Source organism: the organism of the source record quoted next, unplaced genomic scaffold (genome assembly GCF_019419815.1).
Source record: "Pyrus x bretschneideri cultivar Hongxiangsu unplaced genomic scaffold, Pyrus_bretschneideri_v1 Contig8, whole genome shotgun sequence".
Classification (NCBI taxonomy): domain Eukaryota; kingdom Viridiplantae; phylum Streptophyta; class Magnoliopsida; order Rosales; family Rosaceae; genus Pyrus; species Pyrus x bretschneideri.
In genome coordinates, this window is record NW_025999820.1 from 5,177,216 (window position 1) to 5,249,304 (window position 72,089).

Consider the following 72,089-nt stretch of genomic DNA (forward strand, 5'->3'; position numbering starts at 1 on the left):
TTGATCCAATAGTTACAAACAGAGGGTCTCTATAAAAGTTATAATAATTGTAGCCGTTGAATCAAATTTCAATGGTTTGGATCATTTGATTCTTGAGCTCAATTCCTTTGGATCCAAAGAGGATCTGGTTCTATTTATTTGGCTATCAGTTCAAATTCTGTTTGTGAGGATCTCGAGATCCTTTAATTATGTTTGTTCATCATTACATTGTGTGGTTAGTTTCGCCAAGTAATGTTTGTGTTCAATTTTAAATAAAAATTTTAAAATAATTTATGATAGTACGTTGTACAATGAACACACAATGATTAAAAGATCATTAAAATTCTCATAAAGATGATCAGTAGAGAATCCTATTCGATTTTCCTGTAGTATCACAATTGTGTTATCTTTTTTCTCTGCCAATGCCATTTCTTACTTTGAGTTTGATGAACTATATTGCTTTTTTATTGTTTGTTTAGAATGGTTTTACATTAAAATATTAAAGTTTTTTCATTATATGAAAGGGTAACTGATATTCACATATCTTTTTTTATTTTTCACAACTCTTGTTAATTTTTATGTATTGTTTTTCTTCAATTTTTTTGGTATGATGGTTAGAAATTGAAAGGGTGTATGAAAGGTAAAAATAGATGTGTGGATAACATCTATATAAAATACTAATAATAACGTGACCTTCTACCTTCAAGTGCTTCATCTTCAGGATATATGCAGAGTAATTAATTTATAGTTGGAAGGGGTCCATTCAGTTCAAACATTCCTAAACTGCAATGGAGCGAAGGAGAAGGAGGTGTAACATCCAATCTTTGATACAATTTCATTCATCCAATTTTGGAACTAATTAAGGTGACTACGTCAAAAGTTGAGTTATTTGTGGCTCGCAACATTCAATTGATTCATTATCAATAAATTTAATGACATCAAATGTCTTTAAGATATGTTTACTTACGAGAAATGAATTTGTAAAAATGTGAGTATCATTCATATACACATGTTTACCAACAACGATGATTCAAAAGGAATGAATATGATTCTTGTTTGCGTGTTTACTAGCGGCCAATGGATGGACAAAAAAAATAGTGAATCCAGGTATCCTATATCTTCTCACACCTAAAAAATAAACGTACAAGTTTACCAAGAGGGCGGTTATTTATTTTATGTAAAATCCTTCATATCCTCATTCCTCCTTCTAGTAACTACATACCCCCAATTATGTACGTACGAAATTTATACATGTAAGAACATATTGCATATCAAGTACCTAATTCTTCGTATGCTCATTCCCTTCTCATGTTCGATCATATCATATTATACCTTCACGACAAAATTTGCCATTTCATTACCATGAATCAAAGCACAATTGTGGAAATCCAACGAATTTCAAAGTTTAGTACAAGTGTGGAGAGATGGAGAGATAGAGGTGATGGGATATATTGAGAAGTATTTTTGCTCACCATAATAAACTATAATGTATATTTATTACACACTAATCATTTGTCGTGTGTTATTTTACTTAACTTTAGTTAATTTTTTTTTTTCCAAAATTGAAAACATAACATTTAATATTTTAATATAACAGCTAATCAGAATTAGATAAAATTACACGTTACAAATAATTAATTATATGTATAATAAATATACATTATAATTATATGGTGAACAAAAATGCTTCCGATCATATATTGGTAAGTAAATAGCCTAGGGGCCTAGGGCAAAATAATGCTTTGCCAAATGTCTGATGTTTGTTTAAATTAAAGGGAAGTAGGTACCTAACTTCGTGACCATTAAATCAAACAAAGGAAAAACCATAAAGTAAGATTCCCTCAAGAGAGAGAACCAAAAAGGGAAAAATATATATGGACATTATATAAAGATAAGGTCACATGGATCATGGTGACTGGTGGGCACAGAAAACTAGGACACACTTTGCCCTTGTACCACCAAAATTAAAGCTAAGATTAATTGATCAAATCAAACCCTAATTTAAACTTAATTAAGGTGCTTTTTATCTCCTTGCTTTTAGTTGAGCCGGTAACTGCAGTGCAATGATTAAAGTGAATGAATGATTTATGAGGCTAACCTTACCATTATTTTCATACCTAATTAAACTGTTTTGGGATAATGCTAGATAAACTATTTACTTAAATTATATTTTATATACTACATGATTTGATAGTTGATGTTTTAAAATCATTAAAAAAATGTTCAACTATCAACCGCTACATCATGTAGTTTATAAAATATGATTTAAAAATATAATCTTCCTCAATTAATTACTTCTTCTTGTTTTGACAAATTAAATGTCTTTTGATTACTTTTGATTATGAGTCTATGACAAAAGTTTCTCAAAGCAAATTAATCCAGATCATTAGGGCGCTCCATAAGCTTTCTTATTATAATGTATTTAATTTGGTCAACAAGGCGTCTATGTAGTTTCTTATTGTAGTTTTAATGTGGTCAATGATGGTTATTGTGGCCGTCTCTTACATAAAATATGATACTAATTATTTGCTGTAGTTTATTAAGGTACTTATTATCTTTGAACAATCCAATGAAGATACACCAGAAAAAAATAAATATTTGAAGCAGGTACGACAATTTCAACCATTCATATTTATAGTTTGATAACATAAAAAGGTTGAAGTTGTTTAACACCGTTTGTAGACTAATATATTAAACAATCTTAAGTGTTTAATTAGTACGAAACTCCCACAACTTCCTCATTGAGTACATTTTCTTTAGGTTTGAATATGAGCAATTACGCGGGTTAAGTAAATTCTGGTATATATTTCGTGTCTCTGAGTGTTTGAACCTAAGGTATTCTAGTTTACGGATCACCCCATACTCATATGTACCACACAATAATTAATTTTTCATTTACTATTCAATGTAGTATATATAACTTGGAGGGTAGTCACTTAGAATTATAATAGGTCTAATTAACGAATATTCAAGGTTCATACACGATGTAGATGGTTTTCTACATACTCCTAATTATGGGTGATACTACAGAGACCAAATTTTTAGACCATCTTTTTTGTAAACCATCTTTGTGTAAACCACGTAAGGTGGCAATTGATGATTGGACTTTTTCTTTAAATCATTAAAAAAACATTCAACAATCATTTGCTGCATCACATGATATATTAAAGATGATCTACAAATTTAATCTCTTTAGTCTTTTTCCTGATTAGTTAACCCCAGCATCATTACCAGCATATGAAATCATTGATGGTAGTGAAATTTAGGTGGATCGGGGGAATAATTTTTTTATTCTGCTGGGGCACAAAATTTTTCAAAAGAAAAAGCGGGAAAAGTGAGATATACAGTACTTAAAATTGTGACACTGTGCATAGGCCATAGCCGGTTACAAGCTAAAAGCCAAAAGCCAAAAGCGATGACAAAAGAACTTTAAGCAGTATAAAGAGGTAATGACCAGTTTGGCTAAAAGAAATGGAAAAAGAAGAGAAATAAAGAGAGCACGAAAGAAAGAAAGAAAGCAAGCATAAAAGCAAATAATGATCACGAGGAATCTCTAGGTCTGTAAAATGGAAGTTTAAACGCAGAAATGAAATGGAGACATGCGAGCTTTCGAAGGGAAATCCATTCATGTCCACAACCTGTCGTCGCTGATAGTGCTTAAAATGGTCCTTTCGTTTCCTAAAGCATCTCTTTAATTTCCTTTCCAAAGTCAGTGTAAGGGTGCGAATTCTGGACCCTCCCTCTCTTATCAGTCTCTGCTTTTAAAAGTGATGAGGTTGATGAACTTTTGCGGCTTATGTCTTTTGTGTCTTCTTTTCAAAGCGATGACTTCGTGGCCAACATGTAATGGTACTGCATGTTTACGCTCCTAACACATGTACGTGCTATAATTTGAGTTGGTTCGAGTAAGAAGACGTTAGCATGTTATGTAGTATTATTAGACAAAATGTTATTGTCACACCAAATAATTATTTTTTCTTAGTGTTGATGAATTGAGGGGCAAGTGCTTGGATTTACACTTAACATGGATTTGGTAAGAGCTAGGGCATTTCTAGACAAAGTACATCCTTTTTTTTTTTTTTTTTTTTGAACAACTGAAATAAATTACAACGAAGATTAGCAAATCTGTCGGCTGGCTATATATGCTTCCCTATATACATGTGTAATAATCACATAAGAAATTTTCTTAAGGACATGCCAAAGGTCTTGTATTGAGGAAGAAATTTAATGACCAGAATGAGAACTTTTAAATCTCCTTTAACATTGATCTTCGGAAGCTGCATTCGAACTGCCGAAAGAATGCCTGTACATGTGGTATTTATATGTCGTCTCACTAGTAAACAATCTTAATTAACTTATAAAAAAAAGCTAGAGTCTATGAAACATCCATTAAAAGGATAACCAAAGTTGGCTTTCCTTTGGTAAATTACTATCGAGTTGTGATCTGTAACACATTAATTTCCACAGTCAATTGTGCATATATTAAAAGGAAAACTAATGAAAATGACTTGAAAACTTTGAGTTTTAACGAAAATGGCAAAATAAAGGTAAAGTGAATGATACCTGAATTGACTTTTTAGTGTAAAAATGTAGTTCTTCGTTAAAGTGAATATTACCAGGAGCTTTTCGTTAAAGTTCTCTATATTAAAAAGAAGAAGAACTTTAGTGTGTGTGTGTGTGTGTGTATATTTGGTAACCCATGATCAAGGGATTTTGAAGATAATGCTAGAAAACGTTTTCCCTCCCAAATTCAAACCTTACCAAATTCTGGCCAAAAGAAGACATTATTGAACTTTGGCAATTTTATATGCATCAAAGACTGCAGGAATAAAAATTGGGAATAACAATAATTCATATCATCCTTTTGAGTATAAAGAAACACACACTTTCATCATTCGTTCGGGAGGCTCTGTAAAACCTTAACCAGATAAGATATAAGGTTGACAATATGATCACATGTATGTAAAGCACATGCCACAACCAATATGATTTTGTGTCGTAGTGGTATTCTCATGAATCAAAAGACCCCAGAGCTCAATGCATATATGAAAATGCTAAATGCTCCAATGGGAGAGATGTAATGGTTCTCTTTTTGATTGGCGGGATCCACCTCTAAAATATGTAAAAAAGAAATGACTTTAAATTTTATTTATTTTTTTCGGCGAAGATGGATATTTTATATTCCGGCATTGGAATGTTTTCTGGCAAACCAAAAAATATAAAATGTAAATTTCAAGACATTTTGCATTTTTCATTGGAGATGCTCTAACGTTGTGGTCGTTAGCGTTTTAGTTACATTGTGTTAAATCATTTTTATTCTCTGTTTGGTCCTGAGTCTTTCTTAGTTCGCGTATACTTCTACTAATCTGGGAGCCAAGAAATGCTGCTAGGTGTCATTTATGGTTTGTACAATTAAAATAAATTTCACTGCCGACTTTATTTAGAAACTAAGAGATCACGCACCTATGATTGCTCTAGCAACGTTAACCAAGATGATGGTTAAAAATAACTAATTGTTAACTATACTATATTAGATTAATTATTTGGGACTTTTGGACACGGTTTTAATTAAATAGGGTTTAGGCTTTATTTAATTAAAAGGGGTTCAAGTCACAAGCCCAAAGTCGGCAAGTGATGGGCTAAACGCATGGGACAAAGTCCATGGCGTCAAAGCCCTATATGGTGTGGCAAGGGTGGTGTATAAATACAACATATGTTTTCTCATATGTACCCTAATGCAAAACAGCAATTAGTTTTGTCATTCAGAGAAAAAGAGAGAAAAATCCTAAGCCAAAAACACCTTGTATTGCCCAAACCATATTGATCCAAGTGAGAGATATTGCTAGCACATTTAAATCAATCACTCTATCATTTGTTGCTAGTTTATTAGTATGGATACTCTTAAAGATTCAACACTTGGGGAGCTTCATGTGATCAATCATGAAGAGGAAGACCGCTAGCTCGAGGATGATCCTACAAAGTAGCATTGGCTAAGGATTTAAGTTAATCTCTTTGCCATATTTATTTGTTGCTTCATCGATTACAACCAACTCGATATATAATTGGGATGACATATTATATGTTATTTATTATTTTTTATGCATATTTAATTATTCAAATTAGATGTATTCCAATAACATGTGTTAATGTTGGGTACTTTTAGACCCACATAATGGTGCAGGCTAGAAAAGAAGCCATGGAAAGCCTAAGGAAAATCGAAAAGCCTAAGTTACAAGGGGCTTAGAAGAGGATACTCTTGAGAGCTAAAGACGACCGTCTATGAGCGCAGTCTGACTAGGATATGTAAAGTGTTTTCCAACCGCCACATGCACTGTGAGCAGACTGATAACTTTATGGTACAAGTGTCTAGGAATAGGTCTACCTAAATGTCAATTAGGCCACGTGGTAACTCACAGTCTATTGTAGAGGCCTAGGATGGGATGTAAAGGTGGTTGGAGCGGTGCTCAAAGAGATGGAGTTGGATAGTCGAAACCAAGCAAGGCACTTGGCATGCATCATTCTGGAAGGGCCTACCACTGGACCATAGAACTAATTAAGTGGCCACACAAAGCCTTATTGATTCTAAATTACAAGACCACCTAATATATTTTTATTTTTTATTTTTTATTTACTTATCAATCAATACTCTCTATTCTCTACTCAAACAGTGGTCAACTAAGTAATTTATTGGGAGATCTTTGACAAAAAAGAAGTAATATATTGGGAGATAGATTAGGTAGAAACAAGGATTAATTGTGGTTTGACCCCCCTAAACTATTATCTCAGTTGAAATTGACCTCCTAAACTATTTTTTGGTAAATTAACCCCCTGAACTATTTAAAATTGGTCAATTAACCCCTTGTTGTTAGATTTCGTCCACTATTATGTCAAATTCAAGGGCAAATTAGTCTTTTCATCATCAATTCTTACTTGTCATTTATAACCACCAATAAAAAAATGACATATGGACATAGAATAATTCAAAAACTTATAGCATAATAAGAAACATAAAGAACCAAACATTTACACAACGAACCTTTTCACATTATCATTACACATTATTATGTGTCCACAGTGTCATAATTTTATTGGTGGTTATAAGTGTCATAAAAGAATGGATGATAAAAAGACTAATTTGCCCTTGAATTTAACAAAATAGTTGATGAAATATAACTACAAGGGGTTAATTGGCTTATTTCAAATAGTTTAGGGGGTTAATTTACCAAAAAAATAGTTCAGGGAGTCAATTTCAAATGGAGCAATAGTTTAGGGGGTCAAATGAAAATTTACCCGTAGAAACAATAAACCCATAATAAAAAACCTCCCGCGGACTAAACAAAAGCAAGAGAAAAAAAAACCTAGCTACGAACCGTGTCTTTGGCATTAGGGTTGGCGACAATCCTGACTTAATTTCTCCCTTTTTGTTTCTAATTGTAGTTTATCTTTCCTCTCTATTGAAGAGAGCCTTCAGTTGGTGGTCGTGGTGCCTCTCTCACTTTGCCGAGGAGAGATTTTCTGGTTGTGGTCATGGTCATGGTCGTGGTTTGTTCAATCTCGGATTCTAGAGCAACACTTGTTGTTCAAATATGAGGTGATGGTGTTTATGGTTTGTGTGCTCGGCTAATGACGATGAGCAAGAAACTCAACATTTGTTGGAAGGGACTCATAACTAAGCTTCTTTGTCAATGATTGCACAGTCATCAGAGATTGGTGTGATCTTTTCCTCCTCGTGACTAGGGTTAGGGTTGTGATGTTCTTTGGACATGTATAATTTCCTAAATGTCCTAAGAGATATATTTAACATGTCCATTGTATGTACACTTTACTATTTTAAATGAAATTCCTTTCACTAAAATAAATTACTCTATTGGGAGATAGAAGCACTTATGCTTACTTTAGCCTGGGCTAAAAAGTTATTTGTTTATTAACCTCTATCTTCTACAAATGATGTGGTTGTTGATGATCGAATTATTATTTAAGTATTGATTAACGTACTTATTTTCTATTGGTAACACATAATTTGATTTACAAAATTGATTTTAAAAGGTGATGTCTCTAGCATTATCCTCAAAGTCGAGTACTCGACCCTAGTTGGGGTCCTATAATATTTACTGAGTAAAGGAAGTTTCAAAATATGAGTTTGATTTAACTTTGGTAGCTGCTTTATAAAGCGACTAATCAGTACCAGTTCTGCTAAAAAATGGGGAAAAAAAAAAGAAAAAAAGAAGCTAAATTACAAGAGGTTGCTTGATGCAAATAAAATTTATAGAATCGATAAAACGAGGAAACACGCAGGTCGAGGGCAGAAAATCCCTAATAAATGCAGCGTGGGTTTGAGTGTTACAACTGCATGCAAGCCATTGATGCATACGAGGTTCCTGGCTGGCTTTACTCCAACTACATGCAAGCCCATGTTTTTTTTATAAAATTTTGTAGTGTTGTTACAAAAAATTAACATTAAATGTTGAGGTAGCAGAAAGTCCCACCTCGAAAGTGTCCCCTTAGCATTTCTCTTCATATAAACAATGAATTTTGCAAACGGACAGTTTGAGATGAAATGGAATATTGTTTTGTAAGAAATAAATAAATAAAATTACAAAGAAACTGAGAGGAAATTGAATTTTTTGTGTGAACCGAGAACTCATGACACACGTGCTGTATTATCCTACTTGTTAAATTACCTTGTTACTACTTTTTGACATTGACAAGGAAAAAAATAATTTTGCAATTAGTATATTGTCCTAGTGGTAACACTGATGCAATAGATAATTGTCACGTGTTTAAACAATATACCATTTTTCTGCTAGATACTTATCACATATGTAGTGTAGCCGATTATAAGAGAGAGTCTCCCCCTTTGACATAAGTGATGTAGTATCCCACATCGCCCGTGAGGGCGTGGTCTTTGGGCCTTATATATCCATTGCTAGCATGTACCTTTCAATGAGGCCTTTTGGAGCTGCGGCTTGCAAGGACAAAACAGTGCGGTAGCCCTCTGCTGTGACCTAGTCCAGAGGGGGAATGCCAAAGCGGACAATATCACTGCGAGGGAGGGCTGGGATGTGACAAGTGATGTGTATTTAAACTAACCTAAATTATAGATTAACTTAAACCAAATTAAACTCACAAGCGCACGAATCAATTGTAGTAATATATACAAATACGAGGTCCATCCCACAGGGATTGTTTAACACCAATTTAACCGATTAAAATCATGCTAGGCTTAATTAAACAAACAAAGGATAAATTGAATTCAAAAATTGAGTAATTGATTAAGTCTAAAATTAACAAGAAAAAGAAAAGACAATGAATTAAAATAAACACACGACACAAGAAAACCTAAGGTTATGAATTCACCAATAACAGTCCTATTTACTTTTCCTAGAACAACTACCATCCAATTATAATGCCAATGTAAAGGTTGTTCTTTCTTTCTAAGGTAAGAATTAAGCCGTGGTCAGGCATCAACTCTTGTATCTCTATATGATAATTATATCCTATTCGTTAGGCATACAATTAAACACATAAAAACCCATTAAGTGTAGAAGAATCATGTTAACCAAGTAGGAGTCAACCAAGTAGGACTAGCTTGATATTGGTCATCCTCACTAGTTTATCTACTCTTCTTAATCTTAATTCCAATAAACCTAATTGATTGGCCATCCTCATAGTTTTATCTAAATATCTAGATGTATAATTCCTAAAGGTGATCAATCATTAGAAATCCAAATCTAGAATAAAATATCCACAAAGATTAAGAATATAACATGGCATATAATTGGATAATAATTAACAAAGTACTTCACAAATATTCATGTCGTGACTTTATCATAAACCTTAGAAAATAACTTAATTATGCATAGAAATAAAAATAAAAGAAAGATAGAAGCCGAAGTCTATGGCAAAACACGTCCCTAAGCTCTTCTTCGCAAATTGCGGAGATGATGAATGGTAGTATGGATGTAGGGTGATGTTGTGATCTGTAGAGAGAGCTTAGGGTGCCTTATTTATACTTAGAAAAACGCTAAAAGGTCTGGAAGAAACTCTCCTAAAATAAAACAAACCCCTAAACAATCAATGACACAAACTAGGAAAGAATCCTTCTTGGCTTGGGAAATACGTCATCTGTCTTGCACGCCAAATATGGGGTCTATGTATCATCTAGAAAATTTTGTAAAAATATGGGAAACGTAGTTTTATCTCTTATCTTTCCAAGCATATATCGCACACCACTAGGAATAATTGGGAAAGTGTTCAAATCATCATTCTCCTGTTGCTGCACAATTTTGATGGGCAAGCAACTTCTGCAGATCGATTTGTAAAATTGAAATGAATGGCTTCATGGAAAATTATGAAATTCGGACACAACGAGCTTCAACCTCTTAACTTCCTTCTCCGATTGGCCTTGCATTAAAACTTCTCCAAAAAGTCAAATTATTACAAAAAAAAACGTTATAAGTGTGCATATTGGGTGAGATTAAGGAAAGGAAAATAATAAGGCTATTTTATAATCAATTCCTTAACCCACCCTTTCGATTTCACGAATAATGAGTCAAGCTTTCACCAATTTAGTGAAATAGTCGGTAAAAATTCATTTGGCATGCGAAGATATATACATTCGGGAAGATCATTCAAGATCGTTTGTACAAACCGAACACATTTGTACAAACCCAAGTTGTACAAATTTTAATATCTACCTACGCAACCAGTACGAACCGTAGGACGTTTCCTTTAAACGTGCCCTTCGTGCTCAATTACTCTTGATCAAAACCAAGCGTGGGGACTGGAAAAATTGGGATAACATGCGTTAACATTCCGACACGTCGTTTAGCCGTTGGTTCTTCTTCTTCTTCTTGTTCTTCTCCTCTTCGTGTCTCTCTGAGAAGGTGGGCCCCACGACATTGGCTGGGACCACTGTCAGATTGACTACCGACGCAGGCAACAGTATCGATCCGTCCTTCCTTTCTCCGCACTAGCTTGCGGCAGCAGCATCGGATTCCAAAACTTGTCGTTTTAGAGGACCGATAGGGAGTTGGAAAGGACATATCGTCGGGGTATGGGCTTTGGGCGGAATTTTAAGCTGGAGGACCGTCAAGATTTTCTGTGACGTACGTCAGAGGCCTACGTGGTACTAAAGAGGGCCCATTTTCACTTCCACTTGAACTATTTTACCTCCAATGTGTCCATTACATAATATCTACATTAAAGAAATGAGAGAATGGTCTAAGCTTTGCAATGAGATTGCCATAATAATATAGTTCAACTTCGCATTTGTCAAGAATCTCACCTAAAACCTCTTACTTACAAGTGAAGATGAATACCATTAGACCATAGTACTAAATAGCTTGTTCGGTGATATGGAAAGAAAGAGATTTGCACTAAATCATGTAGTTATATAATTAGGTATCAAACTCAACATCGATAAAACTCGGACATGAGACCTTCCATTTACATCTTTGGGTTTTATGACATGTTATATGCATATAGATGATATGAACATGAACTTTTTTAGTTATGCAGTTAAAACATATGAATTCGGCATACATTTTATCTATTAATTATACTAATTCGAGTGCTTTGGTTCTGCTTTTTTATTGAAAAAAAATGTGATCTTAAACCGTGGTTTGATTTGAGTTGGGTTCAGGTCGATTTGACCTATTTGTACACTAGCAATAAAGCAGAGGAAGCTCTTACCCAAACTAGAAGAAGAAGAAGAAGAAGAAGTTGAGTCACATGTTGATGTTGAGCCATTGATTTGAAGTGATTCTTTGGAATATACCTAATCGTATTTTTGGGGTTATGTCTGATAGACTTACACAAATAAGAGGTGTACATATAAGTTTGATTACACTCCACCAAACTCACTTGCTGGTGGCAGTTTGTAAACGACAAAGTATTCATCTTTTGGAAATTTAAAGTGTGATTGTCATCACTCTTAAAGAACCAAGTCATCTTCATAACATATGCTTTTATAAGAAGCACTTTTATTTGTAAGAGTATCTCAAATAGTCTAATTATACTAAGTTTGTGGCTCAAATATCACATATTTCATGACGAGGTAAAGCAACGCTGTGCACAGTTATGGATACAATATAAAATTTGAGAAACTTTGTGGGTCGAGATATGACACATTTTATTTACGGTACAAGTGATCAAATAATAAAAGATCCAAGGTTAGTGGAAATAGTTAGTTTTGCTGGAGTAACATTTTACAACTAACTAGCCAAAATTGTTTATGAGTGTTTTTCATGCTAAAATAGTCAAATACAGACAAGTAGTGCTTGTTCAAGATGCTTTATGCGCCTTTGCTGGAAATGATTTTATTAACAGGATGTCAAAATTTTTAGTCAAGATCCAAATTTTACACTTTATCCTTTTTTTGGGAAACGTTGTGAGAATTATTGTTCATATAAAAGTGCTTGTAGACATTCTAAACACAATCCTCCACCCATTATGCATGTATCTATTATTAGAGGTGACAAGTTCACGACAACCTAACCTAAACCCAAAACGTATAATATTATTAGGCATTGTTTGGCAAGTAGATTAGATTACAATAGATAATTCTCCAATTTTAAGGAAAATTGAAGTTAGAAGGGTGTGATTTACAGGGGATTAGAAGAGTATTAGACAAGAAGAAAACTCATCACTTCTAAATTCTACTATTTTGGAGATGATTGGAATAAATAAGTTTTCTTCATAAGCAATCCATCTTTTACCCTCTAGTGGGTCATAATTTTTCATTTCTCCCATCAACATGCTCGGACATTAAAAGGTTATTCATTTCAATCTAATCTCATGCACCAAACGAGCCCTTACTTACGTGGAGAAACTTTAGGTCCAAAGTTTCAATTGGGATTTAATCTCAATACGCAAAGCCCAATAACTTTTCATTTAGAAAGATTCAACCCAATACCTCGTTTGCTTGGCCCGTTCCAGATCAAAAGAAGAGGAGAGAAGTAGCGGATAAAACGGAGAGAGAGAAAGCAGCGAAAGCCAGAAGCAGAAGCAGAACCAGAAGCCGCGAACGCTGTAAAAAAATGGTGACAGGCGCGAGCGCAATGCGTGCTGTTCAACCCACAATCCTCTCCTCGTTTGTGGGCAACAGCTTGCTTCAGTCGGCGCACCCTCTCCACCAACTCTTCGGCTTACATCCAGGTCCTTACTTCTTCCCTTTTCTTCTTTTCTTGCTTTTGAATTTTTAAGCTAAAAGTTCAAACATTTCCGATTCAGCTTCTGTTTCAATCGAGTCTGTTCCTTTGGGTTTGTTGGATAAGATTGTTTGAGTCATATAGTGATTGTATTTGTATAAAAAAAGTGAACGTTTAGCTTGCAAAATCGAGGTATTGTGGTTTGCAGTGAGCTTAGGTTATTGGGTCTTTTTTGGGACTGCTTTTATGGCTATATGAACTGTTGTAATCCGTATCTGATTACTGTAATGCAGTTTTGTATCTGATGATGTGAGTTGAAATAAAAAAGAGAATCAAAATTGGGATCTTTGGTATCAAATGATTCAACTTGATACCTAATCTTTCTTTGTCTTCTCTTTTTTGGTAGGGAGATGTTAAAGCATAAAGCATGTGAATTTTGTGATGTTCTTTGTTTTTTGTGTTTGTAGTTCTCTGCAGTCTAAGAGCATGTGAATTTTGTGATTGTCATTGTTATTTTTCATGTTTGTAATTCTCACACATAAGAGGTGTGTGTCGATGCACTTATCACACAAAATTTTGTGGCTTGGCCAGCCTCTTGTTCAAGCACGCACTAAATATGCACTAAGCTTTAGTGTGCTAAATTCCCATTTAGCCAAGTCGGAATTCCCACAAAGTTCTATTTTCTCTGTCCCAGTTGGCTCTGACCTTTACTGCACTAAACTACCACCAGAGATCAGTGTATGGCGTTCTAAGCGAGCAATGTCAATCTTGTCCACTATCAATAGCAAATCCCCCTCTCCTTCTCAACTCAATCTTTACCTTCAACTTTGCAGCAATTCAAAGTCTTTAAATAAAGGAAAACAAGCCCATCAAATGATAATCGAATATGGGTTAAATAAAAACCCCTTCCTAGTCACCAAATTAGTTCAAATGTATGCGGATTGTGATGATTTGGTGTCTGCATGGAAGTTGTTTGACAAATTGTTAAACCCAAACGTCTTTGCTTGGACTGCGATCCTTGGATTCTATTCGAGGCATGGAATGTATGAAGAATGTGTGAGAGCGTATGGTGAAATGATTTTGAAAGGTGTTTTGCCTGACGGGTACGTGTTTCCGAAGGTCTTAAAGGCATGTTCACAGCTCTCAAGCGTAAAAGTGGGTTTTCTGGTTCACAAAGATGTGATCATACGTGGGTTTGAGCTTAATGTGCAAGTTTGCAATTCATTGATTGATATGTATTCCAAATGCAAAGATGTTAGGAGTGCTAAACAGGTTTTTGATGAGATGGTGGAAAGAGATTTATTGTCATGGAATTTTATGATCTCTGGATATGTGTGCAATGGGATGCTTGGGTTGGCTGTAGAACTATTTGATTGTATGCATTTGGATGTTTGTGAACCTGATGTTGTTACTTTGAATACGGTAATGGATGCTTACTGCCGACTAGGGCACTGTGACGAGGCGAAGAGAATCTTTGATCAGATTAAGGAACCTAATATCATTTCATGGACCACCTTGATTTCAGGATTTTCAAGGATTGGGAATCATGAGTCATCTTTGAAGATTTTCAGGGATATGATGGATGGCAGCAGGGTGTACCCCGATTTGGACTCACTTTCTGCTGTCCTCGTGTCTTGTCGGCATCTGGGATCTTTGCTTAATGGGAAAGAAATCCACGGTTATGGGATAAAAATAGGATCTGGCATTGCATTTTACAGCTCAGCTGGCCCTGCATTGTTGATATTATATGCCAACTGTAGTAGAATTCAGGATGCTACAAATGTATTTAGATTGATGAACCCAGCTGATGTTGTTTCTTGGAATGCCATGATTCTTGGTTTTATTGATTTAGGACTGGAGGATTTGGCACTTGAATGTTTTAGAAAAATGCAAAGAGAACAGGTCAAAGTTGACCAAACGACAATATCTACTGTCTTGCCGACATGCAATTTGAAATTTGGAAAACAAATTCATGCCTTTGTTAGGAAAAATAGTTTTGATTTGGTTGCTCCGGTATGGAATGCATTGATCCATATGTATGCCATATGTGGATGCATTGAATCTGCATACTCTGTATTTTCTAACATGGTCAATAGGGATCTAGTAACATGGAACTCAATGATTGGAGGCTTTGGAATGCATGGGGATGGCAGAGCTGCTCTTGAGCTTCTGCAAGAGATGAATCATTCAGGAATTTGCCCAAATTCTGTAACTTTTACTTCTGTTTTGTCGGCTTGTTGTCACTCAGGTCTTGTGGATGAGGGTCTTCAAGTCTTCTACAGTATGACGAAGAAGTATAGCGTCATCCCCACCATGGAACATTATGCATGTGTTGTTGACATGCTAGCACGTGATGGTCAACTTGAAGATGCAGTTAATTTTATTCATAGGATGCCTTTGGAGCCTGATAAGTGTATTTGGGGAGCTCTGCTAGCTGCCTGCCGAGCCCATCAAAATGTTAATGTTGCAAAGCTTGCTGCCGAACAGTTAGTCCTGTTGGAACCGGAAAATTCTGGCCACTATGTCACCCTGTCTAATATATATACAAGAGCTGGAAGATGGGAAGATGCTGTGCGGGTGAGAAAGCAAATGGAAGCGCAAGGATCACTTAAAACATCAGGAAATAGTTGGTTTGAATGTGGTAACTAGAGAAATGAAAAATCTAATGAATTGACATATTGGTGCTTTGGGTTTAAAAGTTGGGCTTGATCCAATTTTGGAAGCCCATGTCGCCTAATCTTCATTTTGTACAACTTATTAATTAGTCAGGGTTTTGCAAATTTAATTTGTGTGCTAGCAAGCATTTGATGAATGAAGCAAGGCCCATCCCAGAGAAAAAGAGAAAATGAGCCTAAAATGCACAATGTAAGGGGACACGTGTGTGAGTGAGGCTGTGAGCGTAAGAGAGTGCACAAGGTCAGAAGCCACTGTGTAAGAGTGAGAGAATGGTAAGAGTAGCTTCTGTTTCAATTGTTATGTGCAAGTGTTTTATTTAATCTTATTTTGGTTATTTTCTCATGTTTATTAAATCAGCTTAGATGTCAATGATGCATACATATCATTGCAAGTTATTTATATTCGCATGAAATGTTATGCGAAACACAGATGTTGTAATTTGTTGTGATGATCACTGTTTTTTTTTGTTTCTATTTCTCACACGCAGGAAGCAAGCATGTTTCAATGCAGTTACCCAGAAAATTTTCTGGCTTGACAAACCTCTTGTTCAATGGAAGGTATGGCATGAAACATTCTGTGCGCTCACATTTATTATATAGACACAAGCACACACAAAGTAGACATACGTTTCTTCATGCACTTTTATTGTTAAGCTTCTTACAAATACAAAATGAATGATGCCAATTGGCTCCCATGTTGTACAAGTGTTGCCTTTAGAAGTTCAAATGAGTACATCTAATATTGTAGTATCATGCATTAGCTTTTAGCTTGCTTGATCTAGTTTCTGACCTCCTCATGGCACTATTTTTGAGTTTTTATTTGATGAATGAGGTTTCTGGATTGGAATTATGAACCCTAAGATTTTCAATTTCATAGTTTATTTTAAGAGAACATACATATGCAGGCACATTTTTGTAACTCTAAAGTGACAGCTATTTTGTTGAAATTAGAAATGTAGATACAGTGGTAAACAAGCGCAAACGTCTAAGACCTGGAAAAATTTCACCTCAGCGCCCTGTTCCAGATCATATACCAAGGCCTCCTTATGTCAAATCTAAAAAATCGCCTGGAATTGCGAGTGGACCTGAAGTGCATGATGAGAAAGGGATAGAATGCATGAGAGCCTCTGGAAGGCTAGCAGCACAGGTTCTTGAATATGCTGGAACTTTGGTCAAGGTGAATTCTGCTTCTGGCTTGTTAATCATCTATACTTGCACTTGCTCAATAAAATAATTTGAGGTCGTTGTTTTTACCTTGTGGCTTTTACCAGAAAATCCAAGGCTGTGCCAAAAAGTAGGCTGCATTCTAGTAGTGCAGATTCAGCATGCTTATTTCCCAAAACCCCAGCTCCCCTCTAAAAGAAAAGAAGGAAAATGTTTTTCTTCAATTTGCTGCTCTCTTAAGATTGTAGATTTGGATTTGGTAAAAACTAGGCGTTGCATGTTTAATCTCTATAATATTTTCTGAACTGGTCTTTTCGTTTTTCTTTTGATCATTGCAATTAACTTCTACAGTTATTAAGCTACTTGGGTACTTGCATGATGCATTTAAGATTGTTCAATATCTATTTGTTAATTTTCATTCTTGACTGACAAGTGATCGGGGATGAATTTGTGACTTTGATTGCATGATGTTGGAGAGGTGGGTGTCTTGCTCTGTATGAAATCTTTAGTTGTTGCTTCTGTTGGCAGCCAGGCACAAAGACAGATGAAATTGACCAAGCTGTTCACCAAATGATAATTGATAACGGGGCCTACCCTTCACCACTTGGCTATGGTGGGTTTCCAAAGAGCGTATGCACATCAGTGAATGAATGTATTTGCCATGGAATACCAGATTCCCGAGCACTTGAGGTCCTTTAATATAAGTTCTTTGCTACAAAATTGTATGCTTCTAAATAATCAATACTTTCAGATCAAACTGACATCTTTTGGTTTTTGGCAGGATGGTGATATAGTTAATATTGATGTTACGGTCTATTTAAATGTGAGTGATATATTTTAAGCATGCATAATTTGAATAAACTGACATGAGATAGACATAATTGGAGTTGAGGTTTTGACGTTGCTATCTATATTAAATGGCTGGCACAGCTCAACTTGTTTTAGTTTGTTTTATATTATATAAATTATGCTTATATTGGTAGATTATCTGAATGCCTCTTGCAACCAGTCTCTTGCTCCTTTATAGGCTGGGTTCCAAACTTCTGATACTTTCTTGCTGGAATTGTTTGCATGATTGTCATTCTTTTATCAGGATAATTACATCTTTTTACCTGTTTGACAATGCATAGATCGAATGCATCTTCAACGACTTTCCAAGTTCACGCTTTAGTATCTTTATCCATTTGATGGGTTTGTATTTTACAGGGGTATCATGGTGATACATCAACAACCTTCTTTTGTGGAGATGTTGATAATGAGGCAAGAAAGTTAGTTCAGGTGGAAATATCTTTCTTTTAAATTTTGTGGAATCCCATTGTTTTTCTACGTATTTGTTACGGTGAGCAATAATTTGATAAAAAATCTTCACTAATCAAGATTTTTTATTTTTTATTTTCTTTTTAGAGTTTCAGGGTTTGTTCTTGGTAGGTAGATGAGCAGAAAGTTCCCATTAGTTTCACAAGAATTCACTTCACTTAATTATTTGCAAATTAGTAGCACATGTATGTAACTTCGCTTACCTTCTGTAGCTAATATCTTCCAAATGCCCTATCTCTTAGAATCTGGTGCTTGTCTAGAAGTGTCGTTCACTGACTGGTCATAGATAACAAACTTACAAAAGATGTTTCAGCTGCCCCTGTTTTTGTGCTTTTGGACTTCCTTTGTTTGTTCTTATACGTATAGTTTCAACTTATTCATTGGTACTTATTGGTGGCATGAAAGTTTATGAATCATGGAAATTCTATCTCCCACTTCTAAAGCTATAGATCTGTAGTGGGACATCTTGTATAAGAACCTCTTCAGGCAAATTGTCAATTGTATGACTTTGGGTGAAGAATAAATTTTTAAACTTCTGGAGATATTCTTGTATTATAGCTATGCTTACAAGATTTAATTTTGAAGTATTGCTTTAGGTAACTAAAGAATGTCTCGACAAGGCAATCTCAATATGCGCGCCAGGAGTGGAGTATAAGAAAATTGGCAAAACAATCCAGTAAGGCATTTTCTTCCCCACCCCCTTCCCCGTATGCTGTAGTTCTCTGTTTCTTATATTTAGGATTCAGCAGTAGCATTGGTGCAGTAAATTTTAAATGTTTCTTCTTGTCTGGAGGCTCTGTCACATGCATGCATACATGAGTAACATATGGATTGATAATTAACTTTTTTCTAATAATCGCCATTTTTCTCCCTCAATTAGAGACCATGCAGATAAAAACCGCTATGGTGTTGTTCGACAGTTCGTTGGTCATGGAGTTGGACGCGTCTTTCATGCCGATCCAGTTATTCTACACTTCAGTAATCATTCTGAACTTTCTGCTGCTATTTAAGCAAATCATGCAAATTATTTATTGAAAACTTACGGTCGAGGAATATTATTTAGACTAATTATTTTGGCAACTGAAATTTTATTACTGTGCCCTTAGACCTGGAAGTACTTAGCTGTACTGTCATAGAATCATCTACAATATACATATCTACTAGGCTATGAAATGACCCCCTGGATTTACCTGGAAGTGAAGTTCGTAAATTTAGTAACATAAATTTATTAATCTCTCCTTCGTAAATTCAGCAATATGTTGTCACTAGTAATATGCATGGATGTGCACTGCACACACAGGGTGCATCTAGAATATCTGCTAACAGCTGAACATTCCGGTTGAAGTGATGCTTGCTATTCCTTGCAGGGAACAATGATAGTGGACGCATGTTATTAAACCAAACCTTCACAATAGGTAATGCATATTCGAACTTAGCTTTTTTTTTGTTGTATACGACCGTATTTCTTATTACAGACCTCTATTTGTAAAAAGTCCTTGCTTATTTATCATGTACTTGGTGTGCAGAACCGATGCTGACAATGGGTAGCTATAATGCTGTAATGTGGGACGATAACTGGACGGTAGTCACAGAAGATGGAAGCTTGTCAGCGCAGTTCGAACATACCATTTTAATAACCGAGGATGGGGCTGAGATACTAACTCAGTGTTAGCGGTGGCGCAAGACCTTATACGAGAGAACCTATAGATAATTCTGGGGATTATACTCGATTGGATCTGCATCTTCCAAGTAAAAATTTCTATATTGTAAGTGCTAATATTATTTCGCTTTTACGGTTATATTAGGTGATTCCTACTTCTACACATACCAAATATATTAACATTGTTTCTCATAAGTGTAGTGTGTTATACAAGAAGCTGCTTTACATGGTCTTTACACGTTTGATTGTTTCTTTCATACAGTGACATGTAATTATCAACATGAATTGTCGAAATAGTTGTGCTCAGCGTGTTATACTTTCGTTAGGGATAATTCTTCAATGTCGAGACTCATGAAAGCGGTATTTCACCAATTTGTGCCTACAAAGGCCCTGCTATCCATGCTATTTTAGTGGTGAGATGATATTTCTTTCCAAAAGATTAAGATGTCTCTGTAACTTTAGGGCATGTCCAACGGACGCTTCAATGTCTGTTCGAGCTTTCTGTGCTGTGTGTGACGTTGGACCGAAATTAGTTCAACTGCTGCAACAAACATTTTCCATCCCAAAAGGACCTGAAATTCACATTGAATAGTGTGTTTTCAATTGTATGTCTATCCAGGCATTCCTTCAAAGTTCTTACTGGCATAACGTGTGCCTAAGTAGTTTTGTATGTAAAGATTGTTTGACCAACGCAATCACAGTGTCGAACCAATGATCTCAACAGCTTAATTAAAAGAGATGTGGCTAGAAAACTGGTATATTCAATTTATACCTTGATGCTTGTAATGTTGGTTTAACTCTGCTTTAATTTTTAGGCCTCGTTTGGTGGGCGGATCAGATCAGACTTCAAGCCGGCCAACAAATGAGATAGTAATTACTAATTATTATATTATTATATGAATCACAAGACAATTTTAGTTTATGACAAGAAGTCAGTGAAGTGGAGAGGTAGGACCCTTACTGTTCCAAAAGGAGAACCTAGGTTGGTTCATATTAGGCACCCAAAATCAATCTTTCCATCTCTCTGTCTTACTATTGGGCTGTTCCTAACGCGTGAGTAACTGGATCTGCTCAAAGTAGGCAAAAGGAAATGGAAAATGAGTTGGTCTTTGATTTGCTGATTTGGGCAATTAGAGTGCGTTTGTTGCACCAAATTGTCTCGAATTAGACTAACTGTAAGGACTAAGCTGGATTGACTTAGACTAGACTAAGCTAGACTAGCTTAGTGAAGCGTTTAGTGCAGTGTCGGACTAAACTACAAACTAAAATATTTTTAAGATCCACAATATTTTGTTATTATTTTTAATTCACTTTCAAATTATAAAAATATCTTCCGCCACTACATTTTTTTTAGTCGTGCTTCTGCCATTGCTTTCTGGAAGATAACTGATACCCTTTTGGAAACCCCTTTCCTCTCTTTCTCACAACTTTGTAGAGACACCTCCCCCTCTTCCCTTTCTCTCACAGCTTCACTTCCTCTTTCTCCCTCTTAGTACATAAAGTATTGGTGCTCATCCCAGTCGCCGTTGACAAAAGTTTATCCTCTCACAGCCAAGCAAAATGAACAAATCATACAATCAACAGAGCCCATGGCGCGATTTGGATTTTGGAGGTGCTGGAATGACTGATGTGCAGCTGATGGAGCGACTGGGTTTTAGAGGCACAACGATTTTGTAATTTTTTTTTTCTTTTCTGTTTTTTGTTTCAAATTCTGGGGTTGGATGTTTTGGGTTTTTTTATGTGTGAGGTACTGAGGAAGAAGTAAATGAGAGCGGCGAAGTAGGGATAGACGACGCGCGGAGCAACTAAGAAGAGAAAGTGGCAGAGGAAGCCGTGATTTACGAGGACTCGACGGTGGTCCTGGGATGGTCCGGCGAGGTTGTCAAGCAGGGTGAGGAGCCGAGCGGGACAATGCGAGAGAAAAGAAGGGTCTTAGCAATCCGGTGGTATTTGGGGGGTCTCGCTAAGACTATCTAGCGAGCCCCGTAGTCGAGGCGAGTGAGGTTTAATCCTACTAAAGCTAGTCCCTTTCTCTAACAAACATGGACTACATTAACACCTAGTTCAGTCTAGTCCAGTCATACTTAATGAGGGTAAACAAACGTCCCCTTAAATATTAACATGGATAATTTGCTTGCATAGTCTTGGGATCTTTACTTGGATACCAACAATTAATTAATGTTTATGGATATCACACACCCTTAAGCCTTGATCATAAAGCTTTAAATTTTTATTCGGTTCTTATTGTTTATCCTAACATTGAATTTAAGGTATAACACAACTTGACTCTTTACATGTAAGAAATTACTACTCAAATCATAGTTCAACATATATATACAAAAATAATTCATGAGAAGCATACACAAAAAGAAAAGTGTATATGTGCATGTGACAATGTGATTTGTTGAAATAATGAGAAATGACGAGTCGAACGAAAGACATTGGATTTACGAATAAATTTCAATTCAATTCACTTTATTTGGTGCGTCGGATTGTCCAAGCCTATTATAGACCATATACGCATATACTTTTAAGGACATGTTATGTAGTACCCAACGCTTGAGGACATACATTTTGATTGTTTGGTACGTCCCAGCCTCTTGACCTAAGAACCCATTATTTTCATGTAATACACACACACACACATATATGAAAAATATAATGCACCGGTGTGCGGGTTAAAAGTTTGGAACTTTACCTATTTATATACATATATACATGCATATATAACTATAAGAGGTTCATTCCATACATATTGTCCCATTGCTGGGTTTAAAATTGATCAAATAATGATGAGGCAGACACATTCTCTGCGCGATGAAATAAACCCACCAAGCTACGGTGATAGAATTACCGTTCACAGACTGATTCAACACAATCTGTTTGTTGGGAAGGAGATTTTTCACCATCTTCCTCTTCTTCTCCTCCTCCTCATTCATCTTTCTTTCTGTTTTTTTTCTGGCTTCCTAATTTCATGCCAAGATGCAAGTGTGTAGCGAATTTAAGTAGGTGAAAGATTTTAATTGATTCAACTTGAGCTTAATTACATAATGGGTTCTGGCTAGCGGCGATAATAGTATGTCCTACAATTATATCTTTATATTCAAAGATCTAGTGTAGGAAGTGCAGGTCTGGTCCAGAGATTTTTGAGGTCCGGGACGACGTAAAAAAATGTGCCCTCATTTCATATATAAAAAAAATAATATTTGTTTTCACACGTAAAACATCGATAAAATTATATTTAGAAAAACACTTCAAACTCAATAATTTAGAAATACGAAATAATTAATTTATTTTGTATCAAGAGAAGGAAACTAAAAAACTTCGGGCTTTCAAGTAGATAGAATATGAGTTTTGTTTTCTATTTGAACTTTTAAAGTGTTTTTGTATAAATCGTGAGTTGTTTTTTCTTATTTACTAACCTCGTCAATATAAGACTAAAAAAATATTAATGTTTTTGAGTCTTTAAGGATATGTATAAGTAATGAATGAACACTAAATTAAACCTTTTGATGACACGTAATATTATTTGCAAATTTGGTCTAAAAATTTAGTCTACGCATTATTTTTTGCTGAAGATTAGACTTGAATTGGAATAGATATTTAAAAATAGCAACCCACATAGTTACTAGCTAGTAAATAAATTAACAACCAAACAAAAATTTGTAAAAATTGAAAAAAATAAACATGCACATAACATTTCGAACTTAGGACCTCTCATTAATTTTAAACAACAAAAATCATTGCTTCTAATTAAACTTCTTGATCATTTAGCCAAATTTTATAAATTTATACTGTTATGAAAAGAAATTTGTAAAAATTGGAATGTAAATAAGCACACATGGTGTTTTGAACCTAAGGCCTCTTCATTCATTTTAAACAACAAAACCACCAATTCTAGTTAAATTTCTTTGTCACTAAACCAAATTTTATAAATTTATACTCTTATAAAAATATATATAAATATATCACCCCAATTATTTTGATGCCCCCAATTTTTTTGGGCCCCAGACGGTTGCCCTACCCGCATTAGACCTGGGCTGGGCCTAAGGAAGTGGTGTGACATCAATGGTATGTGTGCAATAGAATGTAAAGTAAATAAAACACAATATTTATGAAGTTCGACAAATATGCTTACGGTCTCAGGGGCAACAATAGTTATCTCTCTCTTATCTGAAATAATAGAAATACAGAAATAACTCTCATTTTAGTGTATAATCTTACTAAAGTAGCTCACTATTAATGGGGGTGGGTTTACAGAATTGAGCTCTCCACACTTATTTATATAGAAATGGTGTGAAGCATCCACACTCATGCATGCTTTGGTGTATTCCACATGTGCTTTAGTGTCTTCCACATGTGCTTTGTGTCTTATGGTGTCTCCAACATGAGCCTTGGTGTCATTCATATGAGATCTTTCATAGATGGATCATTATATGCAGCAATACACATTTACAACAGGAAGAAAGTTTGTATTGGGTCAGTTTTTGTGTAGCATCAAATACTGGAGAAAGAATTTTAGAGTAAATTCTTGCAATGGTCCCTTAACTTTAACACAATTGGAGCAATGGTCCCTCAACTAAAAGTTCATTATCATTGGTCCCTCAACTCATCAAAACGTGCAACTATGGTCCCTAAACTAAACATTCATTTCATTGGTCCCTCAACTTTAATTCAACTGGAGAAGTGGTCCCTCAACTTTAACTCAATTGGAGCAATGGTCCCTCAAACTTTAAACCAATGGTAGCAATGGTCATTCCAACATAACTCATTTTGACAAAATTCTGACGAAGTTGATGAAAAATACCATACCTACACGTTTTGATGAGTTGATGGACCCTAATTGTAGCAATGGTTCTTCTAACATAACTTATTTTGACAAAATTCTGACGAAGTTAACGAAGATGACCATAGCTACACATTTTGATGAGTTGAGGGACCAATGGTAATGGAATTTTAATTTTTTTTTTTTTTTTTGGAATTTTAATAATTAATCTTGCTGTTAAATTGTGATTTGTAGTTAAAGATAATGACTAAGGAGCCAAACATTGTTCATATTAATCGGAGAACATTCAGCATAACATCTTTACACGTCAATGTTGAAGATGTAGAAAATTTAGATTCTAGTTCTTTCCACTCAAAACAAAATGTGAGAAGTTCCCAGATTGCACAGAAGACTATACTTGTTTCTTGAGTCTTACTCCAATCAAATGCCTTGTGTACAGATTAGTAGGTGTATTAAATCACCAATAGTCTGGACATGAATAGTTCCCGTCCTCAAAACAATGCCAATTTGAATCCTATACTATAATTTTTCTGTTAGCAATTAGAAATAAACTTAATCGTAGCATGAAAATCTACACATGTTCTTAAGCTCTTAAAAATTTTGATCGGTGTTCTTGGTAGAGTAAAAATAATGCCAAACGCAACGCCTGTGGTAGGAGAGTCTTTTTGCTCCTCTTCAACATCATGCGCACAAAATTCCTGTCGGAAACATACCCTTGTTCCTTCATCCTCTTCAAGAGCTCGGGCAAATAGTGAACTATTTCATCATATCTCGGGTGAGACATATCTCCCACTAAGAAAATATGCACCGTTCTCTTGACCAATCACAACATGACACGTCAACATTAGAACAAAGCTCCTAGAATCCCACATCGACTGCAGATGGAAGCCGGAGACTCTCCTCAACTATAAAAGGAGACCATTCTCTCGTCATTAATCCCTAATGTCATTATTGTATTTAAACTCGTCATTAATCCCTAATGTCATTATGCTTGAACCTATGTATTTTGTAAACCCTTCACTATTAATGAGAACTCCTCTACCCCTAGATGTAGCCAAACTTAGGGTGAACCATGTACATACATCTTGTGTTTGCTTCCCTATCTCTATCTCTTTACATATTATCATCACTAGGTAACCAGGGCAATTAAGTGAAGGTCAGAAACTTGACACTTTACGTTGTTCCATAGTTTATCTAATTTTGTGCATCAACATACACTAATTAAGGAGTGAAAGATTTTAGCTGAAACACAGAATAAGCCAACTATAATTGGTATTGCAAATTCAAACACCGGGTTCACAAAGATCCCATCTTTTAGGAATATGGGTTTCAATGGTGGTGATGCAGGTTCGTCGTCAATCATGTGAAGTAGATAAGTCGAGGTCAAAGCAAAGTAGATGAGTCGAGGTCATAGTGAAGCAAATGAGTCGAGGTCATAGCGAAGCAGTTCAGTCAAGGTCGAAGCGAAGCATATGAGTCGAGGTCAAAGTGAAGTAAACGAAACCCAGGTCAAAGCAAAGCTCATATTTTCATCGCCAGTGTCCCAGTGTCTCAGCCGACATTCTCGCCCTCCATATTCCTCCCTCACCCACCACTGGGTTCACAAAGATCCCATCTTTTGGGGATATGAGTTTCAACCGTGGTGATGCAGGTCCGTCATCAATCATGCAAAGCAGATGAGTCGAGGTTGAAGCGAAGCAAATGAGTTAAGGTCGAAGTGAAGCAGATGAATCCCAGGTCAAATGAAAACATGGTATTAGCTAATCTCGTGCTTTTCAGGGGCTTCCGCTAAGACCTTATAGCGAAGGTTTTAGTCAGGACGAGTCCTCTTTAGTCTCACTAAACTTAGTCCTGCGGTGCAACAAACACATGACTACTTTAATAAGTTGTCTATTTCAGTCTAGTCCAAGTTAGAGAGGGTAAACAAACACACCCTCGGAGAACTAAGTCTTTCTAATCACTTTGAGCGATTGTAGTTGATCGCTAATTCTGATGTCTTGGCTCTTTTTGACCGTCTTGTGCTGGTTTAAAAAGTAAAGCTACTATTGTTGTGAAATCCTGTTTCTAGATTTCACTGTTATAATCTACGTATTTGTATTATTGAGATTTTATATTATTATTTTTGGGAATTTATATTAATTTATTTGAATTTAGATTTTAATTAAACTAGTTACAAAGAGTGAAGTTTGGAAATTGGTTATTTAAAATCCATAAACAGGGCGACACTAAATATTTTTAGATAGAGTTCAATCTCACGAGCAAATGAGGTGAAAACTATCACATCCCGCCCCGGGGTGGATCACTTCTCTGGCCCGCTCCACCACCGTAGCACGATATTGTCCGCTTTGGGCTTACCATTCCCTCACAGTTTTGTTTTTGGGAACTCATGAGCAACTTCCCAGTGGATGTCACAATCCACCCCCCTTAGGGGCCCGACGTCCTCGTCGGCACACCATGGCCAGGGTTAGGCTCTGATACCAAATTGTCACATCCCGGCCCGGGGCGGATCAATTCCCGGGCCCGCTCCACCACAGTAGCACGATATTGTCCGCTTTGGGCTTACCATTCCCTCACGTTTTGTTTTTGGGAACTCACGAGCAACTTCCCAGTAGGTCACGCATCATGGGATTGCTCTAGTCCCCTTCTAGCTTAACTTCGGAGTTCCTACGAAACCCGAAGCCAGTAAGCTCTCAAAAGGCCTAGTGCTAGGTAAGGATAAGAATATATATATAAGGATCACTCCCCTGAGTGATGTGGGATGTCACAAAAACTGCCCGCGAAATGAGATTTTAACGAAGGAGAAATTAATAAACAAGTTTACGAGTATTTTTGTAAATTTAGTTTAGTTCAAGATATTTTGGATGTTTTGCCATGCCCTTTCTTTTTCCTGCTGTGTTTTCTCTCCGAAGAGGGGGAGAGAACTCTTTCTTCCTTCTCTATCTCATTTTTGGTGGGAGGTTGCATAGGGAAAGAAGTCGTCACTTCCCACCACCTCTCCCAAATTCATCTCGTTGTCGATCACCATCACATCTTGCTTTCCTCCATCTTCCAACCCCATCTATCGACTCTACACCCCAGCTTAAATCCAGTTGTATAAGTGGAGACACATGACAACTAGCCAGAACTAAAGGAGGGAGAGAGGATGATAAAGATGGCAAGGATGAGAAAAGGAAGAAACGGGTTGAAGAACGTGGGTCTGAATCATGAAATAAGCATGGTTTTGTATGTTGTTATCCAATGGGTGGAAAGCCTTGGTAATTAATCTCTGATTCTCTTGATTCCTTGGATGGTCATTTATTTGGATGCTATTATGGGAAATTAATCTTATATGCAATTGCTGTATGTGCCAATACCTAAACCCTAGTTGATATAATACTTGAAAGTGATATTTTGTATGCCATCAATTATTGGGTGGAGTCAATTACCTGTCATAAATTAGCCCTATTTTCTAAGACTAGTATTATGCATATGCTTGTTTTTATTGGAGATGGATTGTTTACCCTCCCATTTCTATACTCTTCTCATCCCCTTCTGTTTGTGTGGTCACGGTTAAGCCACGTCAACATTTTATATTCCTATTACCTTTTGTTTTATTATTTCTATAAAAAATATATATATATATAAAATGTTGACGTGGCTTAACCGTGACCACACAAACAGGAGGACACCAGAGGGCACGGGAAGTGGGAGGGTAGAGAATCTGGCTCCTTATTTGATACCCATTTACAATTCCTTTTGGATCAAAGTGATAATCTGTTCATGACATACACTTGATTCAACGGCTACAATTATTATAACTTTTAATGTGACCCCTTGTTTGTAGCCGTTTGATCAAATTTTAATGGGTTGGATCAATTGATCCCTAGGCTCAGGATCCTTAGATCCGGAGAAGATTTGGATCCGTCAAATGTAGGTACCACCATTTGCGTAACAGTTTCATGCAGTCTTCGAGTTCCAAGTATCTTTCTAACTTCCTGAGATATTTCCCATCATATTTTGGTCCACTTAGGGCTTTCATTCTCATAATTGGTCCCCTATATTGTCAGCAACCAAAAAGTATTAGTGCGCATATTTGTTATATTAGATAATGTTCTTTTGTCAGACAATATATCAATCGAAATAAATGCTTTTAAGGAAATGAGATAGACTTGTAGTTTGGATTCAAGGAAAGTCAATATGGTTGCAGGGAAAACTACCACATGATGGCTCAGTGGTTGGGAATGAATTCATGTCTGTATTCTATACGGTATATTTTAGGTTTAATTCCTGACGTTGATGAATTGCATGATGACGACTAGGGATTGTTTGGTACGTCCCAGCTGCCTCTTGACCTAAGAACCCATTCTTTTCATGTAACATAAAATGTATATACATGTTCTATAGTACCCAACGCTCGAGGAAAAATACATTAGGATTGTTTGGTACGTCTCGGCTGCCTCTTGACCTAAGAACCCATTCTTTTCATGTAATAATATATATATATATATATTATATATATATTTATGTATATAATATGAAAAATATAATGCATGCATGGGGTGTTTGGGTCAAAAGTTTGGAACTTTACCTAGTTATATACATACATGCATTTATAAATACAAGAGGTTCATTTCATACATATCGTCCTCCATAATCCATTGCTGGGTTTAAAATTGATCAAATAATTATGAGGCAGGCACATTCCCTGCGTGATGGAATAAACCCATCAAGCATTGATGGTGGAGGACTTAGAGGCATCTCCCTGCAACCGTACTTATCTTTCAAAAAAAAAAAAAAAAAAAAACATTATTTGATTGCTTCACCATTTTCAGGAATTAGGAAGATTTATAAAAGCATTTCAATCATTAATCCAACAATAAAATATTTACATATCAGCATATATTTTATAATTAAGAAATATTTAATAATTCCCAAATAGATTCATGTGTCTAAAATGCTATATTGGCAACCATTTTTTAATATGTACTAATTTTTTTTATTTAATTTGTATCCATATTTTTTTTATTTTTTTATTTTTTATGAGCATATTATAAAAAATTTATTTGTAATCACAACTTATTTATAATGTACCTATTTATATATATAAAAAAATTTACCATTTCATTATATATATTTTCCAGATTCGTAGGGACAAAAATTATCTATCCTCCCACTTTTGGTATCCTTCTATTTTGTATAGTCACGATTAAATCATGTCAATATTTTATATTTTTTTTAGAGATAATAAAACAAAAATAAATAGTATTATAAATGTTGACATAACTTAACCGTGATTACATAAACAAAAAGACATGAAAAGATACTGAAAATGAAAGGTCAGACAATCCTTATCCGATCCGTGAACGGTCAAATGTTGGCAGGTCAAATCTGATCAGATGAGATATTTTCCACACCCCAAGACGTCCACGTACAAGTCAGTAAAAAACCTAAATCACCCACACGGTGACAGTAACATTACTCGCACCTCTCTGCCCTCTAATTAACATACACGTGGCAAAACCTATAAAGAAAGACCTCGTGTCCTCCCTTCGATTCAGAGACTATTTTCCCCTCTGCGCCTCCACCTCGCTCTCCCTCTCTAGACATTTTCCTTCCAACCAAACAGTCCAAAATTTTCCCGGAAAATTCCAAAAAATGGACTCGACGTCAATTAACTGGGAAGCTCTAGACGCTCTCGTTATCGATTTCGCCAAATCGGAGAAGCTAGTCGAAGACGACGACTCCGCCTTTACGACGTCGCCTTCCCCTTCCTCTTCCTCTTCCCCCTCCTCTATCTCCTCCTCGTCGTACCACTCGAGATTGATCATTCGTCAGATCAGGCGGTCGCTGGAGGCGGGTCACATTGATGCCGCCATCGGTCTCCTCCGCTCCGACGCCCCTTTCATTCTCGACGATCACAGGCTCCTCTTCCGCTTGCAGAAACAGGTATTCTACCAGTTTGGCTGCCGAGAAAATGCTGGAAAATGTTGTCAATTGCAGTTTCTAGGGTTTTATTTTTCGAATTATTAACTTTTGGCCATTTCTTTTGAAGAGGTTTATTGAGCTGTTGAGGAGAGGGACCGCAGAGGATCGCGACTCTGCAATCAATTGCTTGAGGAATGCTCTTGCTCCGTGTGCCCTCGACGCTTATCCGGTACTTAAAAACTTAGTTCTTTGCGTTGAGCCTCGTAAAGTTTGTTGCTTTCACTAAGCTTGTAAGGGAATTCACTACTAGGAGACTAGAGATGTTTGCTATAGCTCTATATAATGTTTCTCTCAAAATTGAGCAAATATAGAAACTGGGTTTGTGCTGTTTTACTAAATGTTTGACGCTGGTTGCTTCTGTCGGTTCGATTATGGATTCTTATGGATGGTTTTATTGCAATTTAAGGAAGCATATGAGGAATTCAAGCATGTTCTTCTTGCTTTTATATATGACAAAGAAGACCAATCTTCTCCTGTAGCAACCGAGGTGGGATACTATGTGTATTGTATACGCAGCTACGAACAATGATTCTTTTTTTTTTTTTCTCCTATACTATACGGGCAGACTGAGGTAAATGGATGTTTGCTTTATGTTTTTCAGTGGTCTGAAAGGAGGAGGTTTGACATTGCCGGATTAGTTTCCACTGTCTTGAGAGCCTATTTACATGCTTACGATCCGGTCTTCTCGATGACACTGAGATATTTAATAAGGTGTTGCCTCTTGGACTTTGGTTTAGTTGCTTGCAATCAATATTATTACGTTTATTGGGTGTGAGTGAGTAATTGAGTACCTCTTTGTGGGGATGCAGCACAGGCACTAGAATCATTGTAGTTATCTTTTAAAGTTATCCCTGTCTTATGCAGCATCCACAAGGGCTTTTGTTTTCGTCAAGGAATTTTGTCGCCTATTTCAGATCTTACTCATAGGTTACTTCTAGAGGAGCGTGATGCCCCTGCAGCACCCCAGGAGAGCCTGTTTGAAGCACCTCCTTTTGATGAGGTGAGTTTATCTACAATTTGAACATTTTTTCGTAGGTGTTACAGGAGGTAAAAATAGAATTATCACATGGGTCAGCATCTTAAGGGTGATACATGCATCCACATATATTTTCCCTGTATTCATGTGTTAGAAAATCAATTAATAAAACCATCAATTACACTGCTAAGCATGTCTTTATTGATTTCATTCTTGTATTGGAAAACCAGGTGGACATTCAAGCTCTTGCACATGCTGTAGAGCTCACAAGACAGGGAGCAGTAGATAGTTTAAGATTTGCCAAGGGTGATTTATTTCAGGCGTTTCAGGTTATTAATTGCTTACTGATGTACTTATAATTATAATTACCTCAAATTTGATTTATTTATGTATTACATTCATCAAGTTCATATTTCGTAGGAAAGTGGTGATGTATGGAGGCCGTTTCTTTTGCCACGTAGGTTCATACCTCTTAATTTTTATGCTAGACATGCATTGTTACATATAATTAAAAGAACAAGAAGCATACTGTTAGTTGTATGTATGAATGAAAATGCGTATTTAAGGAGTGGGGACTGATCTGTTTATTATAGGGGTAGAACTGATTTTGGCCTTGTGCACAATGCTTGCATGCTATTGCTTCCCTGAGAGAGTGCACCTAATGATGCCAATGCACATTATCTTCCTACTCATAAATCCTGTAAATCGTTTATAAGGTTGTTTGAAATGCCATATATGGTTGGTTTGAATATTTTGAGTGCACTAATATTGAAACTTGTGCTTATATACTGCAGAATGAGTTATGTAGAATGAGATTTGATGTTACCATGCTCGATGAGCTGGTTCGTGAGTATTGCGTTTACAGGGGCATTGTGGATTCTGGTTTTGCAACTTCTGATGGTGAAACTTATGAACTTTTTTCTCTCATCCTTATCTTCTAATGTTTTGTTGAGTGAGCGTGTGCGCTTGTTTTTATCATTTTAACTTGTCAGACTCTGACAACTACTGATCTACCTAACCAATGTAGTGTCTGGGGTGCAAAGCCTTTCCAAATCCTTGAAAGTTGATCAACTGGTGATTGGGCATTCTCCATCAAGAGACTGTTCTCATGAGGTGGATTATGGTGCCAGCAAACATTCTGATGGTGAGATTTCCGTGAGTAATGATAACCTAGGTGGTTCCCCGGGAAAGAGTTCTGATGTGACTAGCATGCAAGGAATGGATATTGAAATGCGTTATGTTTGTGAGCCATCAAGCAATAATGAAGATTGTAGCACCAGTGGATCACATCAGCCTGATAAACTGAGAGTTTCACAAAGAAGACCCAGTGCACCTGCGGAAAGAAGTAAACGCAAGCGATGGAGGGGAAGACAAGATGATCTTGATTTTACTTCTGGCATTTCCTGTAATGAGATGAGTAAAGACTCTAAACAGCTTAGCACAACTGACGTGGTTTCCAATACGTATTCATCAAGGGAACATCAGGTTCTGTATTGTTCGAATTACTTATTATGTAGTAGCGGTAGTAATGGTTAGTGTATTTGTTGTGATTTGACAATGTTGTTGCTTTGCAGGCTTCAGAATGCTTAAGTTTAGGCATTAACAGTTTGGACGATAAATATGAGATTCTGCTTGGGATGAAGGAACTAGCTAGCAAAGGAATGGCTGCGGAGGTTGTGGAAGAAGTTAATTCTATGGACCCAAATTTTTTTGTACAAAATCCTGTTTTGCTCTTCCAACTTAAGCAGGTACTTAGTTCATGTATTATAAATAGCTGTGTTGAAGTAATGGTTGTAAATCATACAGTATTATACAAAACTTTACATTCTGATATTTTCACCAACTGTAGGTTGAATTCCTTAAGCTTGTAAGCTCCAGCGATCATTCTAGTGCTTTGAAGGTTGCATGCTCTCATTTAGGTCCTTTAGCTGCAAGTGATCCTGCTTTACTGAAACCCTTGAAGGAGACTTTGTTAGCACTGCTCCAACCTAGTGAAGATGCACTTGGGAAAGGCTTGCCCTTGCATGCTCTTGCAACTTCACTCCAGGTATGCCATGACTTGGTGTCATAATTCACGTTAATAGGAACTGCAGATGCTTTATATTTATCAATCGTTTGAGTTCTTGTTTTTATCCTTTATTCTGTACTCAAAAAAGAGCTTTAAGGTTGCAAATAGTGCTCGCTGTTGAACTTCATTTCTTCTAGGTTTATAAGATAACTACCATGAAATTGTTTTGGTCTCTGGATATAGTCTTCAATGTAATTTATACAATGTACCATGCCATAAGTAAGAAGTAAACATTTGCTTCTGTCTGGGATAGGTTGCAATTGGGAGGAGGCTTGGCGTTGATGAGCCGCAGCTTATGAAAATAATGAGAGCAACCGTTCACACACATAATGAGTGGTTTAAACTTCAAATGTGCAAAGACCACTTTGAAAGTCTATTAAAGATTGATTCCTTGAAAGAAGTTAATACTCCTTCGCTTGCTGCCTGCCGCTGCATCAAAGTCAAATGCAGATAGTTGCTCTAATGGGTCTTCCCAAGTTACAGTATCTTCAAGCACCAGGATGGTGGAAGATGGTAGCAGCCTGACTCAAGTGTCATCTAGAGATGTTGTGTGTGATGAAAATGCAATACTAAAAGTAATGGTGAGTTTTATGAACTGAACTTGCACATCTATATATTTCTAAATTGTTGCATGTGGAAGCATATTCAATTTTATTCGTAGTGAATTTTCCCTTTTGACGAACGTGACAGTTTCATTTCCTTGGGCTCATCAATGATAAGCATCTATAGATATCTATCTGTTGCACGTTGTTGTCACTACCGTGTTCAGTCAGCCGTATGGCTAAGATTTCTTACAAGGGAGGTTTAATAAAACACTTCTGGTACTGTTCATTTTTAACGAAAAACCATATTTATACCTTTTCCTGGTACTATTCACTATACCTTTAAAAAGGGCTTTTCATTAGAAAGGAAGTTTTTTTGAACTTTTCGTTAGTTTTTCTTTCTTATAATCCAATCCCACTATTTGCACTTGCATAAATATACTTTTGACTGCGACTAGACTATGATATTCGTCTCTTTTAATATAAACCACATCTTCTAAGTTCAAACACCGGTTCGTTCACTTAAAACAAATCATACTGTTGTGGACGGTTGCAGGAATTTCTAGCTTTGCCCAGGGCTGATGCTATCCATCTTCTTGCACAGTACAACGGAAATGCGGAGACAGTCATACAGCAGATATTCGCTTAGTTTGTATTGTAGCCGGTTTTGTAGCTATGTATAATTGAATTTTGCTTATTATTTAATTCAATTTATGCATAAAGAGTTTCCATTTAGGTAGACAAACAGACGCGTAGTTGAAACAGATGTACGGATACGGTAGAGTTTCTTGTTAACACTTACACGGGCTGTTCTTGTACATTATCATCGTACGGTGATTTATGTCTGAAAAAAGCAGCCATTAATAAAACATTGCTGGTTATTCTAAAGAGGAATAAAGTGCTTGTTGGATGGTTGGGTTGATTTTAGTTCCTGGAATTCTCTCGCTCTCTATTTTTTGTTTGTAAGCTTTCAGGTACGTTGATGCGCGGGAAAAGGTTTGATTTTGGGATTTTCTATGGCGCTATTGTGTATCGGATGCTCCGAAATTTTTGACCGTTAGATCTATTGATAAATGGTCAAAAACTGAGATCTAATGGTGAAAATGCCTAGAGTATCCTATGGCACAGGCCACCAAAGAATATTTGCTTGTTTATGTTCTGCTGGAAAAAGATAAATATTATGCAATTTCATTCAAACAAAAGGCTAAAATACAATTAGCTTCCATCCAGCTTGAAGGACGAAGACAGTTGGAGCCTCACCCCTTGTTTGTGTAATAGAGGCTGCCGTGGATGATTATTATTCTAAGCCCCACTTTGACATGTCTTTTTTTTTTTAACCGTTTTATTTTGAAGTTAAGCAGCAAAAAAGTGATTGGTAAAAATAAAATATCCTATTTATTTTAAAAACAATAGCCTCCTACTTGTAAGTTGCGTTCAAAAGCTGTTTTAAGAAAAATAGGAGTTTGGTCTTTTAATGAATATTTTTAATTTTTATAATACGCTAATTAATTTTAACATATGACATTATTTATCATTTTAGACACATTTTATCCTTGGAGAACAAAGTGACCACCACTACTTACCCTAACCTCTTCCACTGCCATTGCCATTACCATCACCAGTGTTGCCGCCACCACAAATACGCCACCACCACGTTCCCCACGAGTGTACCCCCCCCCCCCCCAACACACACACACACACACAAATTGCACCACCACCACAACCATACCCAACCCACACCTCTTTTTACCGGAACCACCACCACCACCACCACCACCGTCACAAACACTGTCTTTGCCACTGTTGTTGCCGTCATCGCTCACACTTCCATGTCCATTTTATTCATTATATACAATTATAACACTTTTAGTTTAAAATTTACTAAATTCTTTTACACTGTTTTTCATACTTACATTAGTTTTAAAAATAATTATTAAATGCTAAACTGCTTTATTTTTCAATTAATTATTCTTAAAATACAACAAAAGTAATTTAAGAAAGAAAAAATTACAGCAATCCCAAATTGAACCTAAATTTGCAATTTATTTTTTTTAAATGATTCTATACAAAATATACAATTTACTGTGATGATTTTGACTCCCGAAGCTTCTTTTCATCCGACAGTAACTTTGCAAACCTACAAGCACGCAGACGATGATGACGAGTCCAAGACTAAAAAATTCAGTAAAATAGCAGACACCTAAAAGTGATTTTCTCTTTTTTTCTAGTTTCTCTGCACTTATCTTTACTTGTAGTTATCGAATTAAATAAATCAAACCGAATTAATGATTATGAATGTGTAAGAAAAAAATATGTGAAAATCACATCCTTCAATAAAATTAGTGAGAAACACTTTTAAGGATTAAACTATGAAAAAGACTCGTAGTGTAATTGATGATAGTACATTTCAAGGGATTCTCTTTACTTCAATGCTACAACTATTTTAGCCGTTAGATTTAATTTTTCACAAGTGTTAGCTCTTCTATTTTCAATCACAGTCACTCATTATACCACTCAGTACTACCGACCATTGAAGAAAAATAACAGTGATCAAATGTTTTCTATTGTAAAATAAAATTTTGAAAGGGGTTATTTGCTAACAATCCCAATGTTAAATTTGTGGTTACCTCTGAAGTGCTTCTTCATTTGTGCCCTCATCTTCAACTGGTTCGTAGAGACAAGTATCCAAATTCACGCGACAAACTGGTTTCTTGAGTAATTTGTTTCCCACTTCCACTAGATTTTCCAAGTTTTCCCGTGTAGCTTTATCAACTGAAGCTACATCTCCCTCTAGTGTGTCCTCCTAGTTTCCCAATATTCAACAACAAATTACACTGTAAATCATTTATATATATAATTATAGGCTCGTTTGATACCATTTTGTTTTTCGTTTTTAATCAGATATTTCAAACTTACGTCAATTCTGAGGTAGTTCTGTTCGGAACGGAGAGCTTGGAAAACCGCAGAGTTATGGTAATCAACCATATCGCAAGTTGCTTCATCAAAGCAATCCAACAAAGGAGTTGACCCATTAGTGTACAACCACCTTATAACATTCCATTTTGAAGCTTTCTTGGCATTGTATTTGAGTTCACTCCTGTCCGAACCCGTTCCCAGTGAAATCAGTAGGAAACGATCATACAAGTCCTTTGGCTCAATCTCCAAGTAATCTTGATTCTGGCTCGTAAGTTGTTTTATCACTTCACTAATGGCAATCAATGACTGCAATTATATGTAAAGGCAAGCAACACAAATAATTTTATCAACAATGCAACACTCGCCAAATCTGAATAACAACTTATCAAGCGTCAAAACATACATGACTATATATCTCTTTCTAGTTCGATAATATTCTCTTATCATATTTAAATTGCTAAAATAAAGTTTGTATTGTTAGATTGTGAATCTAACCTATATACAAACAAAATTAATTTGAAAAAGTGTCCATTCCATATGCTTAATATTGTTAGACAGCGTGACAACGGAACACCACTCTTACTTAAGTTGCATTGGTTATAATAGATGTAGATCAAATTAGGGTTTTTTCTTATCATGCAAACTTTACATTCTGCAAATTATTGTGCAAGAGCATCACCGGATTATTCGCGGCTATGCCACCATCGATGAGGTTGAACTCTTTGGATTCTCCTTGTTGATCCTTGTTCTCAAAATAGTATGCAGGAAGGTAAGTTGGTGCTGCTGAGGTACCAATGCAAATGTCTGAAAGTCTAGCATTCAGCACTGGACGACTTGACACCTTGATCATGAGAATAGCACTTAGCTTACTAGTGATTAGTTGGCTCATGAAATTGTTGAATTCTCATATAATTAGTTAATATATATATATATGTATGTATGTATGTATGTATGTATATTGAGTAAATTAACAACCTGATAAGACGAAAATATGACAGGCAGAAGTAGTCTTGATATCAAAAGTTGGGACAACCAGGTTCGTCAAGGTTTGGTCCAACCTTTTGTCTCCTATTATCTCTCTTACAAGCTTGTGCAAATACTTTCCATCATACTTTGGTCCTGTTAGAGCTTTCACTAGATCTTTAACTGTGGCACAAAGTCCACTAGTTCATGAGAAGCCAAGAGCAAAAAAAGAGCGTTAATTAATTAACTTTTGTTAGCATGAATACTATAACATGTGTCAAGCTAAAATTGTTCGTACGTAATAATGTTATTTTGCTCGATCTATGTTGTCAGCATGTCAAATATAATCAATTTGATCAACCGTTTAGACTGATAGTTTAGCAACATAAATATGTTTGTTGATAAACACGTACAATATACATTTTCCAGTGTTATTAATTTTAACGATATTACCTTGATTGTGGGAAAATTTTAGGGCAGTTGGAGTGGTAAAATGGGACAATGTCTTTTGCAGGCGAATAATGGTCTGTTGTTTTCGTTTGGAGCTACTAACATGGTCGCAATTAGACCGCCTGTACTTGTCCCAGAGATCACGTCAAAATAATCTGCAAGCCTTGCATCTTCACCATCTAGTTTCTAAGTAATAATAATTAATACCATTCCATTAGCAATGTAGTTATGTAAAAGTTTTTATATCTAAAATGAAAGTGCTACCGAACGAGCCTTTAGATTAGAGTGCGGAATATTCTTAATTTGTTACCTGAAGTTCAGATTCAAGGTAAGTGAGAAGAACACCAGGGATGATCCCTCTAATTCCTCCCCCGTCTATACTGAGAATCGTTACGAGGTTTCCATATCTTGGGGTTGAGCTTCTTTTCTCCATTTGTTGATGAAACAGAAAATATTTGGTAAGAGTTTTGTTGATGCTATAGAAGTAGAGACGATGGTTGGAGATAGATCAATATATATATCAAGATTTGCTTGCTTGTACTTGTTGCAAATTTAATTTAATTTAAATCAAATGACTAATTATGAAGAAAATTTTGATAGTTCAAATTCAAACGGAAATGATACAATCTTTGCCCAAGATATTAAATTGTCTTTTAATAAAAAGACAGATTTTCCAAATGGTCACTTCCACTTCTATGGATAGGCTCCTTTTTGTTGACCCAAGAGTCAAAATTTGTTTTCATATCTAATTACTTGACGAGGAAGAAAACTGAACAAATTCACCAAAACATAAAGTAAGCCATGTCATTTGTTTTCTTACTTTTGTTCTTAAGCCTAAAACCACATGGATTTCAATTAAACTGACAAATAATAAGTATTAAAAATTATTTCAGTTTTGGGAGAGTCCTCGAAACCTAAGCCATGTGGATTCAGAACCGGCAGTTGCACGGCAAATATTGCATATTAAGTTAGTAGAATCAATGTTCTAAAAATTTCCACTTAGGCGTTAGGTGACTAGTTATCGCTCTGATTAATCTCTAGGTGTTTGAAAATTATGAAATGACTCCTAAACCTGCTTAAGCACCCGCCTAGGCGGCCCGCTTAGCCCGCCAGACCAGTCTAGGCACCCGCTTAGGTCGCTTCACTTAAACAGAAAATAGATAACTTTCATTTTACCTTTTATCTTTTTTTCATAAATAGTAAGAGATTTGTTAAATACTTAGATGAACACACATTATATGCTTATTCTCCATGGTTTAATTATGTGCTAATACATTATAATCTATATGTCATTCTATTTTTTTAAATATAAACAAGCACTTATTTATGTGATATATAATAAATTTATTAAATCCGCCTGGTCCGCCTAGCCGTCTAAGCGCTAGGCCTCAGTCCGCCGTCTGACTAGTGCGCAACGTCTTTTAGAACCTTGAGTAGAACAATGAGTGTCTGAATTACCAAAAATTAAAATCACAAATCCAAGAGATTTTGACATATGATAAGTTGTCAAAGTAAGATTAACCAAGAAATTGGGACAACAGTGTCATGATTCATGAGTGATGAGTCGTGCTCATGCAAGATTATTTAACACATATTGTGTTAATAAGCATCCGGGTTTAATCTGATAGCGATTACCTATCAATAAAATGTAAACCCACACGAAATTAATATGAGGTAGGTAATGAGCTAATGCCGTAAGAAATCTTAGGGTTGATCTTGAGAGGTTGGGAAGTGTAAGATACAAAGTTTAAACACCAAATTGGGTGTATTATTTGGATCACATTGAACACTTGTATCTTTGTATCTTTGGACTCTGTAGTGTGGGAATTAACAAGTATTATCATAGGCAAAATCACTCAAATTTCCTACCCATATAATATCATATCCCATTTAACAAGTATTATCATAGGCAAAATAAGTCAAATTTCCTACCCATATAATATCCCATCCCATACTTATTTGGGACGGAATCAAGTGGCACTTGATGGATGCAGTTAGACACTAGATCTTCAAAAGAGGGAGAGATTTGAACGGAATCATCATCATTGTGACGTTTTAATTTAATAAAACAATATCATGTGTAAAATTCTTATAATATAATATTACATTATTAAATTAGAATGTCAAGTAGCGATAAACCTGTTTCATATAAGGTGATTTCTTTTAAATGATTATATGTCTAACCAATATGTAACTACTAGCACCAATAACCTCAACCAGACTCTCGGATCCATGGCTAGATTTCTTTCAAATGATTATATGTCTAACCAATTTGTAACTACTAGCACCAATAACCTCAACCAGACTCTCGGATCCATGGCTAACATATTATTAACAGGTACATGCAAAACTACGTGGAGATTCATTATTTAATAATTCTTCTTCGTAGTACACCTACTATAAACACATAGATGATGAAAAAAGTGAAAATTTTCAACGTCACATGAACTCTATATCCGTAATACTAGGATCCTCATGTAACTCACCATCCAGAAGCATATATAAAATATCAAATATTAGTTTCTCGATGAAAATTCTCTGGCTAAATAGGAAACAAAAAAAAAAAATATATATATATATATATATATTGTTTAATCTATAGTCCATTAATCACATATTCACTTTAAATCACCCAACCCCGCTATATGCAATGAGGTACCGTTTGGTATATGGGACAAGACAGAACAGAGTGGGATAAGGTGTTTCGTCTCACGTTTGGTGCGCCTAAAACGGGTGGAACGAGCTGTTCCACGGGACGAGTTTTGGGTGAATTTTCGTTCCACCTCACCCCCCCCTGGAACGACTCATTCCACATCCGTGGAACACAAAATTATAACCTCTCCGTCTCCTTCTTCTTCCTCCTTGTTTCCATCCGAAGGCATCTTTGCTCCCGCTCCGTTCCGTTCCGTCCTGTTCCGTCCCGTCCCATTCCGTTCCATCCCGTCCCGTCTGCATACCAAACAATACTTGAAGGTCCTTCAATTTTTATGATCAATATATTTGACCAAACTTTTACAGGCCGGTACTGATAATTTGTCGATATTTTTTTCTTTAATATTTTTGTGTTTTTCTACCATCGATATTTCCGATACAACCGATATTTAAGACATTGTTCATAATTTCATGTTCAACTCTACTTTTGATCGACTATTATAGTTTTTCTCAAATCGAGAAATGCTCCTCGAACTCAATCGTTTGAGGTTGCTAATTACATATCACTACCCTGGAAATGAAATAAATGGAAAGATTATGAGGTGCCACATTCAAGCGCCTCATGTAAGGGCTGAACTGTGTAGATTGTTAGGGTTTCGTTGTGCAGCTCAGGGTCAGAAACTCAGGGAGTGAGATTTTCTCTCTCATATTTTCCTCCTCTTTCCTCTTCTCCTCTCAGTTTTCATTTGTCTTTTTATAAAAAATTAATATAAGGATATTGAATAAGAAGAGTGATAAGAAGAGGAAAAAAGGAAAGAAAGAGAGACCCAGTATGTACATGTTTTGTCTGGAAGTAGCACAAACACGTGCCGTGCACCCATTACTACTACTACTGAGTTATCATGCGTGAATGCGCATCAGGATCCTCTCCTAATCTAAGGATGAGGATCCTCCTGATTAAGAAATGTGGACCGTTGGATGCAAATTAAACGGTTATAATTATTATAATTTTAAAAGATCTTCTTGTTTGTAACCGTTGAATTTTTATCAAACGATCCACAATTCTTGATCAGAAGGATCCTCATCCTTAGATCAGGAGAGGATCCTGATCCCGTGAATGCAATGCCAGGTTCATATATAATCCACTTGTATTACTATTATTTTAAGGTGGAGCTGGCTTCCACTTCCATTCCTTTGTCATCACAAGGATTTGCCACTCGCCCATTCACACGTCTTGGCAGGGTTTTAACTTTTTGTTTTTTCTGTTTTGGAGGACTTTAGATGTGGTCTTTATCTATCAATATTTTTTTATTAAAATTTTGTTGGTTTTTAATTTTTAATCTAAGTCACTGAAATTAATGTGATAATTTATTTCTATTTATGTTACTATATTTTTTAAATTAAAAATTGAAATTTATAGTTGTTTATGTTAATGAGATTTTAAATAAAAACCCATAATTTGTGGGATTAAAAATATTAAAATATAAATTATACTAGTGTGTGTGTGTGTAAACATGGGTACATTCATCAAAATTAACAAAAAAATTATTGTACCAAAATATGGGTACATTCTTCAAAACCACACACACACACAAAAAAAAAAAAAAAAAAAAAAAAAAGATATGAGGCTTAATAACATTAGTAAATTTCTTCGATAAAACTTGACATGAATATATTTTCAAAATCAAAGAAAAAGAATGTATTCATGTAAGTTTAAAAATGGATTAGAAAAAAATTGAATAGATTTTGTATAAAAAAAATTGCTAGCAAAAAATGATACATTTTACATATAACAAATTGGTATATTTTAGAATGGGTACATTTTAAGATTAAAAATTTGAAAAAAATTCATGAATGGGTACATATAAGATTAAAAATTGAAAACATTTTTTAAAAAGATTAATGGGTACAAACTTATTCTAATTTTTATTTATTTATTTTGGAAATGTTTTGGATTAAAAATTAGTTAGGAGTTTAATAAAGGTGTGAGTATTAAAATCCTAAATCAATTATTAATTTTTATTTTAAAAAAAGTATGTAACTGAAATGTAAATTCATTATTATATTAATGCTAAGGACTTGGATCAAAATCTAAAAACTAATAAGGTTTCAGTCAATGAACATCAGTAACTAGGGACCGGATACTTTTACCTTTTGTTTTTGGTAAACTGGAAATAGCATTCTAGGGTAAAGGCCAATAAAGTAAAATGAGCAAATATACACAAGAGGCTCAATTACATGATACTCACAAAGCAAAATATATGGACCTCAAAGCAAAACAAGAAAAGGCCCAAAACACACATTGAAGCCCAAAAAGAGAAACACTCCAAAACAGAAAACCCTATCCTCTTGCTATCGCCGATGCAGCCATAACAGTGCCTTCAAACCACCACTGCCTAGCATCCCCAACAGCTGCCAGATATCATGTTTTCAGAAGAGAAAAAAATGGAGTTTGCCACATCCCACAACGAACATCCTTCCGATCACATCCACAGAATGAAAGAAACTAATGGAAATACATAACCCGTTAGCGACAGACCCAATAAAGGCAAATAGAGTGAAGGTGGTGGTGTAAACACCCAAGTCGAAGCTCTACACACCTTCCGAAAGCATCGCAAGACGTGGTTAAGAAAAGTGTATGCAGATCGGAGTTGGGGTAGAAGTGTTGAAGGACGGAGTAAAAGAGAAGGGTTGATGAAAGACATAGAAATGGATGGATGGAAAAGGATGGAGTTAAAAGGGGATTTGATGTGGGGTATAGAGAGATGAAATCGGCAGCAATTGAGATGGAAAGGCAGTGACAATCGAGATGGCAAACAGATGGAAAATGAAGTAGAAGCAAATAGAAAGAAAAAAGAGAGAAGGCAACGGTGGATAGCCACCGACCCCAGTTGCAGCTAGGATTGACGGTAACAACAGAGTTTGACAAGAAAGAAAAACACTTACATCGAAAGAGAAGAACTCTCACAAAGGAAAGAGATTACAAACATTTAGCTTTTAGTTTTTGTCTGCACACAAATGTCCTGGTGAAAAATGAGGGAGGTCATGAAAAAATTAGGATTGTGTTAATTTGTACACGTGTTATATGTGTCATGTAACTTAACAATCAATTTATTTTTAATGACTATAGTATAGGGTTTTTTTTTTTTTTTTGTTACAAATGATAGGATAAATATATGTTGGTTTTTTTACCTTAATAAAAATAAAGATTCAAAACTTATTTATTATCATTTTAAATAATAAATATGAAAAATGTAAAATGGGGTAAGTCATGTCTTTTATCAAAGGGTATATAGGGTTTTATAAACAAGTAACTTCTCAAAGAGAACATGCACATACGTTAAAATATTTCCCTTCTCTTCATACTTCAGTACTCATGATCTACATTCTCTACCACCTGTATATTGATCCTTATCATCAATGAGCAATTGATTACTACTTGGCACCTCATCTGTCGTAATAGTGCTTATAGATTTACACTGTGAGATTAAAGGTGTTGGTGCCAAAACTCCGGCAAAGCTGGGCACTGGGTTTAAACACATTTTTTCTTCGAGTGTTGCTTTCAAGCTCAGTGCCACGAAATGGCTCCAGCGAAAGAGAGAATAGGCATGCCATTGCTGGAGGTTGCTAACAGACAATGTTTGTGTTTGAGTGAATGTGAGGTTCCACATGGAAATGACATCATAACCAAACGATTATGCGCAAGTGGAAAGCTAGTTCAGCTAGGTTCTTTTTGGTGCCTCGAGTGAATGATGACTTAAAATTCAATGTAAATTTTTTGTTTTCGTCTAAAACATAAAAAAAAAAAAAGAAAAAAAGAAAAAAAAGGAAACTTAAAGCTAGAAACATAATGTTATCATTTCATTATGGAGTCAAGATTACAAACATTCACAAAGTAAAACTAGGCCCTTGGGTTGAACTACATGACTTGAAATGTAAATAAATTAGAAATGTAAAGAAATTAGTAAAAGCTCTTTGCAAGATTCAGGCTGTGAAGGCAAGATAATGCTAGAGGAATCCACTGAGATCATTGTCTTTGGTTTGGACTTCATACAAAACATACTCCTTAGAGAGGAAATCAGAGTGGTTGAAATTCCACGTCATGTCAATCAAATCATACCACGGGGTGGTAGAGCTATAACAGTTTTAGATCTTTGGGATTGTAGATAGTGTTTGCTTCAAAAGAAGACTTTTAGGTTTGTAACTGAAGAGCTGAAAGTGGGGTTTTGATGAAGAACAATTCAATTTCTGCTGAAAAGTAGTTGGGTTGATTGAAGAATCACTCAAGGTTTTCGTATATTCATACATATTGAATAACACAAATCCTGAGCTTAAAGGCCTCTGACTCTATTTATAGGTAGTAGAGAAAGAGCAACCTCGATCATATCGTTGAGTTGGAGCAAGGATAGATCGATCATTTGCCGCTGATAGTGAAGGTAATTCTTGGTTGGTAGGAGTGGGCACGGTTTGGTTCGGTGTGATTTTAGGGTAAAACCAAAACCTTAGTGCAATTTAGGGTAAAAATGAAACTGAAACTGAAAAATCGGTGCAATTTTGAGGTAAGAACAAAAATGAAACCAAATCATTTGGTGTTGGTTTGGTTCATTTCAAACGGTTTAGGTTTCCATTTGTGCCTCACTTCTAGCCTCGTAAAAAATTGGCATTAATTCAAGTATTCAACTTTCAAACAAAATCAAAAGTTCACAATCTAGTCATTTGCAAACTAAATGCTTTATGCCATTATTATGACCCAATTGAAAAAAAAAATTTATGATGATCATCATACTAAAATTTAATTTGAAAAAAAATTCAACATCAAAAAGTCAAGTTTACCATACTAAAATTAAAGTTCCAACAAGTCCAACATCAAAATTAAAGTTCAAACAAAATTCAATGTCAAAGTTAAGTTTACGATACTGGGGAAGACCTTTGACCTTGTGAAATCGAAATCGATGGATGAGAATCGATTGATCCTTGTGAATCAGAAGCTTAAGATTGCTTTAGAGCTTTCTATTGTGGTTAGTTGTGGATTATTAAACGATGCAGTTCGGTTTTGGTTCATTTCCAGATATTAAAAACCAAAACCAAACTGCTTTTGTAGCTTGCGGTTTAGTGCGATCTAGTTTGGTCCGCGTTTCGGCTTCAGTTCCAAAGTGCCTACCCACACTGGTTGGTGGCCTTCAACTGTACCTTGGGACAGTTCAACAAAATTACGGTGATGACCTCAACATGTCGGATGGAGTACCTATGCATTTAATGAGACAAGATATTCCAGGCTATAATCGTCTATGTGGTAGACGCACCTTGGAAAGATTCATGCCCAAGCCCTCGGATAGGTTGGAGAAAGATGAAATGGTTGTGCGAGTCCTGGTTTTGGACTTCGAAGTTGGTGGATCGAAGTTGGGCAACTTTTGCATAAATATGAATGGATAAGCCTTATAGAAGGCCTTATTATTATTTGTGGCCCAAACACAAGGGTTGTATCTTGGAGTGTAAACAGCCATTATAATTTGTATGTAGGGAGACGTCTACAGCTTTAGGACAATGACAACATGTCTCACTTGATATCACATGCCAGATTTTTCCTCACTCTATTTATTTACTTATTTGTTTATTAATAGTGTTTGATGCATTTGGGTGCTATTTGTTTGATTGAAATTTCATAAATATGTTAAGTATATTTATTTAAATTAACCTACAATATATAATATATATCAACTTTATCTAAGCTAAAGAGAAGGAGATTCAAATTGGAGAATCCAACTATAGTATAGTTTGGTTCTTGTAGCATGTTGTTATTGGTCTTCATTGCTGACTTAATTCAGCCATTATTTTGATGAAATTAGCATGTGAAAGGCACTTGTAGTATGTTCTTATTGGGCCTCATGGAAGCTAATTATGTTGACAAAAGTTAATCACTATCCGTAATTAAATTGCAAAAGTTAGTAAACTACATGATAACTTAAATCGCATGGTATATAATGTATCAGATGACAAATTGAATTAAAGATCAAAATGAAATGCACAATTTGTGAAAAAAAAAATCCAAGATTAATTTGCATATTTGCATATTTTCTCTAGTGGATTTATGTTTTCCTTTAATATTAATGTTATCATGTGATATATTCTTTTGGGTAAATTACATTTTACCCCCTTAGGTTTGGGTGCAATTGCAACCTCATACAACATCTTTAAAACATTTCAATTTCGTTCAAAAGCTTGTAATTAATTGCAATTTCATACATCTGTTAGTCAAACCGTCAGTTTAACCGTTAAATATGATGTGGCAAGTGCCTATCACATTCTTTTGCTAATGTGGCAGTCAATAGTATGCCATATAGGATAAAAAAAATTATTTACAAATGTTAATATAAAAAGAAAAAGAAATTAAAATATAATTTGTTTTCAAATAATAGTGGGTCCACCCCTTACCTCTACACTCATATTTAACCTTTCTCTGTCAACCCCTCCCATTTCAACCCTAGCCGCAATCCTTCATATATCCAGCCACACCTTTATCTCCATCCTCGCTACCGCACACTTCTCCTTTTATCTCTAACTCAAACCCCACCCCACTCTTTCTCTTTATGTGCTTTCTGTGACATGCAACAATGGCGTTACGGTTAATGACACTGATTTCTAAGCTCATTCAGTACTCTAGCAGATGGGTGGGTTGCAATAGAGTTTTTGTTTTAGTGCTTAGTGCTAGCAAGGTGGAGACTTTGAGATGGGAGCAACGCAAATAGAAGCGGAGGAAGAAGAAAGACGAAGCACCACCACGCCCTTGCAAATCGTAAGACGCAGAGCTGGTCAAGGGAAGGGAGGGAGTCAAGTGGCTCCAAGAGAAGAAGAGATGGGAGAGTAAGGGGTGGGTGGAGGCCAAGAGAAGAAGAGAGAGAGAGTAAGGAAATGGTGGGCTCGAGAAGGAGAGTGTGGGCCTTTTCTATAATTAAAAATTATTTTATTAATTTTTAATCTAGGTGGCACAAGTACAATAGGGCTGTGAGATCCATGTAAGCAGATAACGGAAAAATTAATAGAAATTGATACGGTTGTACGAAATTGAAATGAAATAATAATAAGGGTATGAAATTGAAATGTTTTAAAGATGTTGTAAGAAGTTGTAATTACACCCAAACTTGAGGGTGTACAATGTAATTTACCCTTTTTTTTTTTGTCTCATTGCGTCATTTACAAACACATATATTCAACCAATAAACGCAGAGATTTTCTCATATTTTCTAATGGAATCATATTTACTTTTATAGTAATTAAGGTCATAATATATATCTTTTTTGTTACGCTGCGTCATTTTTTTAACACATGATATTATCAACGCTAAAAGGGTAGGGAGTGGGATAAGCCTTATAATGAGCTAGTAATAATGTGGTTCAAATTTGTCTTTGACTGAGAATCGAACCTAAGATCACTCACTTACAAATGAAGAGAAATACCACTAGACCGCAGTACTAAGTGGCAAGTTGCATCTTTAAACACACTAATTTCACTCAAACCACAAAGCCAAGTTTAGAATCTGTCTTTCTAAATCATATCCCATCCAACACTAGTTGTGCCAATATACAAGACAACGTATATCACACATTTTTATTTTGTAACTAAAATGTAATTGATCTGTCACTTAGGACTAGTGGTATTCTTTTTCACCTATAAGTGAGAGATTTTAGGTTCGATTCTCGCGTAAGCCGAATTTGAATCACATTATTGCTAGCTCATTGCACGGCTAAACCCAACCTCTCCCCCTTAGAGTAGATAATAGTATTTGTTAAAAAAAAAAAATGTAATCGATCTTTGATGTTTAAGTCAAGAGATTCTATTCCTTTGATTAGGAGTGACCTAGCAAAGTTTCCATGATAGCACAGAATACCTCAACTTATTATGTTCTCCCCCTTTTTTTTTCTTTGGCGTTGGCAATTATAGTTCCAGATGGTCTAAAGTGCAAGCACTAGTCACTACTGTGGGACAACGATACTCATATATATAAATATATATTATATATAATTCTTTAACTATAATATTGCATGCAAACACTACCAGAAATATGTATATTATAACATATATATTATCACCAAACTATTCAGAGTGGGTTTCACGTTTTCCCTTCATATGATATCCATGCATGCGCTGTATGTTCTCTTTTTTCTTTTCCTATTATTTTACTCTCTCAGTGCGTGCAACTCGATCGTCTTGAAATTTGAAAGAAAATTTCAGTTTTATGAAAACGTAAACACTTGACACTGAATTTGGTTACTTGAAAGCCGCAAAAGATGAGAGCTTTCTTTCTGCGATTTCATGTTTGAAGTAGGGCTGAAAAATCATGTGATTGCATTAATGTGTCATTCTTAAATCGGATTAAATGTAAAGATTCTTCCCAATGCATCATAAAAGCATCCAAACTTTTATTTTATGTATTTTTTTAACCTTTAATGCAAACAAAGTCTACCCTTTGAAAATATCTCACTTTTGATCCTTCCTTTAAAAAAAAAAAAAAAAAAATTTAAAAGCATTGTTGGTTCTCATTAGGCTATTTTCAATGGCTAGAAAATTTGGATAAAAAAGTCTTATTTGACTCTAAATTTGGCACATTCACTTTTTCAATGCACCAAAAAAATTGAAGTTTTAGAGTCAATGTCAATTCATATTTGATTGAGGTTTAACTCTAGAGTTAAAAGTGGGATCCTCATTGAATGCTAATGTGACTCTCAAAAGTGAGATTGTTTATGGACTATCTATCATATCATGTTTTTGACACAATGTTTTAGAATGTTGATATGCTTTAAAATGTGAGGTGACAAAGAGTCTATGAAGAGAGTCTATGAAGATAGTCTTTTTAGGGGTAATGCCAAGGAGGATTCTAAATTTGGAGACTAAATTTGCAAAGTAAATAATATGTCACCAATGAGAATGAGCACGTTCATCAACTCTTAAGTAATAAACCAATCATCAACTTCTATGTCCTTTAATTCTCAAAATTTTATTTACAAATTTAGTCTTCTAGCATTACCAATCTCTTTAGCATTTCTTTTAAAAAATTGATGGCCAACGTCATGTATGTACTGCCATTATTCAATATTATACTATAAAATTCTTGCTTTGCAACTATTATATTTTAAATAGTTGCTGTCATTTTTTCTTTCAAAAAGTTGCACCCATCATTTATTCACCGACCATAATTTATAGCGAATTTTAACAAAAAAATTATTGGTACTATTTATTTTATTAAAAAATTATATTTTTACATTAAAAAGTTAATCTTATACTATTTACTTTATTATTTATTTTATCTTTATCGTTAAAACTCAAAATTTTAAAACAATTTTCATTAATTTTCTTTAATTTATATCCTGTTGAAAATTAGTAATTGGGTACTTCGAAAATCTCCTATAAATGCATAACTCTATATTGGATTTCATTCAAAGTATTTCAATTAGCTTTCATCACAAAACGGAAAACACTCCCTCGACCTAGAAAACCAAAAGAGCCAATATATAGGTCTATCATTTTCTCATTAAGAAGATATTGCTATTTATAAGTCTTGGCTTTGTATACTCAAGATACTTCTACTTGGAATCAACAAGGAGATCCCCGATGTGTGTGTGTGTGTTTTTTTTTTTTTTTTTTTTTTTTTGTAATGTCATGGAATAAAAGTGGTTTATGATAATGAAATTAAAATAAAAGAAATTTTAGCTTTAAATTCAACTATTTCCAATACACAAGAGTTAAAAGTTGAAAGCTAAAATGTGCATTCAAGATGATATAACATTTGAAGTCAAATATAACTTAATAACTTTTAACTTTACATCGGAACATTGAAGATAGCATGAGAAACTAAAAACAAAGTCAACCATTAGGTCAAAAACATTTCCAAATCTTTTTTTTAATACAAAGCAATATTTACACTAATTTACACTAAAGAAGAGAGAGATGAGAGTTTGGAATTGAGATGCACTGAATTGAAAAGAGGGCTAGACGATCAGGACAATCTGCACCTTACAAAACATTATCAAAATTAGATTAACTTTCAACGAAAATTTATAATAGGATATCCCCAAAGTCAATGATATGGTAAAATAATTTGGCCACAATAAAATTATTCCGCTATATAATGAGTTAAATCACAACTAAATATTGAACTAAACAATTATCAATGAACCAAAGACTAATTTATACGTATGAATATTTAAAACTAAAGTCGACGTGGGGTATTGAAGTTCATTAAAGTGATGACGCTGAAACAAAGACTTCTGCAAATGCGTAAATAAAACTCGCCCTGGCAAATGACTGAAACAGATAAACTACCTTGCTTGATAAGAAAATCAAAATTCATGTTTCAATCGTAACCACTATAGCTTTTTAAATTGGAAGCAATGAACACTTCTGTAACTAATCATTTTCAAGTTTGACAATGTGAAAAAGTGCTTTGCATTACTTTTTAGCTTTTTATAGTATATAGAAAAGTCAGTCTTTACCGAAAAAAAAGAAAAGAAAAGTCAGTCATTTCTCTCGTGAGAATAATTTAGCTAATTCGAAATTTTGAATGCATTGGCACTGTGATATATCTCGTGTTAATAATAAAAATGCCATATTAAAATATAAACATTTTATACATATCGGAATATTAACACGAGACGTTATGATTGCGGTATACTCATTCGTCTTAAGTCCCCTCCCCCTACTTTTGTCAACTATTTTTGAAGGATGAAATTTATCATCAAAATTTAATTATAAATAACCAAGGTTAGAAATTTTTTTTGAACAAACCATATTATCTACACTAAGGATGTAGAAGAGTGGGCTAAGTCTTACAATGAGTTAGTAATAATACGATTCAAATTCACCTTTGTAATTAATACCAATAGACCGTAGTATTAAATGACACTAAGAAGCAAAACTTTAGAATGCTATAAAAGCAGTTTGGTAGCTAGACATCTTTTCCTCTAGATTGTTCTGTTGGTGAGTGAGTGAAAAATCAACATCATACATCACAATTACAAATTTACAGTTCACAACTTCACAGTAATTTGCACCCAATTAGCAGAACTTCAAATCATAAACGAAAAACAAGAAGAAATAAAAAATAAACAGTTTTGAGGGTCAATAACAATCACAATCATAATCACTCCATATCTATCTCATTTGGCATAGTATGATTACTTTCCTTCTTCATCTTCTTTTTGCTTTCCTGAACCACGGGATCATATAATTAAGGTCTTAACCTAAGTTGTTGAAGGTAGGTTTTCAAGCCACCTTGTTTAGAAAGAGATATGTCAAGTAGGTTTACAAAATTACAAGACCCTTTATTATTTCCTTCCAACTGACTGGATGAATTCAACAAGTATAATTTTTTTGCAATTTATAGGGTTCGTATCCTAATTTTGGGCAATCCTTATTTTGTATTTGCTACAACATCACCAATAAACCATGGTTGAGGAGCTGCATTTTAATTCAATAGGAGTCTAATCTAATATGTTACCAAACAAAAGTATTATAATCATTATGTTTAATATAAATCTCATTAAAGACTATAATAATAATAATAATAATAATAATAATAATAATAATAATAATAATAATAATAATAATAATATAGGAATTGGCATCTTGTTCATGTTTACTTAAATAAATTCCACACCCCTCACACATCCACTTTATCCAAGAAAATGGTTCATGTCGAAAAATAGTTTAGGCCAAACTAACCTTTGGTCTAGATGTTTCTAGTTAGTTATAGGAGACCATAGTTTCTACTGACCTTGATAGCGATTATTTATGATGAGTTTGATACTTAGTTGTAACTTACTCCATTACGATAGCATACATTTGTGGCATTGGCTCATTTCCGCCTTTAATGACGACGTTGCATGATTTCACTACACAAACATCTTAATCGAAACTATCCATACGATTTTCCCAATCTAAATGAAATACATAGGTTTTACATGATGAAGATTGAGCTCTGCAAGTTATATTTTTACGGATACGGGAAGAGCCCGACTTGGTATTATTCATTCTCTTTATCATTATCTAAGGGTTACCTTAGAAAAATTTATTCAATTTTAAGTCATTTAATAATCCATACGTGTTAAACAAGTTGATGGGTACGATGGCCTGATGAGCCGTTAACATATTTAATTTATATGAATGATTAAACAGTCTCTAAATCTAAGGAATCTTTTTGAAAAATGATTTTTAGATAATAATAAAGAAAATGAACAATTCCTCTTGTATCATTTAGACGTTAAAATGATATTCATCGTTATTGAAAGAAGAATAACTCCATATACCTAAGGAGCCAACAATGATCGAAAATAAATTATAGAAAAAAACTTGTTCGAATTTATATGTAATATTTTTCAAGTAATTAATGGATTCTATCTATTCAAACAAAAGTCAGAAGTCTTCAGAGGATTGCAGCCTTGGTGCCCACTGCCCTGCTATTTTTCCCCTTCCTTTTTATTTTATTTTATTTGTTTGGTCGGGAAACACCATATCCCCTTGAACGGCCAAGTCTTTGTGTTTTAGTTGTTGATTTTCAACTTTGACCTTTAAACTAACACCAGATTACGGCATTTGGGTGTAGTACGACAATTTGATTATAATGTTGCCCAAAATACTTTTATTAAACAAAACAAAAAATCAAATATCTATTACCAATACTAATAAAAGAATCACAGAGAGACCAACAACAAGCGTCTCAAGGGTTGGGTATTGTTTGTGGTTGTGTGTCTTTCCCACTGGTTCCAAAAACCCTTTCAATTTTCAGGGCTCTGTTTTCCATGCGCCAAAAAAGGTCCAAAACCCATACCCTTCTCTCTGGTTTCCTTTTCTCTCTAGCAGCTCCTCTCTCTCTCTCTCTCTCCGAGGAACTAGCTGAGGATGTCTAGTAGTAGTCTCTGAGCTCTGCTTGCTGGTTCTTGCTCTCTCTCTTTCTCTCTCTCTGGGGTTAAAGCAATGGCTGAAGACATCTGCTTCCTCACCAAGGTGCTTCCTTTTCCATATTTTGCATATTTTACTTTTCAAGTTCAATTTTTGTAGGAATGGAGTTGTGGGTTTTGCTCAAAATGCTGTTTTTACTTGTACAAATTTCCCCTTTTTGTTTTTAACTTGTATTCCATGGAAAATATGGAGATGAAATGTGTTCTGTTGGTCAGCATACGTTGGCATCTTGTTTCTTTGTTTTTTCAGTGTTTTTTTTTTGGGTATAAAAGGTGCTATCTTTGAGACTTGTTTCAGTTTTGTGGTGGATTTGAAGTAGAATCTCTGCAACTTCGATCTGGGTTTTAAAACCTTAAAAACTTATATGTAATCAAGTTTAACAGGCTGTTAATGTTACCGTTAATTAACCCACTTGCATTTTGTATTCTTCTAACTAATTTTTACTTTTTATAATTTTTTGGGGCTTAGAAGTAGATTTAGTGGTTCTATGGATTTTATACTTGATTATTGTTTTGTTAGTGTTATTTAGAGAGCACACATTGTATTTGTGCATACCCATTAGTCAAAATTTGCATTTAACTCCTCACACTTTTGGTTCACAGGAAAGTTTGATCATAAAGCCTCCCAAGAAATCTCCTTTGTTATGGAGGATGACAGTCCTAGTGTTTGCGACTGTCTTCGGCGTTTATATCTGCTCAATATGTCTAAAGCAGATAAGCATCCAAACCATGACTAGATTTCAAAGCATCAAAAACATCGAAGGGCCTTTGCACAATAACAAACTACTAGAAAATTCTTATAGGCATTACCCGATGCCCAAAACTTTTAGCAGGTAATTGAAATTTGTTACCCTTTAGATTTGAATTCGGGTATCTTCAGCCTTTGTTAAATCCCTGTTGCGGTCTATTTGTAGGGCCGAATGTGCATGCAATCCTGTAAGGTTCTTTGCAATCTTGTCGATGCAGAGATCGGGGAGTGGATGGTTTGAAAGCTTGTTAAATAGTCATAAAAATGTTAGTTCTAATGGGGAGATATTCTCGGTTAGGAATAGGAGGGAAAGTATATCTTCAATTGTGCAGACTCTGGATAAAGTTTACAGTTTGGACTGGTACAGTAGTGCTTCAAAGAATGAGTGCTCTGCTGCAACTGGCTTCAAGTGGATGCTTAATCAAGTATGTAATGCCTATTACTTCATGCTGATATTCGTATTCCATTATGTTCTGCTCTGTGATTAGCGGAAAGCTTACGCTATTAGTGACAACTAGTAGCAAATGTGAAGCAGTGTGAACCATATTGCTACCTAAGAGGTTGTAACGCTAAAAAATGGAAATTTTGATTATCATTGCTCCAAACATCAGAACATTTTCACATGCCATGGTCCATTTACGTGTCAACTTCCTAACAGATTCTGTTTAATTGTTTACATTTTTCCCTTTGACATTTTTGATGTGATAAATTAGTGATTATGAACAATGATGTATATGGGTTGGTAGGACTTAGGAGGGATGCTTAACTCATCTAAGTTTGGCCAACATATTGTATTACTCAAACTCTTGATTTTATATTTTGTGTTGTTTGTCTCTTGATTCACAAGGAAGAAACTATTCCTTGCTTCATCTTGGCCTTGTACATGTACAATATAAAGAACCAATTCAACTAAGGAAAGACCGTATCGAATTTGAAAAGATTATATCAATATTAAAGGTCGCAACCACTCACACTGTCTTGAAAATTGCATCAAAGTTTAAAGCAATTCTTTTTTCAGCTGTACATTGCTCTGTGATTAGCGCTGGAGGGATCAGGGTTAGTCTGTTTACATACAGATTGTAAAGCTTGTGGAGTATACCCCTGAATATTGTGTTCTTGGTGTATGATGGTAAAGGGCTTTGTTGTTGTTGTTGTTGGTCCCCACTTAGTGGGAAAAGGCTTTCTTCTTGTTGTTTGGTGTACGATGGTTTTGTGTTCCCTTACCTGTACTCAAAACCAAACCACAAGTGTCGTATCTCTGGTTTGGTAAAGTGATTGCTCTAGTTATTATTGGGATTGAAGGAGGTTGTCAGTCACCAAGTCTCGGGTGAGTGGTCGAATAGAACAGAGTCGAGCAGGTTGGATTCAGCGGTAGGCGACCGGTCAGTAGATCCATCAGTTCAAGTTTGGTGGTGCGACTGGTTGAGCTTTTGCAAAAGCGAATTTTGTTCCCGGGTTTCTTACCTATTTCAATTCCTATTGTAACATAAAGCCCTAAAGCCTACACTTTATAGATAGGACTATAGGGGTTATTGAACATAACAAGAATTACCAGGGAACCTTGAGTGCTAGAAACAAGTGTGTGAGAGGGATTAAGACTTGAAAATTTCGGAAAAGGAGGTTTTCTTGTAAACCAAAGGTGTTAACTGATTACTAATGGAATTTATGAGGGTCACTAGAGTGGACATAGACACATTACTGAACAACTATAAATTATTGCGTTGTTTGTTTTGTGTTTGCTTTTGCTTATTTGTTTGGTTATCTACTTTGTGGTTGGTTGATTGCTTGCATCATGGTCCATTGATGACAAAATCCATAGAGGGCCTTTGTGCAACAATATGAACTATGTAATAGTTTTTAAAAAGTTTGTTTTTCCTTGACTGAAGTTTTAAAAAAGTTTGATAGCATGTATAGAATCTGTTGTATGATCAGAACATTCCATTTATCATAGGTACGCCATTGTATAATTGGTGTCTGTGTTTGTGACATTCCAAGTTTTATGAGACAATATGGAATATATATTTCAATCTCTTCCGTTTGGTGTGGGGACAGTGCAAGAGATGGTACACCAAAAAGAACACGTCTGTCAGTTTTGTAATATTTTGAAACTATGGATAATTGGATAGTCCTCTTTTTATCGAAAAACCTCGTGGACACAATGAAGGAACTAACGTATATGTGTTTGCAGGGTTTAATGGAGCACCACAGTGAAATTGTACAATACTTCAATCGTAGGGGGGTCTCTGCAATATTTCTCTTTCGAAGAAATTTGTTGCGCAGATTGGTTTCGGTTCTTGCTAATTCCTATGATCGATATGCTAAGCTATTGAATGGAACCCACAAGTCACACGTACATTCAGAACAAGAGGTCTCTCTCTCTCTCCCTCCCCCTCCCCCTCCCTCCCCACCCCAAACACATATTTGTAGTCTTGTATTTTAGCGGTGGCTTCTTATATACAGGCTGATACACTAGCAAAGTACAAGCCTACTATCAATTGTACAAACTTGATTACTGATCTTAAGGAAATGGAGATGGCAACTGCAAAAGCTTTGGAGTACTTTAATAGCACCAGGCACATGATTGTATACTACGAAGATATTAATCGCAGTGTAAGGATCTACGTTAAAATTTCGTAAAATCTTTTATTGTGTACATTCTTGTAAAAGTTTTTACTGTATATGTTTCCCATGGTATTCACTTGGAGACAACTATGGTACGGCTTTATGCTAATTCTGTTAATATTTTCACGTGATATATTTCCGGAATCATGCATCTAACGTGGTCCTTGTTTCATCATATTCAGAAACTTAAGGTTGTTCAAGAGTTTCTCGGCCTGCCACGAATGAAATTGACCAGCCGTCAGGTAAAGATACATAACGGATCATTGTCTGACCATATCAAGAACTGGGAGGATGTGCAGAAGACGCTTCTGGGAACACCTTATGAAGAATTTCTCCGTTTGGGCTATTAAGGGTAGTCCTCCGCTAACTGTTTGAAACAGGTGTAAATACCAACTCCAGATATTCTTACCCCCAAAGCCAGAGAAATTATCTTGTGCAACCAAGATATGATCTTTGTGGCACCACTCATCCAACAGATGCTTGCCATGTGTTCAAAAAGTGAACTACTCGACCAATAGACACTTGCTTTAAAAATTTTTGGCTGCCATGCTGGCTTTGTGTTTTGATCCTTCCTTTCATGTGATCATCAACACTCCGTTGATGTGTCTATACTTTCTTTTTTGTTGTTTTAACCAGACAGGCGCATTGTGTATGTCAGCTAAAGAATGAGATGCATATGCAATTTTTTAATTCGATTTCTGGGTTTTTAATACTTTTTGCCTTGTTTAATATTCTGGATCAATGTTATCAGAATTTCAATCTGAAACTGATTGGAACATTGAGGATGCGCATTGCACTAGACGTTCTATAAGTGGTGTGGGGGGCAGAAGAAGTTTTCTTGAACGTTTACACAGCTTTTACAGTAACCGGTAGGGGAAACTTAATTGAGGCAGCTGTATCCCTCTATCAAGAGAAATTTTAAGATCCGACACCTGGATTATGTGTCCGTGCAGACTCTAGACACAAAAAACCACCCATGGCCCACCACCGTTGATTTGAGACTCACCATTCTCCCACATAATGACCTCACCCGTCTCTAACACCACCCCTACTACTATGTTTGCCGCACTCAAGACCCTCTCCTCTATCAGATAATAAATGACCTTCCATTTTCTATATGTTACAGTTCCAAAAGGGAAGTGTTATTGGCACTCCAAAAATCTCATTCTACACTCCTCACAAGTGTATTTTTTTTCCAAATATAGAAAGTTTAGAGTGTAGAATGAGATTTTTGAAGTGCTAACAATTCCTTTCCAAAAAATAAAAAAGTATGTTCGCACAAAAAACTTATAGCTAATTAATTGCATTCACTTTCACACTAGAAGTCCCGAATTTAATTTTCACCTCCCCTGATATCGTTGCCGTATACACATGAGGACATGTTCATAGAAGAGAAAATCGTGTTCAGATCTCTGGGTTGGTCTTGTGATCAAACTTTAAGACGTGTGGGATTACGCCCAGAAAATGTAAATGAACCGTCATTCTTTCAATTATGGTAAAAAGGCCCAAGCTAGATGGCCATTTGATCCTACCCAACAAATATGGGCTCAGGTCCAATCCATTGTTCAGACTTTCACGTTATAGAGCACTCCCACCCATCCATTGGTTGTCAAGGTAGGGCACCAAAACACCTTAAAAATATCAAAAACCTTCTCCACCCATGTAAAATATGATGGGCAACTAGTGATCGAGCGGAGCTTCAGCTCGACCAGCAGCCCAAGCAGATCTTGCCCATGCCTTTATGTAGGGAGATGACGCCAGACTAACGTCAGCTAAGTTAAATTCAATTTTTTTCTACGTATAATGTGCATTACATGCTCGGCATGCATAACTAAGTCCTAGTTTCAATTGTTGAAGGTCACGCCTTAAGTGTCACATCCTAGCCCGGCTGGGACCACTTTTTGGGTTCGACTCCACCATAGCATGATATTGTTCGTTTTGGGTCCCCAGCACACCCTCACGGTTTTGTTTTTGGGAACTCACACGAGAACTTCCCGATGGGTCACTCATCCTGGGAATGCTCTCGCGCGCTACTCGCTTAACTTCGGAGTTCCAACGGAACCCGAAGCCAGTGAGCTCCCAAAAGACCTCGTGCTAGGTAGAGATGAGAATATACATATAAGAATCACTCCCCTGGACGATGTGGGATGTCAGAATCCACCCCCTTAGGGGCCCGACGTCATCGTCGGCACACCACTACCAGGGTTAGGCTCTGATACCAAATTGTCACATCCCGGCCCAGGCGGGACCACTTATCGGGCTCGACTCCATTGTAGCACGATATTGTCCGCTTTGGGCCCCCAGCACACCCTCACGTTTTTGTTTTTGGAAACTCACACGAGAACTTCTCGATGGGTCACCCATCTTGGGAATGCTCTTGCGCGCTACTCGCTTAACTTCGGAGTTTCAACGGAACCCGAAGTCAGTGAGTTCCCAAAAGGTCTCGTGCTAGGTAGAGATGAGAATATACATATAAGGATTACTTTCCTGGACGATGTGGGATGTCACATTAAGAGATGTCAAAAAAAGAGAGAAAAAATATGGAAAAATTAGATTTTTTTTTTCAAGTACAAAAACACTCATGAATGTTTTTTTTTATTTTTTATTTTTTTTTCTATAAATACTTAACCATTTTCGTCACCTTCCACACCAAAATACAATTCAGACTTCTACCTTTTTCATTTCTCATATCTCTTTGTTTTCCACTTTTCAGATCCTTTTGTTCTAAAAAATACGGGCTCTGATGCCGGCTCTCAATGGTCGATTTTGAAAGATGTTTTGTGTCCCTTTCGGAAGATGTTTTATTTGACTTCCATGTGAACAGACTGCTTAAGGGGAAGGATCCCTATTTTTTTCAAAAAAACGGGGAGCCTTCTCCTGACCATTGGATGAAATGGGTGGTTGAGATTAAATAGCTGATATACAGAGCTGATATAATCTTTCTTTCTCCTTTTTGTTTTCTGGTTCCTGCCTCTTCCTTGTGACACAGATGCACATCATCTCCCACGAACAAAGCTTCACACCAGCCAAATCACAGGCCATCGCAAATAACCTTTGAGATTTCAGGTATGGGTCTTCTCTTATTCACTATTTTAGATGATTAATTTGAAATTTGGGTTGAACAATTTAGGGTTTTTTCTGATATGGGATGTCCAAATTTCTATTTGCAGACAAACAGGGAAACAAATCCAAAGTGTGATTCGCTCAGCTTATTAGGTTGAAAGACAAGCAGCAGCAAGTATGCAAAACCTTTGACTTTTCAGGTATGGGTCTCCTCCTCATTCACTAATTTAGGTGAATAATTTGGAATTTGGGTTGAACAATTGGGGTTTATATTTTTCAAATTCTAAACACAAAAACCTATTGAGTTCTGATTCAGGATGGTTCTAGTTTCAAATGGGTCCATAAATTTGGTGGTTTTCTTTCAGGTTTTAGGGTAAATACCTTTTGAGTTCTAATTCAAATTGGTTACAGATTTGAATGGACTGAATTAATAGAGTATGAACTCGGGACCTTATAACCTTTTGGTTTTGATTTTGCAGGGAAAACCCTCGATTGGTAAGGATTTGCTATTGAGGCTGCCATTTTCATTACTAATTAAATTGTTTGTCATTTTCTTATACTTAAAAAATGACTCTGTATATGCCATATATTGCCAATGATGGCATTTGCATTGCAGGTTAGTTATCCATTTTTGAAAATCCTGTGCAGAGTAGTTGATAATGGTGATGAACTATTTATATGTGTTTGACTGCAGTGTGCACACGTGATGGCCATGGCTGTTGACAAGTGGGTGATCTTAATTGTGAAACCTTAAATGTGAAAACCTTTTTAAGTACGCAGGGTTGGATATTGACAAGTGAGTGATTCTTTTCTTCCATTCTTTGTTGGCCTTTGTTTAGTTAGTACTACGGTCGAAATAATGAGGTTGTCTTGTTATCTTTTCAGTCTTCAAAACTTGGAGTGCTGTCTGTTTGTCCTCTTTCCATATTTCTCGTGACTGATCTTCTTGGCCATTTTTCATCTTATGTAAATTAGTTTTAAGGCCTTCTCCTTATATGCAAATTGACGTAGAACTATCATCTGTTTAGTAACATGCTTGCAGAAGGTCTTCGTCTGTCTGGTATTATGTCAATATTGTTCATAGGAATGGTAAGTGGAAGAATTGTACATTTTTTCTTTTTAATATATTCTACGGTAAAGCTGTGCCATGGACAAACTGGTGTTTTATTTTAGGTCATGAAGCATTATACGTATTCAAATTTATCAAAAAACTCTCAAAGATTTGTTTCTTCCTTTTTCCATTTGATATCATCACTAGCGGAGATGTTTGTGTAAGTGAGCTTTTCATTGTCTTTATCAAATATCAAGTATTTAAGCTGTTATTTACACATGACACACCATGCTTATTTTGAAATGACAACCTTAATTTTTAGGTATACATGGGCTTTGATATTGCCATAGAACAACATAGCTGGTCACATGTGGGGTTCATTTTTCCCTCAATTGTATCCTTTGAATTAGTAGTCTAATGTGAAAAGTTCGTATACTGTAGCAACTGAAACTTCATCTTTTTCCTTAACTTGGTGTGTGATTGCCTTCGATATTTATTGTAGTTGCAAGGTATGCTTTCTGTATGTTTGCTGTGATGAGACTTTGGTCACAATCTTACTTTATTAGTCTTTTAATTTCTAGACATTTGTTATTTCATTTTCCTTGTCCGTTTTGAACAAATCGCTGTATTTTGGTATGAAAATCTTAATCAGTTTACCGAATGATTTTGTGTAGGGCATCTAATGTTTTTTCTTGTGCATATTTGGTGAATTTGGTTCGACCTGCACACAGACAGATACATTTAAAACATCAAAAAGCATTTTTGTATTAAGGTAAGGGTTTCACTGTTTTCAGTCTCAATATAGTATGGAGGGTGATGATTTAATGTGCAGAAACTGTGCGTAAATGATATTTTTATTAGCTACACAATTGAAATGTACAGTGTTTGTGTTGAGTCTTAAGATGGAAATTTAAAGGAACTGATGCTGCAAAGGAGATGAAAAGAAACCGATGCTGCAGAGGATCTATGGCACTGCATGGGAGAGTGAAGATCAATTGAAGGCATTTATTCATTTCAAATAGGAAGCTAAACGTCAAGATCACAGAGTCTTGGTCAAGTTCTTGTTCTGTTTTCATATCTTGGTCTACAAAAGGAAGCCTCACTCATATCATAAATTTCCTATTTGAGTTGCTAAGTTGATGAGTAGCAACCAACAAGCAGAGTATGAAAAGGAAGTTGCAAAACTCAAGCTTTAGTAAATTAGCAGCAAGTAGCAATATGAAAAAGAAGTTGCGGATGTCTTCCATGTTGACTCCGAAGTTATTTATCGGCATTTTGTAAATTGTTATTATTTTTCACTGTGTATGAGAAGCATTGTAAAAGAATTGGATTGATATTCATGAAATAAAAAAAGGCATTTGATGTCTTCCATGTTGCCTCCAAAGTTGGTAGGCTATTGTTCTTTATCATTGAACTATAAATTTCTAAATAAAGTCATACAAAATACGTGAATTCCTTCAAGTTCATGGCCAATTCCTCCAAATTCATAGAATAAACTTATGCAAAATAGAGGAACCTCATTAACACCATACAAATTAGGAACAAAAAAAATGAGATCAGCTTCGTATGGACAATGAGTGCTCCTTATCTTGCAAGTTCATGGCCAATTCCTCCAAATTCATAGAATAAACTTATGCAAAACAGAGGAACCTCATTAACACCATGCAAATTAGGAACAAAAAAATGAGATCAGCTTCCTATGGACAATGAGTGCTGCTCATCCTGCAATTAACCAAAATAGAAATCATAAAAATGTTGATTAACAATAATAATGCTATTATACATCAAAGACAACAAACACATTTCAACTATTGATATATTAATCATAAAAATGTTGATTAACAATAATAATGCCATTATACATCAAAGACAACAAACACATTTCAACTATTGATATATTAATTGCACGATATACAACAATCTTTGGTTAATCCATGACGCTTTTGTTCGTCGCCAATCCAATCTTTTGTATTACTTCCCTCTTTGTTGCACACAAACTCCTTTCTCGTGATCTCACCATCCTTATTTTTCTTACTTGAATGCATTCAGACACTAAACCTAGCCTCCCTTGCATAGTTGTGGTAAAATTCAAGCACTCCGTCTAATGTTTCGAAACGTTGACCTATGGTAAGCTTGAACTCATCTGTTACTTGAGGATAGAAAAAACAAATACCAACTACAATTTATGATTGATTTTCCATTGGAACTTGCATTTCATTAGCTTCCATAACTTGAACAGGCATTTCATCAGTTCCCATAACTTCAATAATCATCTCATTAGCTTCCATAGCTTCCATAACTTGAATAGGCATTTCATCAGTTCCCCGTAACTTCAATAGCCGTCTCATTAGCTTCCATAACTTGAACATGAATATTAGCACAATCAAACATCCACACCAAAAAGAATAATAAAAAGCATCAACAAAACTTGAAAAGAAGAACAAAACTCAAATTATTCAAGAAAAATCTATAACCAATTTGAATTAGAACTCAAAAGGTCTTTACCCTAAAACCCTAAAGAAAATGACTCAAATTATCCACTGCCTCTCGATTTTTAGTGAACTACCTATGTGAGTAACATGCTTTTCCAAGATGATAAACCTCTTCAAGGTCAGTTTTCTTTAGTGGGTTTCGTATTTATGAATTTTAAGTACTTAAGATATATGTTTTCGACTTCTAGATAAGGAAGAAATAGGTAAGTGCAATAATGTGATCGACTAACTCACTTGTGATTAAGGATGGGCAAAATACCCATGGGTTTGGATAACCGTGGTTATCCGTCCATTTAAAGTTCATGGTTACGATTATGGGTAACCGTTTAGACGAACAATGGTTATCGGTATAACCGTTTATCTGTGAAATTTAAATGGGTAGTTATGGGTATTACCAACGGTTATAACAAGTATCCATCGGTTATGGGTATTACCTGCGGTTAAAACGGGTATCCATTTACCCATTTAATTTAATATATGTAAAATTAAAAAAAAAAAAAAATTAAACTTTCAATCTCTCTGAACTCAATTTCTCAAACGTCCCATCCTCTACTCATATCTCCCTCCTCGTTGCCCTCTATCTCATTTCTGCCGCTCATCTATCTTTCATCTGCGGACTCAGAGTTGAGAGAATTCACTCTAGTAGGTTTCTACAGAGGTTATGAGGCAATGAAAGTTTAGTTTTTTGATATTTGTTTGTCCATTGACTCAATCGGAACAATTGGATTGTATAAGTGAGGGCTTAGTGGTGATTCAAACTGGAGTGACATCTTTGTTTGTCAAATTTGTTAGTTTAATGTTATTCATCTGAGGATCATATACTTAATGTTTAATCTCGTCTATGTTCTACAATGCGAAATTAGTATGTAGGGCCTAGTAAGTTCTTACAGGAGTATCAGTGTTTGTAAGATTTGTTGTTTTAGTTTAATACATCTGGGCATCGTATACAATTTTCAATCTCATCAGTGTTATACAGTGCCACAATTTGCCTCTATGCAAATGGATCCATTGGTGTTCGAAAGTGTTTAGTTTTGGAATGTTTTGGAGCTTTAAATCATCTAGTACTCAAGATAATGACTACTTTTTGTTTTTAAAAGCTTTACTTTGTAATCATATGGATTATAATTAAAGACTTGCTTGGGTGTAACAGAAAAATATAGTTTGTAAACTATTATTTCAATTATTAGAATTATATGAGGAATTAAATGATTAAAATAGGGAAATGCATGCTAACATGTACCTATAACGGTGTTTAATTGTTAGAAAACGAAAATCATGACAAATTTTTCTTTTTTAATTTTCAAGTTGTTAAAAAAAAACGTGTACACGAGTAAAAAAAGGGATAATGGGTAAAAAAAGGTCCAACGACTTCAAAAACGGGTAAATGGTTATGGTTAAATTGGTAAACGGTTATGGTTAAATTGGTAAACGGTTATGGTTAAATTGGTAAACAATTATGGTTAAATGGGTACATGGTTATGGGTATGGTTAACCGTTTATAAACGGTTATGGGTATGAGTATAATTGTTTATGCAATTACCCAACGGGTAAACGGTTATGCGGGTATGAGCATAAATGGTTATGGGTAAATAACCGCGGTTACCTGTCCACCATAACCGTTACGTATCCCTACTTGTCGAAACATAGGTACTTCTCTTCTGGGAAGCTCTCTAAGGATATCTTTCAAACCTAATAGAATGAAAAAACAATGTTCAAGCAACAGAAGCAAAATGTCTAATTCGCCTCCCCTTTTACCTGCTTAATGTTATCAAACTCTAGAGTAAAAAACGGTTTTGCATACCTGCTGCTGCTTGTCTGTCAACCTTATAAGCTGAGCGAATCACACTTTGGATTTGTTTCCCTGTTTGTCTGCAAATAGAAATTTGAACATCCCGAATCAGAAAAAACCCCAATTGTTCAACCCAAATTTCAAATTAATCATCTAAAATAGTGAATGAGGAGGAGACCCATACTTGAAATCTCAAAGGTTATTCGTGATGGCCTGTGATTTGGCTGGTGCGAAGCTTTGTTCGTGGGAGATGATGTGCGTCTGTGTCGCAAGGAAGAGGCGGGAACCAGAAAAGAAAGGGGAAAAAGAAAGATTATATCAGCTCTGTATATCAGCTATTTAATCTTAACCACCCATTTCATCCAATGGTCAGGAGAAGGCTCCCCATTTTTTTGAAAAAAATGGAGATCCCTCCCCTTAAGGTTGTATTCATTTAATTATGTATTTAAAACAATTATGAATAATAACGGTCATGACAACTCTTAAAATGGGTGGAGTTGTACTAGAACAGTAGCCCCCTTTGCCATGGTACGATGGGTGGAAGTGCTCTTAGAAAAAATATACATACAAACACATGCACTATTATGAAATTCTCTTTCAATCAAAGAGGGATATACCACTTTTAATTACATGAGCTTAATAACTTACTTCCAAAACTAAGAGTGAAATAATAATCTTTCACTTACCTACTTTCCCTCGCACCCAAAATATTCACTTATACTATTACAACAATAACTTCCTTTGCACCTGCATAACATATATATATGTGGAAGATACTAGTTACATAGAAGAGTAATACTGTCAAAATTACTAAATCTAATATCATATAACTGTTGGATTAAATGATAGTTATTTTAGTGTTTTTTTCATAGAAACGTAATCATTCATTTTCTTCACTATAAATAACTATCTTGATAATTACGAAAATATCTATATTTCAGTTCATCATTCATAGACTATCCTTGAAAAAAGTTACGTAATGAAAACTATAAGAAAGTGTGTCAAAATGTATGTTCCCTGATATGACTCTTCTTTATCTGATCGATCTTTACATATAGACTTAATATGAGATTGATTCATAGCCAAATTAATATAACAATGTGTTCTGGACATGGACTCAATATGAGTTTGATGCACTCCGGAATCTGTACAAACTCACTCAAATATTAAACAAATACCAACCCTAAGAATCTTTGTATTCCGTACTTGTTTAATTCCCCCCAGACTTTGTAATTCCAAATATTAACTTAACTGATGGCAGAGTACTGCAACTTGTCTTGTCTCTTGCAAGAAAATGAGACATGTACAAGCACAGTTGTACGACGGCATGTGCAGATTCTTCGTCATGGTAGGCATGCGAGGGTTGGCCTCTACGAAGCTGAAGGGATCTACTTTTTTTAACCGTGCATGGTTAAAGCTGGCTGTGTTGGGTTTTACGACTTAAAATTAGGATAATGCAAAGAATTAGGTTTGTGTTACCTATTTAGTTTTGGTGTCTTATTTGAGTTTGGATTTTGACTTCTTAGTTGGTTTCCTTGGTAAAGAGATTTTGTTAATTATCTATTTGATTAGGATTTGTATTTACTTATGTGATTCGAGTGCACATCGTCCTCTCATGTCGTCCGGGCCTTCTTGCGCCTGCAGATTCTCCAAAGTCAGTGGCGGCATGCTTTTCAAGTCCTTTCTCACATCTCATGGATTTGCACAACAGTTTCGCTGTCCACATTGGGTTGTAGTAGTGTAAGATTGAATGAAAAGAATATTTATTGAGCATACGCTTGTAGGGTTACCAATTGTAACTTAGTAAATAAATGATTCTTTCATTCTTTATATTGTAGATAGGCTAGCCGTCTGTGATCTTTTTCTTCCCTTTAGTTTGTAAACAAATAGTTTTGTCAAAAGCTTAGTGATCGATACAAACCTTTGAATTTGTTCAGAAAATACGGCAAAATGAAATCAGATGGCAAAGACATATGACATTGTGTGAGATACCATAATTATGCTATAGCCAATTCCTCCTAATCTTAAAATAGAATATTGTTGTATCAAATATGGTTAGCCTATTGTTGAATGTTCTTAACACACTTGCCAATTTTCAAACTTTCAAGCTTGACTTACTAAACCACTAAAACCAAACGAAGATGAAACACACGTACGCAAAGATGAAGAACATGTAACCATCATCGCTATACAATGCGATTTTCTTTAAACAACAACCTAGCATTAATTCACCTCTTGGCTTTTTTTTCATAAACGAAACAATTTTAAACATATAAACATGGAATAAGAATAAAAATTAAGAACAAAACTCTATTTCCTTTACAAAGAAAAAAGAGCATCAATGAACAAGCATTTTAATTATAGATTTATGAATAAAGGTCTGTTAAATCCCCAGAGACTCTTTAGAATTATACATAAGTATTTGGGATACCATAACTGTTAGCATAAACACAACACCAGGATCATGCAAAGCAAGTTACCGTGATCAAAACACAGAACCATAAATCATAAAGCAATGCATAGAGAGAAAACATGCCCGCAGAAAAGTTCGAAGCTGCTGCCATGTCTGATTTCTGCAGCAAAGTCGTGGTGAACCTTCTCCTCTCTTCAGTGAACGAGATTCTCAACTAATAATAGGTCTTAGTCTTATATTGAGTATACACTGAGAGCAGAGACCACCATATATATACTACATAATCCACGCCAAATTCTACAAGGATTTTCCTATTAAAATCCATATAGAAAACTAATTCCTTCCAAATAGTAGTTCAGTCATAATATGGATTCACAAATCCATTCTCAACAAGGCTTCCTACTTAATCTATAATCCTATAGCCAAGTTTACAGGTCATACTCATGCTCATATTCTTACAATAACACACACCCCTCACAAAATATGAGACATTTGTTCCTCACATTATGGAAATCAACACATTGTTGTTAGCTTGAATATATTAATATTAAAATAGCATGTGAACTAGCTCGCTTTTTAAGTCTAGTATTTCTATTACCAAAATAGCCCGTCTAGTAGTAATGGAGAGAGAGAGAGAGAGAGAGAGAGAGAGAGAGAGAGATTCTCACTGGTTGGCACTTGAAACTCACTGGTGCCCTCCCCTCTATATATGCCCACGCCGGGGGAAGTGTTTAAGCAACGAGCTTGTACACTTAGTTTACTTTATTATTCAAGGCAGGCTTGATCGAACTGCTAGCTCTAGCAACTTGCTTGCTGTCCTAGTTGATCAAACTCTAGGGCCAACGTTCATTTAGCTCCCTCCCTCTATTCACCATGGCCTTGAACAAGTTAACCTTTATTACTTGCTCATTCCTAGTTACCCTACTCATCTTAAACTGGGAAATTCAGTCTATTGATGCAAGGTATTTGAAATCAAGGAGTAGTGAACTCCAAAACCTCCCAATTAACAACAAAACCCACGAAAACAAAACGGAGGATAATGCAGGTCACAAAAGTGACTTGCATGGTAAGAGCTCTACTGAAGCATCATTAGTTGTATCTCCGCCTCCACCACAAAGTGGTCAGGTTGGTGGTTCAGCACAGCCACCACCATCACCAGCGCATGCCGTAGATGACTTCAGGCCCACAGCTCCAGGTCACAGCCCCGGCGTTGGACATTCTCTACAGAATTAGGGAATCTGTAATCTATCCCCCTTATAGGTGTTTACGCTCTTGAAGATGCCTATTTGTTATATGTGGGTAATCTCGCAAGCACATGTTTTCGTATATGTAATTTATGATCAGTATGTGGCCATTAGTTTTCTAGTATCTTGTGAACTCATTTATGTAGTAAATGTAAAAGGGCCTACTAAAGTGTGTATAAAGATTTGTATTAAGACGCAGTAGTGCTGAATTGATGTAATTTGTAGTTGATTACCTGTTTAATTCTCAATGAAATTTCTTGTTTAATTTCAAATTTTTTCTTGTTACTAATTAGCACAAAGGAATTGAGGTACTAAATAATTTTTTTGTTATATCAGATGGTTTTGAACCATGAATTTAGCCTACTCCTAATCATCATCCTACAGTCACCCTTACCCCTCGACTAACTCGGGTAGCTTAACTGAAATACTGGATTATTGCGATGATACCATGTTCCTTTTTTGTTCAGGCTGTACCATATTCCATGCCCTAAAGGTTTGGACGTAATAGAAAGGGAAAAAAATAAATAAAAAGCATATTTGCTATGACATAAATTACCATACACATGCCTATATATAGATAATATATCACATTGGACAAGGAACTGAATTATATCAGGGGATCATAGAGCTTTGTGTATCCAAAGCGCTTGATCATTACCTTTATATATTATAGACTTTGTTTTCATAAATAAAAATTGAAGGTTGAAAAATATTAAATCCTCAAAGTAAAATGATGTAGGACGCCCCACCATTAAAATTCTACATGTTTCAGTAGTTTTGATGACCTATATCTGTTTCGATGTATTATGTTAACCAACTTAAAACGTGAATGGAAGTAATGTTAAGCATGTAAAACCTCGTTGGTATTCCGTAATTCTATTGAGAAGAATATATATTGGTTATATGTATCTCACGTCATACTTCCAGAAATCTTGGTCCTCGATCTACAGCACTCAGTTAGGGTTAGATCCCTTAACTCGAACCGTGATCAAAGTCTGTGTTGAGAATATAAGTTGTTCGTAGTCACTTACCAAGCCTGTGCTTACCAGAGTTACAATAGGCAAGAGCCACAAGAGAAACTTAATCCAACTAGGTCAAAACTATATCTGTGGAGGGTGGAAACACTCCGGTTGAATGATCTATTGATCCATGAGCCAATTGGACGATACTTATTGTTTCACTTAACCAAGATATATCGCTCTTTCAACCCCAATTCCCCAAAAACTACAAAATAAATACTTAAAAAAATCGTAATGAAATGTTCGAGCTAGGGTTTGCTAAAGAAAGGAATGTGCATGAAAATAATAGACCCTTTGTAGATGTATAAAGTTTCAGTTTGTTGGGAGACTTTCAGGTTAAGGTGGATTTGGGCTTTGAGAACGTCCTCTTGTCTCCCTTGGTTCGGTTTCGTACCAAGTGCCGGAATATCTCAAAAGAGTTAGCTTGTCTTAGAAAATATCCCGGTTGGATCAACGACTCAAAGATAACATGATTTAGGCAAATAATGACTTGATCAAGAGAAGTTGTTAGAACCAATCAAATGTCAAGTGTATAATATATAACAATTTGCACAATTTTATTACAAATGGAAAAACTCAACAAAAAATACAATATATTATAACATAAACACTTAATGAAATTATATATAAAATCACAAATCACTGACTTGTTCCTTGAAGATAGAAGCTTGCAGAAGCAATCTCCTAAGACAGAAATTCATCCCTACACCAGTGCAGCAGTTCAATGGACATCTATCTTGCAGGATACAACTATCTAATCCAAGTTCTTGCACTTGAACTCGGATTCTTGGCGAATTGGTTGTGGTGTTTCTCTGTGAAGTGTGAAGGATTCGATGGAAAAATTGTTCTTCTTGTTTCTGATCCTACAGCCATCGTAAATGAGCAGTTGAAACCGTTTATATTTATCTTTAAGAACGGTTACAACAGTTCATGTGATCAGTTTTATCCTTTCAGAAAAAACTGAATGCAAAAATCAAAAATGTAAAAATGATACTTGGGTTTTTCGTCCATCCGAGCCCAAGAGCCCCAAGGCCCAAGACCATCTTTGACATTTAATATATGCACCCAAACCCTCCAAGTCTAAGGCCCAAGGTCCATGGCTTTGGTTCAATTCATTTCAAACTATAAGTGAGTGAACTCACTTATAAAGCAGAAGTTATACAACTGTTTGGGCGATGTGGGACTTGGAGTCCCATATAAAACTCAAGTTCCAACAATACCCCACATTTTCTATTCAAACTCTAGCAATACCCCACATTTGAATTGAAAATAAGATACTAGCTAAATTAGTAATGTCTTTCCAGATAACTTAGATATGCTACGCATCGGGATAGGTGTCTTTTGGACTTGAACCTTCTCTAGTGAGTACTTATTGGTTTTACCTAATGAAGCAGTGAATTTACTATCTTGAACTGATCATTCTTAGTAGTAAAAT

General features: G+C 35.5%; 5 protein-coding genes across 6 annotated transcripts; 4 read left to right on the forward strand and 1 right to left on the reverse strand.

Moving 5' to 3' along the window:
• The first annotated feature begins 12,960 nt into the window (after positions 1–12,960).
• LOC103956661 (methionine aminopeptidase 1D, chloroplastic/mitochondrial) lies at positions 12,961–20,252 on the forward strand. 2 transcript variants are annotated; one of them, XM_009368690.3, is made up of 10 exons: positions 12,961–13,137; positions 16,294–16,363; positions 16,757–16,982; positions 17,498–17,659; positions 17,751–17,792; positions 18,176–18,247; positions 18,883–18,962; positions 19,167–19,264; positions 19,654–19,701; positions 19,813–20,252. In XM_009368690.3, the coding sequence occupies exons 1-10, from the start codon at positions 13,020–13,022 to the stop codon at positions 19,956–19,958; spliced, it is 1,062 nt and encodes a 353-aa protein (XP_009366965.2). In that variant the 5' UTR covers positions 12,961–13,019; the 3' UTR covers positions 19,959–20,252. The 2 variants fall into 2 exon arrangements, with proteins under 2 accessions (XP_009366965.2, XP_009366971.2); XM_009368696.3 differs by lacking the exon at positions 12,961–13,137 and adding an exon at positions 15,795–16,078.
• A 10,114-nt stretch (positions 20,253–30,366) lies between these two features.
• Positions 30,367–35,209, forward strand: LOC103956652. The gene is given in 13 exon segments (XM_009368675.3): positions 30,367–30,657; positions 30,764–30,865; positions 31,103–31,183; positions 31,298–31,407; positions 31,561–31,696; positions 31,903–32,001; positions 32,467–32,572; positions 32,700–33,157; positions 33,247–33,420; positions 33,522–33,719; positions 33,994–34,152; positions 34,154–34,321; positions 34,839–35,209. Coding segments are annotated over 13 exon segments (2,175 nt in total). The 3' UTR covers positions 34,932–35,209.
• Positions 35,210–36,212: 1,003 nt separating this feature from the next.
• On the reverse strand, positions 36,213–39,200 carry LOC103956635 (patatin-like protein 3). Its single transcript, XM_009368667.2, is given in 9 exon segments — positions 36,213–36,419; positions 36,910–37,085; positions 37,199–37,504; positions 37,878–38,039; positions 38,174–38,203; positions 38,205–38,361; positions 38,615–38,673; positions 38,675–38,797; positions 38,922–39,200. Coding segments are annotated over 9 exon segments (1,194 nt in total). The 5' UTR covers positions 39,045–39,200; the 3' UTR covers positions 36,213–36,361.
• A 14,737-nt stretch (positions 39,201–53,937) lies between these two features.
• On the forward strand, positions 53,938–58,295 carry LOC103956629 (nodulation protein H). The gene is made up of 6 exons (XM_009368657.3): positions 53,938–54,259; positions 54,817–55,046; positions 55,128–55,386; positions 57,150–57,329; positions 57,422–57,571; positions 57,766–58,295. The coding sequence occupies exons 1-6, from the start codon at positions 54,230–54,232 to the stop codon at positions 57,931–57,933; spliced, it is 1,017 nt and encodes a 338-aa protein (XP_009366932.2). The 5' UTR covers positions 53,938–54,229; the 3' UTR covers positions 57,934–58,295.
• Positions 58,296–69,264: 10,969 nt separating this feature from the next.
• On the forward strand, positions 69,265–69,624 carry LOC103957634 (precursor of CEP5-like). Its single transcript, XM_009369820.2, has one exon. It carries the CDS (start codon positions 69,265–69,267, stop codon positions 69,622–69,624), a length of 360 nt encoding a protein of 119 aa, XP_009368095.2.
• Positions 69,625–72,089: the final 2,465 nt, after the last annotated feature.

Bases quoted from the DNA above. Each gene is read 5' to 3' on its own strand.
- LOC103956661 (XM_009368690.3), top strand. From the start codon at position 13,020: ATGGTGACAGGCGCGAGCGCAATGCGTGCTGTTCAACCCACAATCCTC. The intron at 13,138-16,293 runs GTCCTTACTTCT...TCTCACACGCAG, and splicing joins ACTCTTCGGCTTACATCCAG to GAAGCAAGCATGTTTCAATG. The intron at 19,265-19,653 runs GTAATCATTCTG...TATTCCTTGCAG, and splicing joins TCCAGTTATTCTACACTTCA to GGAACAATGATAGTGGACGC.
- LOC103956629 (XM_009368657.3), top strand. From the start codon at position 54,230: ATGGCTGAAGACATCTGCTTCCTCACCAAG. The intron at 55,047-55,127 runs GTAATTGAAATT...GTCTATTTGTAG, and splicing joins ATGCCCAAAACTTTTAGCAG to GGCCGAATGTGCATGCAATC. The intron at 55,387-57,149 runs GTATGTAATGCC...ATGTGTTTGCAG, and splicing joins TCAAGTGGATGCTTAATCAA to GGTTTAATGGAGCACCACAG.
- LOC103957634 (XM_009369820.2), top strand. From the start codon at position 69,265: ATGGCCTTGAACAAGTTAACCTTTATTACTTGCTCATTCCTAGTTACC.